At 49.2% G+C, this 69777-nt stretch overlaps 3 protein-coding genes and 2 pseudogenes across 4 annotated transcripts; 4 read left to right on the forward strand and 1 right to left on the reverse strand.

The window, feature by feature from the left end:
• The first annotated feature begins 9093 nt into the window (after positions 1 to 9093).
• On the forward strand, positions 9094 to 10362 carry LOC101713661 (beclin-2 pseudogene; annotated as a pseudogene).
• Positions 10363 to 17658: 7296 nt separating this feature from the next.
• On the reverse strand, positions 17659 to 18759 carry LOC101713303 (hypothetical protein). Its single transcript, XM_004862289.2, has one exon. It carries the CDS (start codon positions 18675 to 18677, stop codon positions 17916 to 17918), a length of 762 nt encoding a protein of 253 aa, XP_004862346.1. The 5' UTR covers positions 18678 to 18759; the 3' UTR covers positions 17659 to 17915.
• A 5501-nt stretch (positions 18760 to 24260) lies between these two features.
• Positions 24261 to 25054, forward strand: LOC147823184 (lysine-rich coiled-coil protein 1-like; annotated as a pseudogene).
• Positions 25055 to 27738: 2684 nt separating this feature from the next.
• Positions 27739 to 51781, forward strand: Rnpep (arginyl aminopeptidase). Its single transcript, XM_087194356.1, is given in 24 exon segments — positions 27739 to 27841; positions 27959 to 28031; positions 35502 to 35575; positions 35578 to 35629; positions 35631 to 35815; positions 36730 to 36745; positions 37119 to 37125; positions 39575 to 39589; positions 39852 to 39881; positions 39883 to 39975; positions 40314 to 40444; positions 42580 to 42693; positions 43241 to 43314; positions 43317 to 43475; positions 45921 to 46010; positions 46013 to 46033; positions 47305 to 47381; positions 47588 to 47696; positions 48795 to 48839; positions 48842 to 48913; positions 48916 to 48962; positions 48964 to 49016; positions 50115 to 50262; positions 51309 to 51781. Coding segments are annotated over 24 exon segments (1929 nt in total). The 3' UTR covers positions 51450 to 51781.
• Positions 51782 to 53383: 1602 nt separating this feature from the next.
• On the forward strand, positions 53384 to 60353 carry Elf3 (E74 like ETS transcription factor 3). 2 transcript variants are annotated; one of them, XM_004862225.4, is made up of 9 exons: positions 53384 to 55851; positions 56482 to 56652; positions 56855 to 57076; positions 57225 to 57329; positions 57450 to 57578; positions 57682 to 57771; positions 57877 to 57993; positions 58650 to 58845; positions 59627 to 60353. In XM_004862225.4, exons 1-9 carry the CDS (start codon positions 55593 to 55595, stop codon positions 59739 to 59741), a joined length of 1404 nt encoding a protein of 467 aa, XP_004862282.3. In that variant the 5' UTR covers positions 53384 to 55592; the 3' UTR covers positions 59742 to 60353. The 2 variants fall into 2 exon arrangements, with proteins under 2 accessions (XP_004862282.3, XP_004862284.2); XM_004862227.3 differs by having other exon boundaries at positions 57225 to 57323.
• The last annotated feature ends 9424 nt before the right edge of the window (positions 60354 to 69777 follow it).

Consider the following 69777-nt stretch of genomic DNA (forward strand, 5'->3'; position numbering starts at 1 on the left):
AATGAATGAACAGACCAAGTGAGCACCTCAGCAGTTCTATGAAGGTCACTCACTCGGTTCTGGAGAAGTGGGTGTTATACACGGGGAGCCCTGCTTTCCCGGAAGGCCTTCCTGAGAGCCACCTACAGAGCAACTGTAAAGCAAACTGTAGTTTCCACTAGAAATAGTGTTATAATTGAGGACTGTGTTCCTAAGGAGTGACAAAGCTATCCGAGAAGTGACCAGAAACACGATCAGACTCAGAAGTCGAGCACCTGAAACCCTTCGTCGTCACTCAGCATTGTCAGAGTCTGCTTCCAGCCGAGAGCTCCCAGGGCTGCGCGGAGCCTGGGATGTCGCCTGCCCCCGTCCACACTCCACAGAGCGGGAGAAGCTGCAGGGTCCTGGTCACCCGGGGCAGAGCCTCTCTTCTAAACAGGCCCGGCGACTGCTGCTCCCGTGCTCACTCCACCACATCATCTCGCCTCCCTTATGAAAGTCTATAAAATGGGCATTAAAGTTCAGTGCACACCGGTCACGTAAGGGCTGAGTGTGCTGTAAAGTACACGCGACAGCCCATAAAAATGAACTCCATTGTATCACACACTCGGCCTATCTGAAGCCTAATATGCCAGCTGTGCTAAACCTTAATTAAGTCTTTAAAGGATGACAATTTTGCTACCTTCTAGAATGTAGAAGGGCCCTGAAGGAGGTGATTGGAGTAGCCCATGATCCCATACAAAGCACCTCCATAAAAGCCGGAAGTGATTCTCTTTAAGACTGTTTCCAGGTTTGAAGTTCAGGCTTCTGGTTCCTGCTGTTATTTTGGAACTGATATTGAATATCGATAGCACCACCAACACTTGCTGATTCCTACGGCACCATGCCTGCCAGTCAGACGTGCAGCTGAGCCCTTTGTCCCGTCCACGGCTTTGACCCCTCGTGATGGCCCTGTGAGGGGCACCAGCACCATCATCCTCCGTTTTCAGATGAGGAAACTGAGGCTCAGTGAGGCCCCCGCTGGTAACTGGCAGGGACAGGGCCAAGCACAGGAGCTGGGCTACAGCCTGGGGCCTCAGTGGTGGTGCCAGGCCGTTCCTCATGATCCCTCATGACAAGCAGTGGGTGCAAATCCTTCCAAAGATCAATCTGTGGCAGCCGCCATACCCATAGCACGACACGGAAGTCAGGCCACTGGCCTGCAGCCCCATCCCTAACTTGCTCCACGACGGGGTGTCTGTCCCTAGCACCAAATCTATAAAATGAGGGCTCAGCGTTGATGGCCCTCATGTCCACTCCAGCGCCCCCACTCTGTAATTCTTTTCTTTTTTTTTGGTACCAGGGATTGAACTCGGGTCCTTGTGCTTGCACAGCAGGTGGCCAAACCACTGAGCTAAATCCCCGGCCCCCCACTCTGTAATTCTGTCAGCGTTTCTGGTGATTACAGAGCGAGAGGATCTTGGGTGGTATTTTCTCTGTTTCCCTCTCCCAGCAGCAAAGTGAAGGGGACCCTGCGAGCGGCCAGAAGATGCTGGTGGCCACCGGCTGAGCCGTTGCTGTGCACTCCGGTCTACCCCGCATGTGTCACCTTGCCTGGTCCTCTCACAGCCGCCCTGTGAGGTATGGATCTGGAAAAAGGAAACACACCGAGGAAGGTTCACTCCATAGCGAAGCCTAGATTTGAGCCCAGGTCCCACTGCGGACCTAGGAGAGGGAGGGAGAGGAGGGGCTGTCAAGGCCCAGCTTGGGGCAGGTGAGTGGGGTGTGTTCAGCTGCAAGAACTGGTTTGGGACTCAAGTGTGTGGTTTTGAGCCAGCCAAAGCTATTTCTACCACCTCTCTCGGGCCTGCCTGAGTTCACCACATGTGGGGGCCCTGTCTCAGAAACCAACCAGAAAAAAGGTGGTTGCTAAAGTAAAGAATAAGTGTCATGGCTGGGGATTTAGCTCAGTGGTTTCACCACCTGCTGTGTAAGCACGAGGACCCGAGTATGATCCCTGGTACCCAAAAAAAAAAAAGAATAAGTGTCAGCCGAGTGTGGGGGCATAGGCCTTAATCTCAGCACTTGGGGGGCTGAGGCGGGAGGATTGCTGAGAGTTCGAGGCCAGCCTGGGCTACATAGTGAGATCCTACCTCAAAAACCAAAAAAAAAGAATAAATGTCGAGACACTGTCACATGAGCAGAGCACTGAAATTTCATGCTTTTGGGTAACTGCCAGAACTCATATTTAGGCAGTGAAAAATTCTAATGCACATGGGTGACTTGAATGTGGAAGACAAAGGTGTGGTGTGGTGAAATCTCCTTGAAAGAAGTTAATTTCTTGGGCCGGGGATTTAGCTCAGTGGTTTCGCTGCCTGCTGCACAAGCACAAGGACGGGAGTTCGATCCCCAGTACCAAAAAAAAACCAAAAAAAAAAAAAAAATGAAGGAAGTTAATTTCTACACCTGCCTGGCAAATGCAAGGCCCTGAGTTTGACACCCAGTACGGGGTGGGGGTGGGGGGGGTTAATTTAACTTGATTCTAAAATAAGATGAGTAAATTTTCCTCCTCCAAGGCACTGGAATGAGTGAATAAGAGTGGGTTTCTAATTCTGTCTGCTGCAGCATGATCAGAACAAGGCTCACAGCCTGACCAGCTACTCTGCCACAGAGAAGGATGAGCTTGAGACATGTCTAGCTAAACGGATGCACCCTGAGACTGTACTCTTGCGTGAAACAAGACGGACACATGTGTTTAAATACCGCATTGTTTCTCTGGTGTGAGAAACTGAAAGTGCAGAGAAGGACTAGAATGTGTGATAGATATTGGGAAATGTTCAAATGGGAAGGCGAACAAGGGAGGAGGGAGGGGGAAAGGAAGGAACGGACAAGAAAAACGTGAAAATAGAAGGAAAAAATGGAAACAAAGCTCTTGTACACAGGGAGGGGAGGCGAGTGGGGAAAAAAGGAGAGGCAGGATGTAATATGTACAGATACACACTCCCTGTGATGTACCAATAAATGTTTTGCTTTAAAAGAAAAAAGGGCGCCCCGGGGCCCCTTTCTCCAGGCTTTTGCGGCTACAGCCCTGCAGGCCCCAGGGCCGAGGCAGTGGAGGAGGGGGGGTCTACGGAAAACACGCCATCACCTCAGTTCGCAGGTCTGTGCCGGGGCTGCTCTGGCTTTTGCCGGGCCCCTTCCCGTGCCAGGCCACCACTCTGCCGCTCAGGAGGCGGCTGGAGCCCTTGTGGTGGCTCAGGTTAATTGAGAAAGCCTGGGCCAGTGTCTCTCTAAGGACACTGAAATCTACCTGAAAGGAAGTATGGCCTAAATTTTACAAGAGAGAGATTTTGAAGGCAATTGACCAACGTGAATTACAACTAGCCCTCAGAAACAAATTGAGTTCATAAGTCAAGGATCCACTGTACCAATAATGAATCCACTGAAAAAGTAATTAGGAAAATAGTTCCATTCACAAATAGCTTCGAAAACAATACTACCTAGGAATCAACCTAACCAGCGGTGACAGACCTCTACAAAGAAAATTACAGAACATGAAGAAAGAAATTGAAGACATTGGAAGATGGAAAGACCTTCCACATTCACAGTTTGGCAAAATTAATATTGTTAAAATGGTCATATTAACTGACAGCATCTTCATACTCAGTGCCATCTCCATCAAAGTTCCAATGACATTCTTCAAAGAACTAGAAAAAACAAACTTGAAATTAATATGAAACATAAAAGATTCAGAATAGTCAAAGCAATCCTGAGCAAAAGAAGTAAGACTACAAGCATCATAATACCAGATTTCAAAATATATTACAAAACCACACTGACAAAAACTATGCTACAGGGACAAAAATAGACACAGGCTAGTGGAATAGAATAGGCGACACAGAAACAAACCTATGGAGCCCCAGCCTTCTGATTTTTGACAAAGGAACCAGAAATATACACTGGAGAAAAGACAGCCTTTTACACAAGTGGTGCTGAGAAAATTGGACATCCACAGGTAGCAGACTGAAATTTGTTCCCATCTTTAACCACATACAAAAATCAATTCAAAATGGAGCAAAGACCTGTGCATAAGACCTGAAACCTTGAAACTACTAGAAGAAAATAGAGGAAACACTTGAACCCATAGGCACAGGCATCCAGAGTAGGACCCAATCACACAGGAAATAAAAGCAAGAATCATAATATAAAATGTGATTTCATCAAATTAAAATCTTCTCCACAGGAAAGGAACCAATCACCAGAGTGAAGAGACAATCTATAAGATAGGAGAAAATCTTTGCCAGCTACTCTTTTGAAAGGAGATTGTTATCTAGAATATATAAAGAACGAAAAAATCTTAACACCAACCCCCCCCCCTCAAATGAATTGAACAGACACTTCTCAAAAGAAATACAACTGGTTAATAAGTATATGACAAAATGTTCAGCATCTTCAGCCATCAGAGAAATGCAAGTCAAAATTACATTGAGATTCCATCTCACTCTCCTCGAAATGGCAATCATCAAGAATACAAAAAAGAAAAACAAAAGCAGTAAATGCTGGTGAGGATGTGAGTGAAAGGGAACTAGTACAGCCACTATGGAAATTAGTATAGCGGTTCCCCCCAAAATTAAAAACAGACCTACCTTTGATCCAGTTATGCCGCTTCATGGTATATTCCTGAAAAAATTAAAGTCAGGACACTATAGAGATACCCGCATGTCCATGTTTAATGTGGCATAATTCACAATAGCTACACTGAGGAAACAGACTAGATGCCTGTCAACAAATAGACAAATAGATAAAGAAAATGTGGTATATATACACAATGGAATATTATTCAGTCATACAAAAGAATAAAATCATGCCATCTGCAGGAAAATGGATAGAATTGGAGATGATCATGTTAGGCTAAGTCAAATTCACAAAATCAAATATTGAATATTTTCCCTCAAAAATGGAATCTAAAGAAGAGAGGAAAAAGAGAGACAACCGGAAAGTAAAAGGGTGACTATTAGAAAAGAAGGAGGGGATTGGGGATGAGAGAGGGAAGGGAAAGGGGCATGATGGGGGAATGAAAAGAATCAGAGTATGTTAAACGCATGTACAGATATATCAAAATGAGATCAATATTTCAATATAACTATGATGCACCATAAAAAAGAGTTGTAAATTTGAAAAAAAGAAAAAAGAAAAAAAGGATCACTGCTCCAGGGCAAGTCAGGGCAGGTCAGCTTATCAAGGACCAGTGTGGTGTTTTAACACAAAGCAGGAAGTTCAATGTCAAACTGACTTGTGCCCAGGTTCCAAGACCTGAGGGATCCTGATATCCATCTATCTAAAATCCTTTTGCTTCGCCGCCTGCTGCACAAGCGCAAGGACCAGAGTTTGATCCCTGGCACCAAATAAATAAATAAAATAAAATCCTTTTGCTTGCTCTGCATGCTGGTGCACACCTGTAACCTCAGCACTCTGGGAGGCCGTGGCAGGAGGGTCCTAAGTTTGAGCCCAGCCTGGGTAACTTAGAGAGACTTTGTCTCAAAAAAAGCAAGGGCTGAGGAGCTAGGGGGCTGAGGATGTAACTCAGCTCAAAGGCCCTGGTTTCCAATCCTCAGTACCACAAAAGAAGGAGGGGAAGAAAGAAATGGAGAAATGCTGTGAGTCCTTTTGCAAATAAAGACTCTCTTATTGTGCAATTCCCCTCCAGGTAGCTCTGTGTAAACTTCTGCTTTATTTTCAAGGCAGAGTCAACAGAAAGAAGTGTTGGCTTCCCTTGCATTTGTAGGGGGGACTCCAACTACTTCACTGAACCCCAACTTCCCACCACACACTGCTGAACACTGGGCGGGGGGCTCTGTGACTCTGGTTGCGCCCACAATTCCGATTGCAATTGTGCATGATGTTCAGTCGCCAGCCCTCGGCCTACGAACCCACTGTGAGTGTAAATGACTTCCTGACTTGACACCAGAGCTGCGACAGAAAGTCAGGATCTTGGGTCCCTTAATAGTTTGTCTCAAAAAAACTATTATCACTCCAGACTGACCACGGAGCTCACCTGCTGCCTTGCTGGCTTGGGAAACCTGAAAGCACCCCTGGTTAGGCGGAAGCAAAACAAGGGAACAAAGCTTGAAATCCTCTGAACTGTTTTTACATGGACTGTGGAACCTGAAGCCAGGTGCCCAGTCCTCAGGAGCAATGCTGTCCATCTGTCCTTCTGTCCATCCAGCAGTGGAAGTCCTGCCTCAGACACTGGGCCTGAGAAGCCACAAGATTCGGGGAAAATGGTGGACTTCAGGCGGGCAGGCTGTGCAGCCTTGAGCTTTCCGGTGTGGTCTAGTGTTTTCCAGCTGTGATAAGATAGGCCCATGTGAGATTTACCATTTGAAACATTTTTGTTTGTTTGTTTGTTTGTTTTGAGACCGGGTCTTGCTATGTAGTTCAGGCTGGCCTCAAACTCACAGGGATACTCCTGAGTGCTGGGATTATAGGCGTGCACCACCACGGGCCCGGCCCATTTGAACCATTTTTAAGTACACTGATCTGTGCCTTACAATAAACACAGTGTTGTGCTGCCATCACTACAGTCATCAGCATCTGTCTCCAGGCCTTTCTTCTCTCTCTCTCTGTCTCTCTGTCTCTGTCTGTCTGTCTCTCTGTCTCTCTCTTTCTGTCTCTCTCTCTGTCTCTCTCTCTCTCTCTCAGTCCTGGGGTTGGAGCCCAAGGCCTTCACACTGAACTACATCCTCATCCTCCTGAGTGCTGGCACCACAGGTGAGCGGCACCACACCTGGCTTTCCAGAACTCTTTCACTTTCCAAACTGAAACTCCACACAGAAGAAACACTCACTCCCCTTTCCCTCTTCGCCCCAGCTCCTGAGACTTCTTTTCCACCCCTGTCCCTGTGGATTTGACCTAAGTGGACCGGCGCAGAGCCTGCCTCTGCATGGCAGGCTCCTTTCTCTAATGCTGTCTTCCGCCAGCCTCCCTGGCCTCCCCTGCTCATCTCTGTGGCTGAGGCTTGTTTGCTGAACAACAGTCCTGCAGCTCCCTGTGGCTGGGGAGGGACTCGACCCCTCTGGACAGCGTGTCCGGCTGGCCTGAAAGCATCCTGCTCCTCTGGTCCTCTCATGCGCCAGGTGACAGTCACACAGTTCTCCTTCCCCATCCTCACTTTCAGTTGAAGACATTGCTTCGTATTCCACTGAGATTAAGTGTGTCATTTGTGACCTTGATAAGAGAAGATCCCAGGCCGGGGATGGAGGTGCACACCTGTAACCCCAGCATGCAGGCCGAGGCGAGGATTGCTGCAAGTTCGAGGCCAGCCTGGGCTACATAGCAAGACCTTATCTCGATGTTCCCCCAGAGTTCTGCAGCGAAGGAACCCAAGGACATTGTCGAAGGATCCTATTTGTCTAGAGGGGTGCAGTGGTGCACACTTACAACCCTAGCAACTTGGGAGACTGAGGCAAAAGGGTCAGAAGTTTGAGCCCAGCCTGGGCAATTTAGCAAGATCCTATCTCAAAAATAAAAGCATAGCTGCAGGGATGCAGGCCATCCCAGCAGCTCTGGAGGCCAAGGCCCAAGTTTGAGGCCAGTCTGGGCAGTAGAGGGATCCCGCTCAGCCCCCAAGGATGAGATCTCAGAGGGAGGAAGCAGGAATCTGCGGGGAATCTCCAGAGATGGGAAAGGATTGCCTTTCTGCCCAGGCTGCCAGGGAGGAAGGGCTCATGGCAGATTCTGTTTTGCCTTTGTTTCTGTTTTTTGAGACAGGGTCTCACTGCATAGCCAGGATGACCTTCAACTCACAGAGATCCTCCTGCCTCAGCCTTCTGAATGCTGGGATTACAGGCATGTGCCACTGTGGCCAGCAGGTTTTTGTTTTTGTTGTTGTGTTTTATATTAATTTTATTGGTACATTTTTGACATACACAATGATCATACTCATCATAGGGAATTTGTAGGTACACATAATATATCTTAATTCATTTTTTCCTATTCCTCTCCTTTCCTTTCAATCCTTCTTCCTCTCTCCCTTTACAAAACTAGGTTTTTGTTTTAGAGCAAAATATATGATGGCCAAAATATATAATTTCCTGGGTGGTTGATTGATGGAAATCAATGTTTTTTAAAATAATTACTTCAGTGCTAGGGATTGAACCCAGGGCCTTCACACTGAACTACATCCCCAGCCCCTTTATTTATTTTTATTTTGAGATATGATCACACTAAGCTACCCAGGCTAGGCTCAAACTTTGAATCCTCCTGCCTCAGCCTCCTAGAGTGCTGGAGTTACAGTATAGACATGAACCACCACACTTCTTTTTTTGTGTTTTGCTATGTAGTCCAGGTGACCCTGAACTACTATGTTGCTCAGGCTGGCCTTAAACCTGGCCTCCCAGTGTGGGATTACAGGTGTGAGCCACCATGCCTGGCTCGGGAGTCATATTTATTAGGGTTTTTGTTTATGTGTTTTGAGGAATATGTTAATCCCTCCTGGTAATTAGAAGGCAGCATATCTTTTTGCTCGGTGACTGAGCTGATGGTAAAATACATACCTCCCAAAAAATTTTTTTGGCTTTTGAGACAGTCTCCCTATGTAGCCCAGGTTGGCCTTGAACTCCTGGTGATCCTCCTGCCTCAGCCTGCCGAGTGCTGGGATTACAGGCGTGCATCACCACACCCAGCTAGCCTTTATTTTAAAAGGGAATTAAACACTTTAAGGAGGGACAGGCTGAGTTCTATGAAGATTATGTGTGGCAGGAGGGAAGTGAGATTATCAGATTTTCCTTCTAGAAACAATCATTGGTCTATTAGGAGCTCAAGGGGTCTCCAGGTAACCAGGAGGGCACCGTGGAAGGGTTGTAAGGACGGGAGTTCCAAGATGAGATATGCATTTTATTTTATTTTTTCTGGTTTTTTGAGACAGGGTCTTGCTGTGTAGTCCAGGTTGGCCTTGAACTAACAGCAATCCTCCTGCCTCAGCCTCCTAAGTGCTGGGATTACAGGCGTGGGCCACCACGCCCGGCTATGAGATATGCATTTTAAGAGAATCACTGTCCTAGAAAGAGTTTAAAAGGGGTCCAGTAGGCAGCCAGGAAGCCGCGGAGACCCAGCTCCAGGAGCGAGAACTGCAGGATGTTCTCCACGCGGTTCCTGTGCCAGCACTGCCAACAGCCCCTGAAGCTCAGACAGAGCTCGGGGACGGTCTGCTCGGCGCAGGAGGAGCCAGGAGGCACCGAGGCAGACAGTGGCAGCTCCACCGAGCCGGAAGCTAGTGGAGGGCCCCCGGCAGGTGCCCCCAGCAGCCCCCGTGAGCCCACGGACGGTAGGATGATGCAGCCAAGTGCAGCCCACTTCACGCTGGTGGGCAGGTTCCCCTCCAAGAAAACTCTGGGCCACATCCAGAAGACCCATGCCCACATTTTCGACGTCATCTCCGACCTGGAGGGCGTGGACCGTGCCCTGTGTACGGAGTGCACCGACTGCCTCCTGGAGCAGCTGGACAGGCAGCTGGCACAGGCCCAACTCGACTGCCAGACCTACAGGCGCTGCCTGGAGCTCGGGCCACAGGGGAGCGAGGCCGAGGGGGCGGCCCTGCAGTCCGAGCTGTGGGGCCTGATGCTGGAGGAGGCCAGGCTGGTCCGGGAGCTGGGGAACCTGGACCGGAGCCACGCCAAGGTCGCGGCCCACCTGACCATAGCCCAGGCCGAGAATGCCGAGCTGACCCAGCAGGACGCGCAGCACGTGAGGGACCTCAGGGCCTTGCAGTGGCAGCAGCAGGAGCTATCGGACCAGCTGAGCAGCCTGGGCAACCAGCTGAGCTATGCCCAGCTGCAGACGCGGGCGCTGAGGGCCACCGACATCTTCAAAGCCACCTTTGAGATCTCGGAGGACGGGCCCTTGGGCGTCATCAACGGCTTCAGGTTGGGCCGCCTTCCCGGAGTCCCCGTGGGCTGGGGCGAGATCAACGCGGCCTGGGGACAGGCGGCTCTGCTGCTGCTGGCCCTGTCCAAAGCCGTCGGGCTGCAGTTCCAGCGGTACCGCCTGGTGGCCTGCGGGAGCCGCTCCTACCTGAAGTCCCTGACAGGCGATGGCGAGGAGCTGCCCTTGGCCTCTGAAGGGAGGGACAACGTCTTCCTGGACAACAAGTTCGACCGCGCCATGCTGGCCTTCCTGGATTGCCTGCAGCAGTTCCAGCAGGAGGCCGGGCGCTCCGGGCTGCGCGTGCCCTACACGGTGCACGCGCAGGGGGGGCTGCTGGGGGACGGCGTGGGCCCCACGGGGCCCTACTCGGTGCGCACGCACCTCAACACGGAGGAGCAGTGGACCGCGGCGCTCAGGCGCATGCTCAGCAACCTGAAGTCCTGCCTGGCCTGGGCCTCCCAAAGGTACTGTCCCAAGTGACATCGGCCTTTCCTCAGGTATCGGACTGTATAACGAACAGGACAGAACACGCTTGGGATTCCAAAGACCAATGGTCAGGAAGAGCGTTGATTCAAAATAAAGCATTGCCCAGGGCAAATCAGAAGCTACTTTATGATCTCCTCTCTTCCCCAGCCCCTAAGTAGCTAAGCTGCCCAGGCTGGGCTGTACTTTTTTGGTTTTGTTTTTTAAAAATTTTATTAGCATATCTTTGTATAATGGTTGCATTCATTGTGGGGAGTTGGTACATGTACTTCACACATCTTAATTATCTTTGTATTCATTTCCGCTTGTCTTTCTCCAGTTCTGATACTCTTGTCTCTGGCTCCCGAAATGCTGGGATTACAAGCAGGTGCCACTATGCCTGGCTTTTTGTTCTTTTTTGCTCTTTAATCCATGTGACTTATCATCAAAATCTAGATATTCTGGGGAAGGAGGGGGTGAACTGGGGTGAACCGTAGTGGTAAAAAGTCTTTCGGGTTTTGTCTTTGTTGTTAAAACACTGAAGAAAAAATCCCTTTAATCCTATATTGTTTTCATTTTCATATTTATAGATATGTAAAGAGAGCTGTGTTAATCCTTCCCAGTTCATTCCTTGCTACCTCTCCACTTGCGGGTGTCTCTTACGTGTAAGATTTCTAAGCAGTTACTATCACTTGGGATAGAACCTGGTTCCCGCTTATTTTCCACCAAACTTCCCTCAGGTCAGAGCTTCTCACAGCAGACTGGGTCAAGTTGCAGGAGCCCGGATTGAGGCTCCAGACAGCCTGGGCAGCATGACTGCTCTGTATTTTCCTCACACTCACTGGAAAGGTGCTCTAATTATGGTTGATTTGGATCCTTCCTGCTCCCAGTGCTGGGAAAACCAATTAATTTAACAAGCAAATAGTTTGACCAGCACTGGGCTGAGTGGCTGAAATGTCTGGAGAAGAGCTAGGTTGCAGTTGGACAAACCTGGTTTCCAAGGATGGTGCTGCCCGCGTGGGAGTGTCTCAGGCCTCTGTCAGGCTCTAAATGTAGACTCTGAAAGACCCGCATGCAGAAGATTAAGGCTGGTTCCCTACACCAGAGCCTGCCCAAGCAGAATGGAACTGAAAGGGCCCAGAGAGCCCCCAGAAATCAGGATCACATAAAGACCCCACTAGCTGAAAGACTGCCATTGGCCGGGGTCTTTTTATTTAGTTCTTTATCTCTTTGCTTATCTGTAAAATGGGGAAGACAGGTGTACTTACTCTGAAGGGTCATCCAGAGGGTGAAATGAGATAATCCACTCCAAGCCCTTAGAATTGAATTGGCACAGAGGAAAGAACTAGTACTCCTATTGTTTCTATTTAGCAATGGGACCAACTGTCTAAATAGACGTGTGCCACCCATGCTTGAGTTAAAATAACAAAGACAAAGAGCCTGGGAGATAACTCAGTGGTGGAGTACTTTCCTAGTGTGTAAGCCCCTAGTTCAATCTCAGGTATCACCAAAAAAATATATTACACACATGTAGACACATATACATATACTATACATGCATGTGTACATACATTTTATTATTTTATTTTATTTTTCTTTGCACATATATTTTAGACAGGGTCTCACTGTGCAGTTCAGGCTGGCCTTCAACTCACTAGTAGGCCAGATTGACCTCAAACTTATGGCAATCCTCCTGCCTCAGCCTCCCAAGTGCTAGGATTACAGGTGTGAGCCACCACTCCCAGGCATATAATTTTATATATATATATATATATATATATTTTTTTTTTTTTTTTTTTTTTTTTGAATTTTGGCACCAGGGATTGACCTCTGGGCCTTGCACTTGCGAGGCAGGCGGTGGAACCACTGAGCTAAATCCCCGGCCCTCAGGCATATATATATATATATATATATATATATATATATATACTGTTTTTTTCCATATTCACCTAAGATTTATTTTTTAAGACTCAATAATGTAATAAAAGGATAGGGGCTGGGGAGACATATATTTTTGATGAAGCACTGAATATACAAATTTTTTTAATTCCAGGGCCAGGGATTTAGCTCAGTGGTTCTGCCACCTACCTTGCAAGCACAAGGTCCCAGGTTCAATCTCTGGTACCAAAAGAAAGAAAAAGCAAAATTAAAAACATTTTTGTCATAACATTAAAAACAAAAAACAAGGCCAGGGATTTAGCTCAGTGGTCTGCCCCACAAGCGCAAGGTGCTGAGTTCAATCCTCAGTACCAAAAAAGAACCAAACAAACACAAAAGGCCAGCATCCTGCAGGCTGCGGGTTTGACATGGTTGCTACAGCATGTGGAGATGGAGACTCCTGTGGCATACAGGCTTCTCGAGAGCCCTACACAAAAACTAAAGCACAAGAGGGTCTGCTATAGTCGTTAGGTAAAACAGAATTAAGTCTACACTCCTAGCCAGGACCATAAAGCCCCACACCTTAGATCCCTGGCCACTCCCTCCAACTCTATAGTCTTCGTCACTCAACACCCCAGCCCCTCTGGTCCTTCTGTCTTTCAAACACACCAGACTGCTCCCTATTCTAGAATATTCTGACCTCTACTGTCACATCTTGACATGGATGATGCTTCTCATGCAGGCCTCAATTTGGAGGTAACTTACTTCCTTTGAGAAGCCTTTCCTGACCACTGCATGTACACAGTTTTTTTTGACTGAAAACTGATTCTTTAAATATTCACATTAGCTAAAAATGGATCTCAAGCCAGGGATTTAGCTCAGTGGTTCCACCACCTGGCTCGAAAGCACAAGGTCCTGACTTCGATCCCCTGTACCAAAAAAAAAAAAGGATCCCCCTTTTGCTTTAACTTTATTGCTACTTTTGGTCAAATTAAATATATTTGATCTGAATCATAAGGAAAATCTTTTTCAAGTTTATGCACATATAGGAACATACTAGCAAAGAGTATTTTTAATGATTCTAGAGTTCAGCCAGTGCTTGGAATTAACAATAAGACAAATAATCAAATAATAAGTCTTGAGGGCTGGGGATTTAATTCAGTGGTTCCAGCACCTGCCTCGTAAATGCAAAGTCCTGAGTTCAATCCCCGGTGCCAAAAAAAAAGAGTCTTGAACTTGGTTTTTCAAAATATCCTAAAACCCAGAGAATGGTGATAAGGATTCCAGGATTCCTTCTTTATACCCCAAGTAAACATTGGGCCAGCTGATATAAAATTTTTCTTGGCTTTAAAGAGTACCAATAATAAAATTTAAAAATTCTAAAATATGTGAAAAAGCAAGTTCATAGAAGCAATTTTTTAAAAGTAGCTTACTTTAGAGGAATCAAGAGTTGGAGCCGGGGATTTAGCTCAGTTGTTCCACTGCCTGTCTTGCAAGCACAAGGTCCGGGGTTTGGTCCCCCGTACAAAAGAAAACAAAATCATTGGGTTTTTAGGGCTGGGGATTTAGCTCAGTGGTTCTGCCACATGCCCTGAAAGCGCTAGGTCCCCAGTTTGATCCCTGGTACCAAAAAAAGAAAAAAGCAATCAAGATTTGTATGATGAATATGGTGAAGTAAAATGGGACTTTGGTTATCAATGTTTACTTTTGGCAAAACATCTTAATGTCTTTAGGTCTCAGATTTTTTATCTGCAGAACAAGGCGGGTAAATTAGATATATGAAAGGTATTTGGGGGGTTCTATCTGTATTTTCTTAAAATCTATGCACTGTATATATAAGTACATATATATATATTTTTTGGTACCAGGGATTGAACTCAGGACGCTGCGCTTGTGAGGCAGGAGTCAGAACCACTGAGCTAAATCCTGGGCCCAAATTTTTTTCCCTACTTTTCTTTTTTGGTACCAGGGATGGAATGCACTGTATATTGTATCAATCCTATCAGCAGGTAATCTGGAAATTTAAATAATTGACCACAAGGGGGAGGACTCTAATTCTACATTTAATACAATATGAAATAATCTAAAAGTATTTTGCTACATGAAGTTGGTGATAGGCTGTCTCATTTCTACACCCTTGGAGAAACTAAGGCTACCCTACTGCTAAAGGTAGGTTTAATTCATTGAAATGTGGTTTTGTAGTGCTACAGTTGTAATAAAGTTATTGGATGTCAAAATCTATTTGGGTTAAACAATAATTGATGAAAAAATCCAGATGTTTCTTCTTATAAAATGAAGATAGCAGAATTTTAGAATTCACCCTGGGAGAAGATTTTCATTCAAATATTATTTCAGCTATTCTTCGTGCAATCTATCAGCTTCCTGAAAGTCTTTAGTCAGCTCTGAAATAAGCACAGGCCAACACCAGGACAGTCCATGGTCCAGCATTCACAGACAAGCCAAAGGGTCAGTACAGAGCTGGCTGCGTTATTTGAGCATTCTATATGGATGAATGTATATAGTGTTATATGCTCATGGTCATGTGGCTGCTGCATGTTGTGTGTTCACAGTGGTAAATATTTGTTTTTCTCTTTGCATTAACTTCTATTCTCTGGCTTTATCTGAAGTTTTATCATTAACTTTCATTGTGTTGAAGATTACCTGATGAGGGCCAGGGATTTAGCTTAGTGGAGCTGCACCTGCCTCACAATAGCAAGGTCCTGAGTTCCATCCCAGGTAACAAAAAAAAAGAAAAGGAAATTACCTGATGAGTCTTTCTAAGTTTTAATGATTCACATCTTTGGACTTCATCAAACTAAATAATACTTGTAAGGTATGAATGAACATAGAATTCTGAACTATATCAAATCCACTCAAGGTATACATAGCTAAATGAGTGTCCTTTAAACATGGTTTTAGTGAGCTACATAAGTATCTCAATAATGCAAAAGCAAAAAGAATTTGTGCTTCTTAGGGCCAGTGTCGTACTCTTTTTAATATGTTCAGTGACAGTAGATGTTCCTTTGAGAGTGAGTATGATATTTGCAAACAAATATCTCTACAAATGAAGATTGAATGTTAACGTTACTAATTAAGTTGGAGTATATACTATTTGGTGATCAAACATTAGATACAACTAAAATATTTAAGATCCTTTAGGTTATAAATTTCCTTCATGCAGCTGCCATAAATGAGTCACAAATGATTATAGTGATGGTTTTATCACTGTGATAAATGTAAATCCTCCTAAAGTGATGATTCTAAGGAGTAATTTCATTTGAATAGATTCATTCTAGTGTGTTTACTGAATTGAGTAAACAACAAAATAAGTTGCATCACTTGTTTATAGTCACTTTAGTTCTAGTTATTTTCGTAGCTGAGACTTCATGAATTCTTTAAATTAAAAATTACAGTGTGTAAAGTAAATCAGCAACCATTTAGATAGTTTCCATAACTTCCTCCAAAAAAGATTCTGATTTTTAATGATTTTCTTTGGCTTAACAAATTCATTTTCTACCAGCATTGCTAATACCAGCAATTATTGCAGACCAACAAAAGATTTACCTTAGGCAGTTCTGCTGCTTGTGTATCGAGTGACTAGCACAGTGATTGGTCCACTGGTAAATAATTATTAACAGCTGCCCAATGAGTATTAGGTACATAAAGAATGGAATGAATAAGAAGTGATGAAAATAGTTTACATGCATGTGTAGTACTATTCCAGACTGCTGTAGAATCACCCAAAGCTTAATGACTTGAATCAAGCCACTTTTGTTGTTCAGAGATCAGTAATTCCAGCAGGATTCAGTGGAAAGAGCTTGTCTGTACCTCACACAGTGTCAGCTGGGTTGACTTGAAATCCAGGGTGAACTGGAAGGCCAGCGTCTGGAGTCACCTGAAGTGGGTGGCAGTTGGTTGGGACCTGGAATGTCACCTCAAAACTGCTCAGATTGTTTAGAGCAGTGTTTGCATTTAAGCAAGCAGAGCCACATTCATGGTGTTTTAGGACTCAGCCTTGTAGGTCATGTGGAATCATTCCTGCTGTACTCTGTTGAGCCAGGCAGTCCCAAAGCCAGTGTGATTTTAAAGGGGAGGAATTTAGCAGCCAACATATGAAAGGAAATAGCAGTAATGTGAAGGGCATGTGGGATTGGAGATATTGGAATGGCCAGCTTGGAAAATACAAAGTGCCATAATTTCCTACATATTAATATAGATTTTTATTCATAAACTGCACTTTTATTTGCTAGATAACTTTATTTATTTATTTATTTATTTATTTATTTATTTATTTGGTAATGGGGATGAAACTCAGGACCTTGCGCTTGTGAGGCAGGCTGTGGCACCACTGAGCTAAATCCCTGGCCCCACTAGGTAACTTTATTTGTTTTTGTTTTGTTTTTGGTACTGGGGATTGAACTTGGGTCCTTGCGCTTGCCCCACTAGGTAACTTTAGAAAACAGTTTTCAAATGTAATTCATCCTGCTAAAGAAATTCTATCTGATCCAATAGCCATTTATTAGTCATTTTCTGAAAAATTACCTTACAGGAAGTGAATCAAGAAGGTAACTGCGTAATTTGTTTATCTTACATGGACTAATTTAGAAATAAGCTTTTAAAATAGGGAGGAAGAATGTCTTCCATGTACCCAACTATCACCCCTCGTGCCTAGCAAATATCTGTCAGAGGGGGGAGTACTCCATAATGTTACATAAAGGAATATGGTAATACCTGATAATGTATTTTCTAGTCATTTCAAAAAGTTATTGTGTTCTTTAACTTTATAATGGCCTCAATATTGTGGGTTATATAGGCCAGAATATGTCAGCTTTGGAACACTTTTCAAGTTAGGTTTTGTTTTCTGAATGTTCAAATTGCACAGCATTTCCTCCCTTAAGTAGTAAGTGTACTTCTATTGTAATAATCCATTTGTTCACATTATATGATATCATTTGTTGGATTGTACCTCCAATAGTTTCCCACCCAGACTACTGTACGATACTTCTGCTATGTGGCAGAGGCTGCTTAGTAACTGTTGAAAGAATTAATGAGGGGCCAGGGATTTAGCTCAGTGGTTCCACTGCCTGCCTCACAAGCAGAAGGTCCTGAATTCAATCCCTGGTACCAAAACAAACAAAAAAAAAGAAAGAGCAGGGCATGGTGGTGTACATCTGTAATTCCAGCACTCAGGAGGCTGAGGCAAAAGGATTGCCGAGAGTTTGAAGCCAGCCTGGGCTACATAGTGAGTTCAAGGCCAGCCTGAACTACATAGTGAGATCCTGACTCAAAAAGCAAATAAACAAACATGAAAATCTAAATTGTGTTTGTCCTTTTTCATCTATCCTTGTCTTTAAAAATTGAGTTGTTCTATGAAAAATAGTAAAACTTATTGTGATTTTATTAGACCCATCCACCTTAAAATAATGTATTGAGCTCTCTATCAAAACAAATAGATACATATTTCATAAAGATGAACAGAGTACCTTTGTGTATATTGTAGTGTCCTTTTTTTAAAAGAAGAGTAATGTTAGGAATAGTTCTATTTAGGTAGCACAAATTCCTTGAGACCTGATGACATTATCTCTTCTTTTTTTTTTTTGGTACCAGGGATCAAACTCGTGTCCTTGCGCTTGTGCAGCAGGCAGTGAAACTACTGAGCTAAATCCCTGGCCCCGATATTATCTCTTTTGATCCTAGAAGCTGGAGGGAGCGGGCCACACCAGCTCGGAGTCCAAGGTGACATGCATGGGTTTGTTGTACATGTTTACGAATGTTGCTGGGTCCATGAATTCTTCAGATTTGCACAGATACTTTATGATTTGTTCTGGGGGGAGCAGGTCAGGTGCAGTCTGGTGCAAGGTATCACCTAGTCCTTTAGAGCCCACTTTAACAGTCTTAAAAAGGTAGAGTGCCAGCTTATGAGTCTGGATGAAAAAATCCATGATGACCTCTTCGAGAGACTGTGACTGTGTCACATCGTCGAGATACAAGACTGGCACTTTTACTACTGAAACATACCAATGCATGAAGAGTCTTGTTGGGATGTTATGAGAAATGACTATAATTTTCATTTTTTGAACCCAAAATTCAGTTTCGTCCCTTTGATGGTTAAAATAATCTAAAAGGATTTGGTGAAGAGTTCCGTTGGAGGATTCAAGGATATGCAGCATGGAAGTGGGGTAGATGAGCAATAACCCTGTCACTTCTTCTCCTATGTGATGTTTCAAGATCGACTGAAACAATTGATCGTAGTACTCAGCAATTTCTCTTTTCTCCATGTTCGCTTGTATGTTGGCCACCAGAAACATCCTATGAAGGAGAAATTTCTTTAGCTGCAGTCTTTGTTTCTCTTCCAGAAGGTGCAAGTAATTGCCACGGGGGACCTGTGGCATCAGAAGAGTTTCCAGTGGAAAAGCTCTTTTGCTGTTCCTCCAATTATGGGCCACAAAGGCCATGCTTATTGATTCTTTAGATGATTCTAGTTTTTAGCAATCACAATAATTACATTTTCAGGATAGTTCTTGACTGATGGATTCTTATTTTTTTTCCTTCTGACAAAAAAGAGTAGATAACATTTTGTCACATGTTACCGAATAGCAAATATCCCTTCCCAGTATTATCAATAAATGTCATTGAAAGGAATGTTAAAGCAAGACAAACTATAGAGATTGTTTGCAGGTTAACAATGAAATTACTTTAATATCCTAAGAAAACTCTCCAAATGTAATGTAGTGGTCATTAAAGATTTTCAAGTTTCTCAGCACTCAGAAGGCTGAGGCAGGAGGATTGCCTCGAGTTCAAGGCCAGCCTGGCCTACATAGTGAGTTCCTGAACTACAAAAGGAGACCCTGCCCCAAAACAAACAAAAAAAACCAAGACAAAACAAGATTTTCAAGGTTAAAAAGAGAATGAAAAAAAAGAAAAGAAAGAAAGAAAGAAAGATTTTCAAGGTTCTAAAAAATATTATCTGAGAAATCTTCCAATTTCTTTTATAGATTTAGCTGGTCTATATAATTTAAAAATCTGGGGCACTCTATGCCTAATTAGCATATTTAAACTTTGTTTGGGGCACTAAAAGTTGATAGTCTTGCTTGGATAATAACAGTAAACTCTTTGGGAACTTTGTTTTTTTTCTCTTAACAAATCTCTTCTTGTTGGTTTTTTAAGTTTTAAATAAAAATATTCTGAAAAAAATATTCTGCCACTTTAACATAATCTTCTTATAAATCTCCTCCTTCCAAACCCTGGTCAATTTAACGTCTCTTCCTCTCTCCAAGTGCTCTGGTCTTGTACCTGGGGTCCTGCTTGCTTGTCTTCCATGACGCTTTCAACTGCCAGAACTCCAGCCTTCCCTTCTGCCTTTGGGTTCTGCCTGGGGAGGAAGGAGTTGGAATGACCATGGCATTAAAGGGCCGGAGTGCACTTGCAACTCCGGACTCTTAATTTTCTGAAGGTGTCTGACAACCAGCTCACACCACTGTAGAGGAATGAGCTGTTTGTAAGGTGTGTTTGTAAGTCAGCAGGTGGTAGACCTGGGCATTTTCTTCTTCACTTTGGCAAATTACTTCTGCACTAATTACAGACCACAAGAACACATACCTGTATCTGTGTAATGTTGCATCTAAGAAAGTTCTACAGTCAAATTTGAGTTACTTAATGTGAACTTCCATTAATTTTTTTAACTTCCGTTAATGTTAGAAAACAATAATATAATCTCGACATTACGGTCACATGTGCTCTAAATAATTTTAAAGCAACAAGCTTAGAAAACACTTTTTTTTTCTTTTTTGGTACCAGGGATCGAACTCAGAACCTTGTGCTTGCAAGGCAGGTAGCAGAACCACTGAGCTAAATCCCTGGCCCCGAAAACACTCTTATTTAATTAAAGAATTAAAATTTAGAGTACTTTTTTTCTCCTGAAGTTTGTTATCAGACTAATGAGCTGATTTTAATAATATCACAGAACGTGGAGGCTGAGGTGATTTAATAATTCTTTAATTGTGGGCTGGGAATTTAGCTCAGTGGCACCACACCTGCCTCGCAAGTGCAGGGTCCTGAGTTCGATCCCTGGTACCAAAATAACAATAATAACAATAATAATAATTCTTTAATTGTATGATACATAAAAATTAACTATAATTCCTCACTGTGATTCACATTATCGTTTCCTGAAACAACAAAATCTTTCCCACAGTGTTAACCTCATAACCTTATTCTCGTCTTCATTGTAGAATGTAATGATGTTGACGCCAACCTTCATCACGGCCTTTTCTCCTCCCCACGTTCCTATGATACTGTACTTCTCTGAATTTCTTCCCAAATCTGTATTTGTGGTCGAGCCCAGCTCCATTTCACACCCAGCTCTGAGCAGTCCTGAGAACACCCACTCCACTCCCATGCTTTGGCACTGCTGCTTCATCCCAGACCTTTCTGACCGAGCTGAGCTGTCCTTTGGGAATCTCCTCAGCCTACAGGTTCATAGCAGATACAGTTAGTTGGCAGAGGTTGACAAAAAAGAAAAAACTGAGCCCATCACAGAATTTTTCTTAAATGTGAATACTTTATTATATTCCTCATCATACATATTTCCTTTACAAATATCCAACTTCCTCATGTTTCTTAAAAGTTATCTATCAGCTTCGTTCTGTTACTTCCTCTTTTTACTCACTTTGAAATGCATTTGTATTCTGAATCTCTACTACTGCTTTCATAGTCCCGTCTATTTGGATTTGGATTATATTAAGTGTTTCCTACCCTCAGTATTTCTCTAAATTTCTCTACCTAAAAATTCAGCTACAAGTATAAAACTATAAGGCTTTCTGACACATCTGCTGAAAAAGATACTAATTTTACAACATCTTCATTGGTACAGCCCCTCCAGAATGCCAGGAAAAGGATGGTTTATTTCCTAATAGTGGTCTTGGCCAAAGTTGGGAGTGTTTACAGAGCATGTGATCAAGGGGCACTTTTTGTATGCATAAACTCAAATGAACCCTTTATATATAGCTAAGAGTATTCCTTTTCATTGGACCATTCTTAGCCTACAGCACAATTTCCTTCCAAACTCAGCAAAGGACTATCTTACAAGAAAAACATAACTTCCAAATGTACTGCCCTGTCTCAATTTTTGGGGGGGGGGGGTACTGGGGATCGAACTCGGGTCCTTGCACTTGCGCAGCAGGCAGCGAAACCACTGAGCTAAATCCCCAGCCGCTGTCTCAATTTTTGTTGACTTCTTTCATATATATATATATATGAAACATATATACAAAATATATATAGTTATATAATATATCAATATATGTTTTTAAAATATAGTATATATATTATATATATATATATTTGTTGTTTTGTTTTGTTTTTTTGTACCAGAGATTGAACTCAGGACCTTGTGCTTGGGAGGCAGGGGCAGTGGCACTGAGCTAAATCCCACACATATTTTTTCTGATTGCAATTATGTTTCTTAAAAGACCAAATAAAAGTGGACAGTGGACAGTAGAGTTCTGAGCAATATTTTTTTGTTTGTTTTGTGACAGAGTCTTGCTACGTAGCCCAGGCGGGCTTCAAATGCAGAGCCATCCTCCTGCCTCAGCCTCCCAAGTGCTAGAATTACAGGCATGTGCCACCTTGCCCAGCCTGAGCAAGATTTTTAACTCATCTGTCAAATTCCCATTATGTTCTTGGGTTCCCTAACTCTTGGGATAAACAAAACTGTTTCATAGCTCTTGTCTTCTCTCCTGTCTTTTCTCTGTCTCTTGTCAAAGTCTGGCTAATCTGCACTGTTTCTTCCAAGCCATTTTAAAAAGATTTCTATTTCTCCTGCCATTACAACTTTGATGCCTCCCCTTCTAAGTCAGAGCTTCTTTCTCCAATCAGTGCATTGCATGCAGCATCTCCTTGGTGATTTCATGTCTTTCTAAATTTTTCCTCCTATAAAAAGGAGGAAATGGTGATCTTTCTCTTCATGTGTGTTTTTGTTTTCCTTTTCATTCATAGATCTTGTTTCCTCCAAAATAAACCCAATAGAAGAATGATACTTCATCATTATAAATACATAAGCTACATAAAATAGCAACTAAGCCAGTTCTTTCTCAAAAGAGTAATAATCTCTTGGCAAAGCCTAATTGGTGTTAGTTTGAAAAACATGCAATGTTATTTTAATAAAGAAAATGGCCTCAGCACTTGGGAGGCTGAGACAGGAGGATTGCTGCAAGTTCAAAGCCACCCTGGGCTACATGGGGAGTTCAAGGGCAGCCCAAAATACATAGTGAGACTTTGTCTTAAAAATAAATACCACCCCCACTCCTGCAAAAAAAATCCTTGAGTACAGTTAAGCCTATTTTAGCTTTCCAAGAATGGTAAAAGCAAGGTGTTCTAAATGTAAGGCAACAATTTTTCTCCTTCCAGTTTAAATTCTCTAGTCAGTGAAGTTCCACAGTGCAGGGCAGTGCCATCCAGCTCCAAGGGCCATCCAGGACCAGTTGTCCCTTGGGTGAGCTTCTGAGAAATGCAGATTCAGGGCCAGCAGGTGGCACAGTGGGCCCTCCGGAGAAGTCTTGAACGAGTTTTTGTCCAAGCTCTCCCCTCTCCAAGGGTACTTCCAGCTGCCCTGGCCTCTGCCCCCTACAGGCCAGTGGCTCTTAGTTGTGATAAGGAAAACTATCTCCAGACATTGTCAAATGTCCCGTGGGGGCAAAACTGCTTCCTCCCAATCCCCGGGGAAAGCTACCTTGCTTCGGAATAGTTTAGAAGGGAAAAGATGAAAGAGAAAAGAGAAAGCTACCATCCTTCCGGTGGCTCTACTTTCCCCGTGTGACCTCTGAACTCTACCCTTGACCTTAGCATCTGCCTGACAGGGACGCATCTCACTGGTCAAGACCCTTCAACAGGTCAGCCCCGGCCTCATGGGTTACGTTTTAAATCTGAAAATAGTTTTTTTTTTCTGGACTGTCCACTTCCCTCAATTTTAAGAACTTTATAATTCCTTCGGACTTGAAATGCTTTCATTACCATAGATGTTCATAAAGCTGACCTCAGAGAGGAGGCGCCATTTCTACCTCTGTCCTGCAGATGAGGACAGTGAGACTCTAAGGGTAACTTGCCAGGATCAGCCCACCAGAAATGCCAGGGCTGGGCTCGAACTTAGCCCCATCCAACTCCAAGCTCAGCCCCTAAGCGCCACTGAGGAAGTAAACCTGCACTGCGTTAATAGCCTTTATGAAAGAGAATTGAGAACAGTGTGGACAGGCGTGGACAGGCATGGACTGGCTCCCTTCCTGCGAAGATCTCTCTGTCTCTCTGCCTGTCACACACACACACACACACACACACACACACACACACACACACGAGGGCATGGAGACAGGCCCAGTGCAGGCCCGAGCTGTGGTCACCAGGTGGGGACATTAGGCCCTGCATCCTGTGATGTGCTCTAGAAGCCGTGCAGGCAGGGAGGCCAGCGCAATCTACGCCTGGCCCAGGTCACAAGGGCCCCGCCCCGCCACACCCGCGTGCGCAATGGCTGCCAGGATCGGCCTACATTCCTCCAAGCCCCAAGCCTGGCTCCACCGTGGAGGTCGAGGGAGAGAGGCAGCCTGGCAGGATCTGTGCATCTGGGGAGTCAGGAAGGGGGGCGGCGATGAGCAAACCCCAAGATCTAAGAGGCAGAGATAGGACAGAAGAGTCCACTACTTAGAAGGGAGTGGAATTCAGCACCCTGGAGAGTTGCGATTTCACGATACCGTAGTGAATGAAGACAGAGCTTCTTAGATGCTTTATACAAAAGGCATCTGTGAAATAGTACTACCATCTGAATACTAAAAGATTTCACATTATGAGGTGACTAGGAGTAGAGCATTGGACAAAAACAGGTTTTGTAATCTCTGCATCATGATTTTCAGCTCCCTGGTTTTTGCAGTCTCACTATTTGAGGAAAGTTCACACTAAAAAAAAAAAAAATCAAATCAAGTACTAGATAAATATGATCAGATTTCTCCAAATTCTCACCTTGACAAGGAGAATTCATTTTTGTCAGCCTAATGAAGCATTCGCAGAAGCCATATGACTCTTTTCAAGATGAACCTGAAGATTACATAAAAGTACAGAAAGCCAGAGGGTTTCTGTAGGGCCAAAAACTTTTCAGAAAGATGAGAGAGCCCCATGGAAACCTTTGGGTGTAGGGAAGGTGATTCCATGCCCAGGTGTAGAATGTTTGATCAGACGCCCACCTGGAACCAGGTAGGTCCATACCTAGCCAAGATCACGCAGTATTTCACAGAAAACCACTTAGCTCAGCGGTTCCCAGCCATGCCAGCAGGCTGAGATCAGAGTCTGAACTACTGTCGGTTCCTCAGGGACTGTTTCTCAGAAAAACCAGCACCCCTGACCTGACCGCAGTCAGCAAGAATATAATCATAGTGCAACCGGGGTGGAACCTGGCGGTCCCTAGCACCTCTCCTCGGGAAACTGGTGCCCATCAAGCCAGTCATCAGAGGAGAAGAAGGCACCCAGAGAAAGGCGAGAAAATCCACACATGAGCAGCCCAAGCACAAGTGGAGAAGAAGTTCTGAGGAAGTGGATTTAGAAGAAGGAGAGAGCATCCAAAGAAAGAAAAGAGGTATAAACAGAAACTGCATGTCAGCACAGAAAAGTGTAAGTGTCAAAAACGGGGCGGGGGGGGGAGCCCAGATATAGCCTCTCAGAAAGAGAACAGTAAGGCCAGGGTTTTAGCTCAGTGGTTCCACCTCCTGCCTTGATAGCGCGAGGTCCTGAGTTCAATCCCTGGCACCAGGAAAAAAAAAAAGGACAGTAAATGCAGAAAAGAGGAAAGGGAGCAGGCAAGGAAATGACAGAAGACCTGCTTTGAGACTGGTTCATCTGGATTTTGAAGCTCTTTAGTTCCTTCTCCTGAGGTTAAATTGAGAACATAGCTGAGGAGCTTGATTCTATGATATTCATGTTCATATCACTTATGTGAACAGGTACTTTAATTTCTAACAAAGGCCAATTGAATATGAAGTATTAGTATGCTTGCTCTCCAATATAGACATTTCTTTTCTTCATTTTCTAAAGTGTTATTGAATTTTTTGTACATTTCACATAATTTTCCTTTAGGAAAGTGGTTCTGGTTTATTCAGATTGCCGTGATGGTGAAATTATTTTCTTTGGGGAGATAATTTATTTTATTTTATTTTTTATTATTTATTTATTTTGATTTTTGGGACAGGGTTTTGCTTTATAGTTCACCCTGGCTCTCAACTCATTATGTAGTGCAGGCTGGCCTCGAAGTCAAGGCAATCCTCCTGCCTCTGCCTCCTGAGTGTTGGGATTACAGGTGTGTACCACCATGCCCAGCTCAATTTATTTTAAATTGGCTTTGGAGAATGTATTTTTTGATTGGGTTTATTTTACCTTTCAGTTGGGTATTTTTTTTAAGCTAGAGATTTATTTTTGCTTTGTGATTAATAAATCAAACTTTTTCTTTTTAGATTTTTTTTTTTTTTTTTTTTTGGTACCAGGGATCAAACTTGGGTCCTTCCACTTTTGAGGCAGGCGGTGGAACCACTGAGCTAAATCCCTGGCCCCAAACTATTTTTTTTCTTTTTTTTTGGTACCAGGGATCGAACTCAGGACCTGGCGCTTACGAAGCAGGCAGTGGGACCACTGAGCTAAATCTCCGGCCCAAAACTGTTTTTTATAAAGCTAGAGATTTATTGTTACTTTGTGATTGATAAATCATCAAATTGGTGGGTATTTTTTAAAAATTGTTTTTATTTTTGTTTCTGTTTGGAGACAGTCTTGCTATGTAGTTCAGGCTGGCTCTGAACTCACTGTGTAACACAAGCTGGCCTCAAATGCCCAGTGATCCTCCTGCCTTAGCCTCCTGACTGCTGGGATTACAGGCATGTGCCACCACACACTGTGAGTTGGGTATTTTTATGTTCATTGGTTTTCTCTATGAAACAATTTAGATTTTTTCCCATGTTAACTTGCAGTGTGTTTTCTAGGGTAGAAAGTAGAAAAGGACAAGGGCCAGGAATTTAGCCCAGTGGTTTCGTCGCCTGCTGCGCAAGCTCAAGGACAGGAGTTCGATCCCTGGTACCAAAAAAAAAAAAAGAAAAAAGAAAATGACTATTATAATAATCATAAGCTTGTGTTACATATAGTTTTAAATTTTCGGAGTTCTGATACAAAATCAGTTTCTGTTCTGGAGATGGTCATTAATAAAGTGTTTTATTAATAATAATAAAAAAGAAAGAAAGCGACCTAAATGGGCAGAGTGGGTGTGGCTCAGTGGTACTGCATTGTCTGGCGTGGGTGAGGCCCTGGGTTCCATCCTTAGCGCCAAAGGAAAAAAAAGGGGGGGTGCCTAAAATGAATGGATATAGGGGCGGGGATGTAGCTCAGCAGCACCTCGCCTGCCTGCCAAGCACAAGGTCCTGAGTTCGATCCCTGGTACTGAGAAAAAAAAAGGGATATAAAAACAATATAAACACAGCAACATGCACTTGAATGTGATTGGAATGGCCTGGTGTGTCTCTGCTCACCAGGGGGGGTTTGTACAGCAGCGGGAGCCCGGGTTGTTCTCTGGTCCATTTCCTTCTCGGTCCACACAGGCTCAGGAATCAAGAGCCCATCCACTTCCTGATACCGGAGCCCCCTACCAGGCCTCCATTTCCCCTTCTACTCACCTCCTCACAGGTCACAGATGTGTGTCTTGCATCTTTAAACAGACCCCGAGTTTACTCTACTTCCCCGGTTAGAAAGCACTTTTCCGGTCCTAGGAAAGCGTGGGATACCCACTTTATTCTCAGGTGATCACTCTTGAGCCACCGTTCCCGGATATTCTCAAGACTTCACCCGGACTCATCATCCTGGGATGTGGCTATGCTCAGGATGCTGGTCGGGTTTGGGACCGTCTGTCTTGTTTCCACATTGAACGTTTGCAAACTGGGAACCCCTGGGCCAAGCAGGAAGGCTGGTCACCCTAGCTGTGGAGCCTCCCTTTGGGAAGCACCTGGCCCAGGCACATTGAGAGCAGTGGCCCGGAGCAGCCTCCTCCGTCGGGCAGTGCACTTGGCCCACAGGAAGGGTGGCCAGGAAATGCCATGAAGATCCAGGCGGCTGCCTCCGTGTGTGCTCGTGCCATGGGCTGCAGAGGACAGAGCCGGGGTCCCGCTGTCTCCCAGGATGGGGCTTCTGTCTCCTCATCTTCCTGCCTGCAGCACCTGCCTGACCCTGGATGCTCGAAAAGTGACTCTGAGGGTGGGATAGGCTCCCAGCAAGCTCAGTTGGGATTGCCAGGGACAAAGGACAGGGATTGCCTTTTGGACAGCTAGACGGAGGGGCCCTAGCTGGTGGCTACTATGGGGGACAGGTGAGCAGAAGGTGGGGAACGGGGCTGTATTGTTGGGTCACAGTCTGGCCTGTTCTGGGTGCAGGATCAGACTGCCTTGGCTGGGGATGCTGATAGGTGGGAATGGTGGCCTTGAGAGGGATCCTGCCCTATCTGCTCAGATGACCCGCCATCCCCTGCAGCACCCTGGGGTGACACAGCGCCTCAGCAGTGACATCACCAACTTCATGGCTGTGCTGAACCTGAGCAGCCTGTTCCCAGAAGGTACAAGGCTGGGCTGCCACTTGGGGCAGGAGTGGTTAACAGATGCAGGGACTGAGCTCTGGGGACCACAGAGCTGACCCTTGAGAGCAACTACCTGTGGGAGGTCGCCTTCGCCAGGAGGTTCTGGTGCCCTCTTTGCCAACCTGCAGCTGTGGGTCCAGGAGGAAGGGGGCCTTTTGGCAGCCTTGGGGTGAGGCCCCACCTGCTCTAGGGGTGATAGTTCAGACCCCATCCTGCCTCAGCAGCCTCACCCCTGCACTGGAAGGTGGGTGGCTCGCTCCTTATCTGCTCCAAGCTGAAGGCCTGCAGGGAGGTGGCGGTGGCTACTGTGGTGATGCTCGCAAGCACTTTACACAGTTTTCATGCCAACAGGGCAGAGGGGAGAAGTGCAAGGAGGGAACAGGACCCCATTATTCTGTCAGAATCTGCCTGTTGTCTGTCTGTTCATCCTTGGGGATCTGGAAAACTAAGGCAATTTTATCTTCGTCTCCTTTTTCCTGATGTGAATGTCATCCAGAAACCAAAGAACACTTCCTTCCAGTCTCCGCGGGCGGAGCAGCCACTGGATGCTGGCTGGGAGGCTGGGAGGTTGTACTGTGAGGTTTCTGTTTCTCCCTCTGCTGCTCCCCCTGTGGTCTGGAGTTGGGAGCACAGAGCTACCTGCCACCCAGGCGGAGGAGAGATGCTGTGTGTGTGCCCGCACGTGCCTCACCCAGCACTGAGAAGCGGGAATGGGACACAGAGTTGGAACTGCACTAAAGGTCCTGGGGACATGCAGGAGTCCATGGGCACCTCCTGGCACTCCTGGACCCCCACAGTGTAGGGCTCCCGTCCTGGCCCCAGGGAAGAAGGCCATGCCGGACTCCAGCCCCTTCCAGTCAGAGGCATTGTATGCATGCTGGGGAAGTTGGGGTGCTGAGCTGGGACAAATGCTGAATACCCAGGGTGAGTGGCAGAAACCAGTGGGCAGGGCTTTGGCCAGTGACAGAGAGTGTGGTGGGCAGAGGAGGAGGATGGGAACTGGCCAGCAGCTGACCAGCACTTGCTGCTGCCCCTCAGTGTTCGAGAAACCCAGAGGTTGCCATGCATCTCAGCAGTTGGCGAGAGTTTAGCTTTGTTGCTTGCTGTGTTGACTGCAGGAGCTGGGACTGGGGTGGAGGGTGTGGCCTCCCTGGGTGGCCCAGAGCAGCTCGGTGAGGCCCTGAGAGTGAGTGGTATTGGGGGACTTGGGCCTGTGGAAGGTGCCCAGAAGGGAGGAGCTAACAAGCTGGCACTGAGCAGAGCACGTGAACTGCCGCTTTGGGTGGGAGAAGCCGGGAATCAGCACCCAGGTCACCCCCAACCCATTTTTCCCAGAAGACATGTGGGCAGCACTTGTGGGCAGCGTGGCCAGAAGGCCTGTGACACTCACACTGTGGCTCCATCATCCTGGTGTAGGAACTTTCTCCTGTGGGGCTGATTCGTTAGAACCCAAGAGTGCAGCAAGCTGTTAGTCCTCATCCCCAAACACCTGGAGTGGTTCCTGGCAAATATCTGTTGAATCCACTTGAATGAATGGAACATTTTGGAAACCTTTCTCCCCTGCAATGTTAATAACACAGTGAGGGTGGATCTCTAGCTGGAGTGTTTAGACGTGGTACATCCTCCCTCTTCTGCCCCTGATGCACACCCTGGGTATCACATGGGGGGGCTCATGATTAAGGGTGGTGCTCCAGTCTGCGCCAGGGATGGCACAAGGGACCCAGGCTCCTCACCTGCCATACTGTCTGACCTCAGCCCTGCTGTCCCCAAGGACAGGAAAGCACTTTGGTTCCCTATCCCCACCCTGGATGCCTCAGGCAGGAGCAGAATGGGCCACCCCCATGTTTTCTCCTGAGGGGACAGGTCCCCTGGCACCTTTGGCTTCCTTTGGCCACTCAGACCCTCACTGGTGTCCATTTTATCTAGTTCTTCCTGCGAGGAGACTCCTGCCATCCTGTGTGACTGCTGTCACCAAAGGGGCGTGGGGTAAGGGGAGCATGACTGGACAGGAGTCCAGAAGCTGGGTTCCTGCTCCTCCCCTTAACCAGTGGACAAGGTGTCCCGAAGGAGGCGAGACTCTGCCCTCCACCCTGTGGGGCTGTGACGGGCTTAGAAGATGATGGCATGTCCAGCACTGCTGCCCCACCAGTCCTTCGCATCTATGCCCAGGGGCCAGGCCAGCAAGTGCTCACCCATCCACACCGGTGGTCACCTCTGTCCCTCCCCTCAGCATCCTGCAGGGCTTGTGTCTGATCCTCCTGCTGCTCGCAGCTTTTGGGAAAGTGCTGCCTGCCCTCCTCATCTCTGTCACTTTCAGGCTCATCTACTTTTCTCCGCCGACAACCTGGTGCCCCCTTCATGGACACTTTGGCCCACCAGCTCCCACCAGCCCCACATCTGATGGGATGGGGCCCAGGTCGGAGCCCTGGGAAAGCTGCACTGGACACAGCTGCATATTTTCACCTTCCAGTGCCATATATATTGAAGACTTTTCTGTTCTTAGAAAATAAATAAATAAATAAAAAAGTACTGTGTTTACTTAGTGACAATGAAGCAGAAGCCACTTTTTGGTGCTTGGTGTTTTATCTCCACACTCTGCCTCACCTGTGTGCGCACCTTGTCTCACTGACAGGACCCTAGCAGGTTCATCCGAGTAAACTGAGAAGGTCATGTGGTGTGCGGGCCTGGAGGAGGATGGGAACCCTGCAGGGTACAGGAGGGAGGTATGTGGCAGTGGGCCAGGAGTCTGCGTGCAGGAAAAGCCCCAGGCACCCACATGCTCTGGCCAGAGAAGAAAAGCCAGGTAGGTTTCTGCCAGGAGTACTCTCAGTGCTTTCTCTGTGGTGTCCTTGTTATTTTATTACATTCAGAAACTGAGTCCTGTTCTTCCTGCTGGGAGATGGCTTCATGTGAACATCAATAAATCGATGCCTCCTGTCAGGATGCTGGCATTTGATCTGTTTGTAAGGGCTGTCCCTTCCCTGTGACTCTCGGGGTCTCCTGGGTAATGTGTGCCCTGGACACTGGAGGGAATGAATGACTGCCCTCCTGTGAAGGGGAGAGGCTTCACTGCCTCACCTCTCTGAACTCATTTCTCTTCCTTCTTTCCTTTCTTCCTTCCTTCCTCCCTCCCTCCCTCCCTTCCCTCCCTCCCTCCTTTCCTTCCTTCTTTCCTTTCCTTCTTTCTTCCATTCTCTCTCTCTCTCTCTCTCTCTCTCTCTCTCTCTCTCTCTCTCTCTCTCTTTGTTGTTGTTTGAGACAGAGTCTACTCACGACTCCAGATCTGTACTAGATGCAAGTACCAGCAGGTTGCAGGATTAGGGGAAGGGCACAAGCCCACGACTTTCAAATACCAGAACAACTCAGGCTGAGCCTGGCTTCTGGCCATGGGGACAGGGCCTGTGTCCTTCAAACCCTCAAAGATCTCTCTCAAGCCTGACCATGGCTCCCTGACTGCAGCTGTCTCCTGTTACTGTCTCTTGCCCAGTCACTGTGGGAACATAACACTGAGAGCCCTGGAGTGAAGCTGTTCCGAAGCTGTTCTGAGTCCTGGGTTCAAACCAATCAACCCTTCCCAAGAATGACCTTAGATCAAGCACTCTTTCCAGGGATATGACAGGTGCTTGGACTGGAGTTACTAACCAGCTATTGCCTGTCAAAGGAATCACACTGGAGCAGAATCCTGTGCTCTCCCTGCAATTCACAAAACCCACCAATCTGTTCCACTGCTGTGTTTCTCCCTGAAACCCCCTGGAGCACCCAACTTTCATTTTGTCTCTGTAGATTTAGTCTCCCTTTTTTATGAGGCACAAGCCAGGAGCCAGGGAGAAAGTTCAGATTGTCCCTTCCTTTCTCTATGTTGTGTTCTGTCTCTTCAAATTCTTGGTCGGTTTTAATTTTCTTTTCAGTTCCTTCCTGGTTCCTGAAGATCTATTTCTCTCTCTTTTTTTTCTTCTTCCCCAAGGCATTATTTTCCAGTATCTGGATTCTAAATCTCAGAGAGCCTCAGTTTTTGCTTTCCACTCAGCCATTTTTCAGAAAGTCTCTACTGTATTTTTGGCTTCTTTTGGGACCTGCAGTCATGGAATCCAGCAAGTCACTATTTTCTCTACCTTGCTTTATGGTCTGTGGGTTTGTAATGCACCCACACCCTGCTCCCAAGGCCCCTCTGTCTGTACACCCCAGGCTATGGCAACTATTTGTGTCCTTGCTCACACTGGTAGCTAGGGAAAGCAATCAGACCCTGGTCTCTGTGGTGCATGTAGGCAATGGGATGGGAGTTCAAGCCGACTGCTGGACTAAATGTCAGCACTTTCAGATCCAGCCACCTCTGAATGCCCCACAGACCAGGCCTGGCTTCTCACCATAGAGGGCAGAGCTCCTTGACCTTCCTGGCCTGAACTTAAACTTCTCAGGGGGCCTGTGTCTAGGCTGCACCCTCACCATGATTGTCTCTTCTGGCTGTCTCTCGTCCAGCCATTGTGGTAGGTAACACAGGAAACTCTGAAGTTGTTCTGTAGTTGTGGTCTGGCTCAGTCTTAAACAATTAACGCCTTCCCAAAATGGCTCTCAAATATGACAGGTGTGGCCCTGGATTTCTTCTCCAACTCTAGCCTGCTGTGTGGAAGGCATCGCTTTTGGAGTAAAAACTCATACTGTTTTTGCAGTTTGGAATAGCCACGGCCTTTTCTTGGGGCTAGTGGTGCTGGCCTGGTCCACTGTTTCTCCCTGGAGCTGCTGATGCTTGGGGCTTACTTTTCTCTCCCCAGCCACTGGCCTCATCCATGATCAGGTCAGGTAGTTGATCAGCACTGCTGCTGCGCCATGTTGAAGAGAAATAAAACATAGAGTGGGCTCAGAGTTGAGTGGCAGACATGGCCAGGACACAGAATCTACTGGTGTGGAGTTGGCAGGGGGGCAAATGTGGCTCTGATGAGTCTCAGAATCACTGGGTCCCTAGGCCACCTCCTCTGCAGCTGAGGTTTCCTGCAGGCATAGGTGACTTATTCCCTTCCTGCCGCCATGTTTTCCTGTTATATCCCCAGCCCTTTTTCAAATTTTATTTTGAGTCAAGGTCTCAAACTTTTGTTTGCAGCATTTTTTTTTTTGAGACAAGGAAGGTCTTCCTAAGTTGCTAAATTGCCTAGGCTGGGCCCAAACTTGGACTCCTCCTGCCTCAGTTTCCCAGAGTGTTGGGATTATATGTATGTGCCACTGAAAATCATTTTGGGGGGGGGTATCGGGGATTGAACTCAGGATCTTGCATTTGCAAGGCAGGTGGGGTGCCACTGAGCAAAATCCCTGGCCCTAAAAGTCATTCTTTTATAAACTTTTTTTTTTAACCACTCTTAACATCTTTATGTCTCAATGTTCCTTGATTTAAATAACATGTCTATACATAGTTTTTATTTTGCTTGGACTTTATCATGACTTTTATGTTTCTAGAATTGTGCCTTTCTGGAATTTTTTGGCCATTATTTTGAAATGTCCAAGATGTGTTACATTCTAATCATTTAAAAGGAAAAAAACAATGAAAGCCCACTGGAGGAGTGGAGAGGCTGGTTTGTGCCCCAAACGTCTCCTTGATACTGAGACCTCCTGAAACTCTGTGCTGAGCATTGTCATGGCACCATCTACAGCCCACACCTGAGGCCAACCAGACACTGGAAAAATGAGCTTCCTCACCTTCCTAGCAAGAAGCTAAGGATAAAGTGCCATGCCAGGAGGCACAGAGAGGGCTGGTAGTGTGAGTGGTAAAAAGAACCTATAAGTAGACAAGGGATGTAGGAAAGATAAGAGTTTGTTTAATCACTGAGTACACTATCGAGAGGGACAGTGGGTGAGTATCCAAGAGAGGAACCCACAGCCATGGTGAAAGATGAGGATTTTTTTAAGAGAATGAAGATGTGGGAAACAGTCTGAGTTGGCAAATGTAGATATCTTAGAAAAGGAATTTCCAGAGCATCCTGTCCTTTGCTGCTTGGTCCTGCAGGACATCTATATTGGAACTAAAGTGGGACATCAAAGTTGCAAATTGTCAAGGCCGGCACTTAGGCCTCACAAAAGGCTCTTTAGGCTTACATAAGGGCGTCTGTGTGTTTTAACCTTTTTGAGAAAGACACAACATTAGCTCAAGGCAGGAAAGAATGGTTTTTGTATTTACTTGTATATCTTGGGCTGTCTTTAGTCCTCATTAGTGCAGTGCTTCACGACTGCCCAGTATGTGCTAGGCAGAAGTGTGTTACAAAGAAGTTTGGCACTGAGAACTGTAACCCTTTTGTCACCACAAAAAGAAGTGTTGGGCAGGGGATTTAGCTCAGTGGTTCCGTCGCTTGCCTAGCAAGCGCAAGGACCCGAGTTCGATCCCTGGTACCAAAAAAAAAAGAAGAAGAAGAAGTGTCATAACTCCAAAAAGGTTGTACCCTTTAACCATGGATCACATTCTCTTCCTCCAGCAATGTTTGATGCAAAGACCAGGCTGTCTCCCCCTTGTACTCCCAGAACACCCTCTCCTTCCCAGGTGTGATCACAGAACATGGAATCGGCATGGCCTGCCTTCTGGTGTGTGTGCTGGACTGTGAACCTCTCAAGATCTGTCCCCGGCTTATTCTGGTTGTATTCCTGGCACTCAGCTTAACTGCTGGTGTACAGTAGATGCTCAACGAAAGTGTATTCCATCAGAGAACAAGTAACTTCAAGGCAGGTGTATCGAGTGTCAGACAGTACCGAGCACTATGCTCAAGATGATAGAAAAGCGGTTTCCCAAAGTTTCTGAAGTTATAAAGAAACCTGCGCTGGGCATGGGGGCATATGCCTAAAATCCGAGCACTTTGGGAGGCTGAGGCAGGAGGACAGCAAGTTAGAGCTTAGCGTGGGCAACGTAGTGAGTTTGCAAGACCGTCTCAAAAAAAAAATGGGGAACTATAGCTCAGTGCAAAGGCCTTGGTTCAATCCCCAGTAACCCCCCCACACACAAAGCAGAAAAAACTTGACACTGAATTTACATGGAATTTAAAAAATCATCTAACACAATCATTCCATAAAATATGTTTGAATGCTATAAAACTAGGAAGCCCAGAATAGGATATTGTTTCGGTTCACGAAAAACTCCCTACATTGTTTTTACAAATCTGATTTTTCTAGCTGATCTATTCACGGAAATGTCATTATCATCTACTGGTACAGAAGAGAAGCAGTGAAGTGAGGTCGCTAGCTCAGGACACTGTACGACAGGGCAAGGGCAACAGGAGTGACCGATGGGCAGCCAACTTCGGGGCTGACTCCGCGTCTGGGCCGCGCAAGGATGGAAAATCGTCCTGAAGTCCCTGGCGAGGAGGCAGCGGCCGGGAGCTCTACAGGGTTTTGTTGTTTACCAAGTGCGCCAGACACAGTCCCTGATTGAATTCTCACAAATTACCGGGTGAAATAGGGATGCAGCATGACGCCTAGTCTACAGGTGCAGGAAGAAAATGATCCACCCCACTGCTCCCTGGGCCAAAGTCCTGCGGTACGTGCACGCGATAGAAAGGCGGGGCTACGGGCGCGGGGGCGGGAGCTCTCGGGGGCGGGGCGGGGGTCTCGGGGGCGGGGCGGGGCTTCCGCCGTGTGAGTCGGGCCGGCAGTTGCCTTGGTGAGCGAGGGAACTGGGTCGCGGACGGCTGCGGGTCTTCGAGATGCTCCACTTACACCTGGATCTGCAGGTCAAGTTCGGGCCCCGTACCGCGGGCTGAGCGGCGCGGCGGTGCTGCAGCTGCGCTGCCTGTGCCCAGGGCGCCTCCGAGCTGCGGCTCCACTCGCACCCGTGCCTCCGGTTGACGGCGGCCGAGCTGCGGCGGGAGCCGCCCGACTTCGAGGAGCCGTGCGCCCAGCCGGTGCCTTCCACACGCGAGACTTCCCGCACCGCGGCGCTTCCAGCAGCTGCTCCGCTTCGGTGTCGGGCGGGGAGGGCCCCGGGTGAGTGCCCCGGTCTGGCCGCCGCTTCCTGCCGCCCGCCCTTCGGCCGCGCTCACCCCGCCCGGGGCTTAGAAGAGACCTTCACCCCTGCCCGGGCCGGGTCCCCTCGGGGCTCTGACAGCCCGCGCCCAGCCCCCCCCCCCCCCGCCGCCGAGGGCGCCCCCTGGTCCAGGCATCTTCCCTGGCCGCTGCAGGAGCTGGTCTGCGGCCTCCGGCCTTCCGCGGGCTCGCACCCCACCCCGGGTCCTGCGCGGCTTTCTGCGTCGGGGACTGTCCCACGCCGAACTTAAGGGCTGCCCCGGGACTTTGGGGCTTAACGGCCCTGAGGATCAGCTCCTTTGTTCTGCTCTATGGCCCTGGACAGTGCTGGTTAACTGCCTGGGTCTGACTCAGACCTTTATTCTGTGTGTTTTTCTAGATCCACAGGCCGAAAGAACCCTGAGGCCCAGGTCCTTGTTTTTGTTTCCTCTTAGGAAGTCCTGGATTTGTGGAAAAGAATTTGAATAAGAGTAGAGAGCTGGAATCAGTGTTCTAGGCTTTCTAAAACCTTGGCCTCCTCACTGTGGGCTGACCCAAATCATTTGTTTTGTTTTGGGGTTTTTGGCTTTTTTGAGATAGGGTCTCACCATGTAGTCCAGGCTGGCCTTGAACTCACCATGTAGTCCAGGCTGACCTCCAGCTCACTAGGTAGCCCAAGATGGCCTCCAACTCAAGGCGACTCTCCTTCCTCAGCCTCCCCAGTGCTGGGATTACAGACATGTGCCACCATACCCGGCTCTTAAATCTTAAGTTTTTCAGAGCAGGGGTAAATACTGGAAATAGGGTGGAAGATTATGTGGCCTTCATCTGAAAGAGTCAGATAATTCTTCCTGGAGAGGCCTTAGACTGGCTGCTAGGATTTTTCAGATAGGGAGAGTTACAAGTTGCATAGTAAACTGCTTGCCAACCATTGAAACTGGCTTATCAGCCTGGCATGGTACAGGACTAATTCCAGCATTCAAGAGGCTGAGGCAGGAGGACCACCATGCGTTCCAGGCCAGCCTGGGCTACACAGGTAGTTCAAGACCAGCCTGAACTTACATGTTGAGACCCTGTCTCCAAAACCAAAAAGTTTGAAACTGATTTACGTAGCTAGCAGTTCACTTTTGCTCTCAGAACTGGCCTGCAGAGCCAGGGGGTGGCACACACACACCTATAACGCCAGCACTAGGAAGCTGAGGCAGGAGGATCCTGAGTTGGAAAATATCTTGGGCAACTTAGCAAGACCCTCTCTCAAAAAAAAGTTTCTGGGCTGGGGATTTAGCTCAGTGGTTCCCCCGACTGCCTCACAAAGACAAGGACCCAAGTTTCATCCCTGGTACCAAAAAAAAAAAGTTTTTCTTTTTTTTTTGAGACAAGGTCTTGGTTTGTAGTGCAGGCTGGACTTGAACTGACTGTAGCCCAGGCTGCCCTTGAACTCAAAGCAATCCTCCTGCCTCAGCCTCTTGAGTGTTGGGATTACAGGCATGTGCCACCATGCCTGACAGAACCAGAAACACTGTAATAACTGGCCCAAAGAGCAGTTCTCTTTTCCATCTTTAGCCCTGGGAGGAATAAGTGAATCTTGTGATGGAACTTATTAGAAAAATGAATGAAGAACTTGTTTGAAAAGGCCAAGACTAAAGCACGTGATGCAGACTAGGCTCCAAGGCCAGTAGGAAACATCTGTAAATGTCTTGGGTTGCTCTGTTTCTGGTGCCAGCTTTTCTGACAGGAACTGGAAATTTAACAGAAAAATTAAACCCTCCCTAAATTTGCCTGCTGACCATGGCACCTCGCATCCAGCAGCACAGTTGAGCAGCTTCCGTGTGATGCAGTGGCAGGGGTCTGCCCCGGTGGAGCTTCCTCTGCCCTGCGAAGTCTCAGGCTGCGTGTGCTCCTTCCACTCACACGGCCACCACCCTGACAGAGGCTCTTAGTCACTACCGATGCTTCTCTAGTGCACGTGCTGTCAGACGTCTTTATCCCATCGTCTTCCCATCATTGAAAACAAAAATAGCCACAACTCAGGCAAAGTGAAAGGCATTTTGGAGGAGGGGTGGACTCTCGGTCAGTAGTGCTCTGAGGAGTGTGAGCTCCTATTGCCAGCTCATTTTTTAAAAATTAATGGATTGTACTTTTTAAAAAGTAACAGGAAAATTAAGCAGAAAGTCCAGAGTTGCTGGACACCCCCTTCGGTTTTCCAATTAACACCCACGGAAGTGTGATGCAGCTGTCACAGCTAATGAGCCAGTGACAATTCTCCAAACCTCGATTGTTTGCCATGACCTTGACCATTTGGAGGAGGTGTAGGAGGTCAGGGGCATTGTGTGATGCCCCTTTAGCAGAAATTGTCTGATGTTCTCCTGAGTGGACTGGGCTTGTGGGTGTTGAGTGGAAATTCAGAGGTAAGGCACTGTTCTCGTGTGCTATCGGCGTGATTCCTTTTTCATTTTTTTTTTTTTTACTAGCATGATTTCTGACTGTTGGTATTGTCCTCGGTCACCCACTGAAGTAGTGTTTGTCCCCTTTCTCTACTATAAAGTTACCATCCCCCAATACTGTGCTGTCTTTGTTGGATGGAGACTGATTAATTTTTTTTTTGAGACTGATTAATTTTTCACACAAACAAAAACTCAAGTAAAGAACCACCCAACTGCTGGGTATGGTGGCGCACACCTGTGATCCCAGCACTAGGGAGGCTGAGCCAGGAGGATCACTGCAAGTTTGAGGCCAGCCTGAACTATAGTGAGACCCTGTCTCGAAAAAAAAAAAACGACCCAGCATCCCAGTGTAGCTTCCTTGTACTTCTTTAAAAATAGGTCTCAGATAGGGCCTGGGATTTACCTCTAGTGCTGCGCCTGCCTTGAAAGTATAAGGTCCTGAGTTCAATCCCCAGTACTGAAAAAAAAAAAAAGAGAGAGAAAGAAAAAAAATAGGTCTCAGATGCTTCTGTATTCAAAGCCCTTCATTATACCTGCCCAGGCCTGCTCCCACCACTGTATCCAGAGCCTGCCAGCAATTTCCATGCCTTCATCCCCTTGGGCCTTCACTCAGATGGTTGTCTCCTCCTGTCCTTAAGAATGGCTTTTTCCTCTTGATTCATGCTGCAATCTCAGCACTAGGGAGGCTGAGGCAGGAGGGTCACCACAAGTTTGAGCTAGCCTGGAATACATAGTGAATTTAAGGCCAACCTGTCTCAAAAAAACAAAACAAGAATGGCTTTTCCCTTCCTTTTCATTTATCTGACACTGCTCACCTTGGAAGATTCAACTGGAGAGGTTTTTTGCTTCACCTATGAAGCCTTCTTGGAGTAATAGTCTGTTTCTAAACTCTAAATGGTATTTGCTGCTAACCACCCCCTATATCAGTGTTGTTCTCCTTTTGCTGTGGGTAAAACTAAGTTTGTTGTAATTGTTCGGATTTCCCTTGGTTTAAGGGTTAATGGAAAACAAATTAAGAATCGTGGAGGCTCTGGGCACGTGGCGGACACCTGGAGGACCAGCCCCTGACAGGCGGAGATTGGAGCCCTGTGTGAGGCCAGCTTTGGCAGCAGTGAGGCCCCTCGCCCTTCAAAACAAGAATCATAGAGCCAGTGCCTGTAATATAAGATATATTTATTGGGAAAAAGTAAGCCTAGGAAGGGACTCCGAGTTTTGTTCTGCTTCTCTGAGTCTTATCACAGTATCTTCAGTTTATGTTTACCAAGTGGGAAGGACACAGAGGTGGACAAAGTGACAGTGTCAAGGGCCAGGTGTGGCAGTCCTGAGATGACCCAGAGGACACAGGGAGGAGGGGACCCTTTGTGGTGGCTGTGCCCCAGGAGGAAGGTGTCATGCGTAGCATGGATTCTGGGGTGGTAAATAAATACACAGCAGGAAAGAACCTTCCAGTCCAAGCCAAACTGGCTGGCAGAGAGTTTAAGAATCATCTGAAAATGTCCCGTGCCACCAGCTCCCTCCTCCACTGGCCTGGGCTCGAATGGGGCTGGGCTCTGAGTGCTCTTCTGTCCCCTTAGGTTACCTGGTTGGCTCCTGAGGAGACAGCAGGGAAAGGAGAAGCCCTTTGTCTACATCCAGGGCCAAGCTGTCCTGACCTGGGCTTTCTTCCCGTGCTTCGACAGCTCCTCAATACTTGTGGAGGTAAGGGGTCTAAGGGTAGGTGCCCCTGCCATTGGGATTAGAATTCAATCTAGGGACAGTGGCACAGGCACCTACAGTCCTAGCCACTTGGGAAGCTGAGGCAGGGGAGTCACTTGAGCTCCGATTGTGCAACACAGTGAGACCCCCATCCAAACAAAGCAACTGCATATATATCATGTACATATTTTTATATGTGGATATATAAAATATATAATTTCTAGTCTATTAGGTCCCATTTCAATCAGTGTTATATCCTTAAAAGATATGTTGGTCGCACTGCCCCTCAGGCTGCTCAGAGGGGGCCTCTCGGGGAAGACCTAAGCTTGCTTTATTGCCAGGTCCCCGATGGCTTCACAGCTGTGATGAGTGCATGGACCCGGGAGAAGACAGGTCCAAATCAGTTCTTCTTCCCCTCCTATCTGATAGCCTTGGCCGTGGGAGACCTGGTTTCGGTGGAAGTTGGACCCAGGTAGGAGACAAAGACCCCCACACACAAAGGGACCAAGGAGGAAAAGGAGGAGGGAAATGAGTTCTAATCCTGCTGCCCGAAATGAGATCACCAGTCCTGCTGGTAATGGCCTCCTTCCTGGGCCAACTTGTTGAACCATGTTAGGGCTTAGGTGATGATTTTAGGAGATTGAGCCTGATCGGCAACATCTTTGAGTTCTAAAGGTCCATTTCGGAGCTGTATTCACTTTTTAAAAATCTTTGTACCAAGTCTCATTTTCTCTAGCACTTAATTCCTGGAAATACACAACTTTGCCCTCAGCTTTTCCCTCTAAAGATGAAAGAGACTCTCTCTCCTTTCTGTCTGCTGCAGATACATGAATCTAAACTTACAGGGAGAGGATGCCTCTCTGAAAAAGGGATTTCTCGCAAGGTTTCCTGAGACAAGGAATTAGACTAGGCCAGGTCTTTCCTGTCTGCCACCATGGTTTGACCCTACTGTGAAGGAATCAAAGGTCAGACTGCAAAGCTGAGACCCTTCTCCTGGACCTGTTTCGGTTCCTTACCTCTGCCTTGCTCTCAGTTCCTGGAGGTGGTGGTGCCCTGACGAGGGACATTACAAGCCCAAGACTGTAACCGGCTCAGTGGCACTGCTGGCATCATGACCCTGGTTCCCCAGTATCTGATGGAATAACAGATGGGATTCCACTGGAATGCATCTGCCTTCGGCACACAGGCAGTGTGTTTTTCTAAAAAAACCAAAAAACAAAACCTCAAAGACCCCACAATGCCAGTCATGAAAGACAAGGTGGTAACCCTTTCCTGGTAGGCTTGGCCGTAGATAACCTAAGGGTTGTCATCTTTGCAATAGACAAGAAAATAGGTAAAAAAGGAATGGGGTTTTTTTGGTACTGGGGATCGAACTCGGGACCTTGCTTTTTCGAGGCAGGCGCAGTGCAACTGAGCTAAATTCCCGGCCCAGGAATGTTCTTTTGAGCATGTGTTTACCCTTACTTAGTTCTCTTATTAAGAACATAAATAATTAATGGGTGATGGGAGAACAGCAGGTTCCAGACATACTGGGTAATAACTTTTTTGAAGCCTCTATGGGAAAATGACAACGTGGTAACCCAAAGTAGGTACAGAATCTTAACTGGTGAAAGAGGCTTCCTCATCCGAGGCTCTGGTCCGATGGCTCATACAAGGTCAGGGTATTGGATTTGGTTTCAGGATCCCTGAATTCTGGGGTTGTCTCCTCCTTGGAGTCATAAATGGTCTGGGTCTAATCATGTACCTGGAAGCCTTGGTTTTCAGGTGAACCGGATCTTCTCAGATATTTCTGTTAATTTCCCCCTTACCTTTGTTTCTCTGTCTGTTAATCATGAAAATTTCCAATGTATAGACAGTTGGAAATCCGATACATGGAACGGCTCTGTGCCCACCCATTTTGTCATACTACTTTTATTGATATGGGGTTTTGTTTTAGATCTTTTAAAAGTAAGCCAGGGAGGGTCTCCCTGATTATTGCACCAAAGACAATTAGCAATTTGCCATTAACATTAATTACTAGGTGTGTCTTTTAAGGTTTCTTTGAGTTCCAGCAGTTCTGTCCTTAGAGCTCTTTATCTGTCCTGCGAATAGGAAGGAAACTACCATTTACTCTGTGTTACTGTGTAAGGCCTTTTGGATGCTGTCTTGGTTTGCCTTTAGCACTTGTGTGGCAAACAAGAAAACAGGCTGGGAGAGCTGGGGCTGTAGCTCAGTTAGAGGTAGAGCACTTGCCTGGCATGCCTGAGGCCCTGGGTTCAGTCCTTGGTACCATACACAAAACAACAAAAAAAACACACAGGCTGGGAGAGCAGAAGTCACTTCCTGAGACTGTCACTTAGCACAGCAGCTGCACCCTGAACACACTGTGGGGTTAGATCCAGATGAGGCTGTTCCATCCCCAGGAGACTCTTGGGTTTATGTCCCCAGTGTAGGGAGCAGTCCCTGGGACTGTGTAGGTGGTCTGATCTCCTGTCTCCTGTCTCTGTGGCTGACCACACTGTCACATTCATTGGCTCCAGGACTGGACTGAGGCCAGTTTTCTGCAGGTGTGAGTCCCTGTGGTGGTGTCCACATGTCCGTCTTCCTTCCCTGTGCCCTTGCCCTTAGGAGCCAGGTGTGGGCGGAGCCCTGCCTGATTGAGGCCGCCAAGGAGGACAGCGGGGTGATAGAAGAATTCCTGGCAACAGGAGAGAAGCTTTTCGGATCTTATGTTTGGGGAAAGTATGGTGTCACATTAACTGATGTGTTTCATTAAATCAAGACCCTGCTGGGGCCCCTTCTGTCCTCCTATCTCCTACAGCAAGGTTTCCCTGAGCCCAGAAACAAAGGAGAGGGGAAGAGAAGAGGCAGGAAGAGCCAGGTGGTGCCTGCTTTCCGAGGAGGGAATCCTGGGAGAGAGGCTTCCTGTATGACCCAAATGAGTTGCCAGGTTCAACTGAGAGCAGTGGAAAAACTCAGGGCCCCTCCTCCCAGCAGGAAGTCCCCTGTCTTGTTTTGTCCTTTGACATCTTCAGACTTGCTGGCCTTCAGGCCTTGACTGCTGCCTTGCTTGGGAGGAGAGAGAGCGGTGGGGACTTGAGCTGCCCCAGAGGGAGTGGGCCCCTCGAAGAGAGGGAAGGCGCAGGGCAGGGCAGCGCCTGGAGGAGGACAGTGTCGCCCGGGCCGAGGTCACTGTGCCCTGAGTGGGTTCGGTCTCTGGCCTGGGCATGGAGAGAGGGGAGCTCTGCCGCAGGAGCCAGGCCTCTCCAGGGCCCTGACTTCTCTGCAGGTGCGACCTACTCTTCATGCCACCGTCCCTTCCCTTTGGGGGAATGGAGAACCCTTGCCTGACCTTTGTCCCCCCGGCCTGCTCACAGGGGATTGGTCCTTGGCTGATGTCATCATACATAAGGTCTCCCACAGTTGGTTTGGGAACCTGGTCACCAATGCCAACTGGAGGGAGTCCCAACTCAACGAAGGCTTCACCATGTTTGCACAGAGGAGGATCTCCACCCTCCTGTACGGTGAGGCCCCTCCCTCTGCAGCGGGGTGCCAGGGCCACAGGTGGGGGCCGGGGGAGGCAGCAGTGCAGAAAGCTCAGGTGAAACACCTCAGAAGGTCTCATCTAGACCAACATTGCCTTTAGAGAAGTAGTTCCCACTCTGTTGCCTGCCAGTAGAATCACAGCCAGGACTGGGGATTTAGCTCAGTGTTGCTGCTGCCTGCCTCACAAGCGCAAGGTCCCGAGTTCGATCCCTGGTACTGGAAAAAAAAAAGAATCACAGAAGCCAGAGTTTGTATCGACTGGATACTCTCAAAGGCAAGCTCATAGTGGAAGTGCCCTTTGCCTAAGCCTCACCATGCTCGCTTCTCCCTGAGCCAGACAAGCCTCCATATGGCTGGTTCATTTATTTGGTTTACTTGAGACTGGATCTCACTGTGTAATTCAGGCTGGCCTTGAACTCATGGCAGTCTCGCTGCCTCAGCCTCCCTAGTGCTGGGATCACAGGCGTGCACCACCATGTCCAGCCAGTTGGTTAATTTATGAATGAGTCTTACAATCCTCATCACCCTTGCCTTCTGGTGGCCACCTCTATGCCAGCTTTGTCCTGAGCACCTTACACAAAGCACGTCATGTAACTAACACCTTTGCCATGGCTCCATGAAACAACTACTTCATTCCATTTTCTTTGTGAGTACACTACTAGAGAGTACAAGGAATTTTTTTGTGTGCCCAAGTCACTTAGCAGAAGAGGGCAGAGCCTCAAATTGACCCTAGGTGTGCTTTTAAATTTTTTTCATTCATTCGTTCATTCATTCACTCATTTATTCATACTGCTGGGGATTGACTTAGGACCTCATGGGTGCAAGGAAGCAAGCAAGCACTCCACTACTAAGCTATATCCCAAGCCCTTTTTTAGAAATTTAATTTGAGCCAGGTGTGGTGGTCCACACCTATAATCCCAGTATTCAGGAGGCTGAGGCAGGAGAATCACCAAGAAGAGTTCAGGGCCAGCCTGAACTATACAACAAGACCCTATCTCAAAAAAATAAATAAATAAAATTTACTCGGACACAGGATCTCCCTAAATTGCCTGACTGGCCTTAAACTTATGAGCTTCCTGCCTCAGCTTCCCAAGTAGCTGGAATCATAGGTCCCATATCTGGTTCCAGGTAAGCTTTTTAAAAAACTTTGCAGCTGGGGATTTAGCTCAGTGGTGCTGCACCTGCCTCACAAGCGCAGGGTCCTGAGTTCGATCCCCAGTACCAAAAAAACCCCACTTTGCTGCTGGGCGTGGTGGCACATGCCTGTAATGCCTGCACTCTGGAGGCTGAGGCAGGAGGACCCCTGTTGAGTTTAAGGCCAGCCTGGGCTACTAGTAAGTTCAAGACCAGCCTGAACTATGTAGTAAGACCCTGCCTCAAAAAACCAAAAAAAGCCAGGCGTGGTGGTGCATACCTGTAATCCCAGCACTTGGGAGGCTGAGGCAGGAGAATAGCTGTGAGTTCAAGGCCAGCCTGGGCTACATACCAAGACCCTGTCTCAAAAAACAAAACAAACAACTTTACTCTCTCCTTAATGAGAATCTACAATATATCAGATGTTTTAAAAATATAACACTTATTCCCTTTATTATTTTACCTGATTAAGATCTGTTTGACCTAAAGTTTCTTTTCTTGTATTACACAGTCGGTGACGCATAAGGAATGTGTTCATTGTGGGGGCTGGTACTTCCCCTCCCCACTCCCTTTTTCTCCGAGCCTGGTTTCCTCATTTGTTAAAAGTCTGACTGTTTCTTATCTTTTATTTCACTCTTGATTTATACTTGGTGTTTCTCATATAAGAAACCATATGATATTTAAGTGCCTAGCTCTGATTTACTTCACTGAGCATTATAGTGTCAAGGTGCATGGTTTTCCTACAGACGACTCGAATTTATCTTTTATGGCTGAGAAGGACTCCGTTGTATATATGCCACACCTTCTTTACCCATTTAGTCAACTGAAAGTTTAAAAGTATTTTCTTCTTCAGTACCGGGTATCAAACTCAGGACCTTGTGCTTGCGAGGCAGGTGCGATCCCCGGCCCTCCTCTCTTCTTTTCAAAGACTTGAAGACCTTTCAAAATTCTGAAAGTGACAGTTTCTCTTGTTTGACAGGAACAGTCAAATAAAAACTAGTTATGATTTCATAGGAGATCAAACTTATCTGAAAGTAAAAACACATTACTAAAGAAAGGTGACTGTCAGAGAGGTTAGCAGTCTCCGTCACGGGAGGAACCAGCAGCAGGCGCTGTGAACCAAGTCCTTTGTGGCCCAGAGGAAGGGGAGCTGGGGTGTGGGTCTCTGCTCTGGTCCCAGGACGGTAGTGCTGTGCACCTTCGGGCCACAGGGGGCAGCACAGCATCTTCCATCGGGAAAGTACTCTTGTAGGTAGCTGACTCGGGGCGGCCTGTGTGTTTTGGCACAGGGGCTTCTCATACCTGCTTGGAGGCTGCCACCGGGAGGGCCCTGATGGGGCAGCACACGGAGATCACGGGAGAGGACCACCCACTCAACAAGCTCGAGTGAAGATCGAGCCAGGTCAGCGTTTCCTCTGTCTTCCGTCTTCCCCCAAATTACCCTTGGAGCCCCAGGTTAGCCTGACCTGAGTCGATCGGCTTGGAGGAGCCTTCCAGAGCCCTTTCTAGCTGTTCCCTGGCCTCCAGGCTGCCTGAACCCAAGTGTGTCAGCCAGACAGGAGGGGTTTGCTGTACACCTTTCTTAAGCACTTGACCTCGGCCTTGCATTTGTATTAGTCAGTATCGCTTTACAAGGTGCTTTCCCATTCCCTTTTCATCATCAGTTCAGACCTGTGGGTTCTGTCCAGGGTCAGCCTGGTTTTATGAGGACGGGACTGAGTGCTACGTGACTTCAGGGACTTGTCCCAGGTCATGTACCGAGTCAGTTCCAAGTATAGAGCTTTTCACTTTTCTAACTTTTTTTTGTTGCCAGGCATGGTGGCAGATGCTTGTAATTCCAGCAGTTGGGAGGCTGAGGGAGGAGGATCTCTGAGTTCAAGGCCAGCCTAGGCTCCATAGTGAATTCAAAGCCATCCTGAGCTACACAGCAAGACCCTGTCTCCAAAAAAAGAAAAAAGAACTACCATTTGTTTTGTTAATTCTATGTGTGACTAATCGGTAACCTTTTTGTGCAGTGGAAGCTCGTGTCCCTTGGTGTCCCAAACTGTAACAGTGAACTTCTTGTCCACTGGTAATTAATTCTCATCCAGAACACTTGTAAAAATAATATGTTCTGGAAGGAGAGGTTGAGTAAGCAGGTGATGAGCAACAGGGCTGCAAAAGACAGCCCAGCACTCCATTCCAAGTTGAAGGAGACAGGTGTGGTGACACACACCCATAATCCCAGCTACTTAAGAGGCTGAGACCAGAGGATCATAAGTTCAAGCCCAGCCTGGGCAATTTAGCAAGACACCGTCCCCAAATAAAATGAAATGGGGCTGAGGGCATAGCTCAGTGTTAGAGCACTTGCCTGGGTCCTTTCTGGTACCACCTGAAAGACCTGGTGGACCAAAGTGACCAGAGCCTACCCCAGGGATAAGGAAGGAGTCAATTCCCCCCGGGGCTGGTTTCTTTGTCATCTTTTTAGGTCCACAGTTACTGGCCCACTAAGATTTTCTTAGGGCTGCTTTGGGAGAGGTCAGGATGGATCTAGAAACCTGGGCCTTGCTATCCCTGGGGGAGCCGGAGTCTGGGCTCTGCCAGAGTTAATATTTGAATCTGGAGCCCGAGAAGAACAACGAGGGTGTTTCAGTTACAAATAACACTCGTCCTGTCCACTTTCTCTTCTGCCAGGTGTTAACCCAGATGATACGTACAACCAGACCCGCTATGAGAAAGGCTTCTGCTTCGTCTCATACCTGGCCCACTTGGTGGGTTATCAAGACCAGTTTGACAGTTTTCTCAAGATATGGTCACCTCAAAGAGGGGAGGAGGACAAGGAGCAGATAAACAGCTGGGCCGGAGTGCCAGGGTAGTGGGAGGGGCCACAGAGCTGAGGGGTTGAACGGGACCTGGGGATTGGAGGGGCCTGCGGCCAGGACACCTGGAGAGGCTGCACACTGTCCCCTTCCCACAGGCCTGTGTGGACGAGTTTAAATTCCAGAGTATCTTAGCCGAAGACTTTCTAGAATTCTACTTGGACTATTTCCCTGAGCTGAAGGAAAGGACAGTGGATTCCATTCCAGGTGTGGCTCGAAGGCTTCTGGGAGATGGCGGAGGGTGGGATCTAGCTGCATTTGGAAAGATCGAGGCAGGTGGGAGGAGGTGGATTCACAGTTCTCTGGTAAATGGCACTGTGGGGAGCAGGCCCAGAATCCAGGCCCTGGCCCCCAAAAATGACTTCTGGGTCTTGGGCTGCTCCGGGTTAGTCCCCAGCACCAGAATGATGATAGTAAGTATCATTCGATTTCTCTCAATCCCACTCTGCCCCGTTTTCTCTCGTTTCTCTTCCTTCCTCTCCTCTTGTTTGCTCCACACCTGGACACACATTCAGACCCTTGTCGTCGCCAAGTTAAAATTCAGAGGGCGGTGATGGGCAGCAGCCCCTGCCCGAAGGTTGCAGTGTGGCCTCATTGGCCCTGGTGTCAACCCTGGAGGCCCTGCTTCCTCGGAGGTGGAGGGAGTGGCCTGTTGCTGGGAGACAGACCCAGACCGCAAGCCTGCCTTGTCCTCTGAGTCACTGGGCCTCCTCATCTGCTGGGATTGGCCAGGCCTCAGTGGGAGGGCCAAGTCTCAAGGTCATGACACTCTGTAGCTAATGATAGTTAATAATTACTGTGTGCTCACTATGCATCAGGCAGAACTTTTAATGTGTATTTGCTCATTTAATCTTCACAACTGTCAACTAAGGTAGGGCCCGTCACCCCCATTTCTCAGGTAAACAGAGGCGCTGAGGGGCAGTCATGTGCCCCTGCCCCCACAGCGGGTTGATGGCAGAGCTGGGATGGGACCCAGGCGGCCTGTCTTGGGGTGCTGGTGCTTAGTTACGCACAATGCTGTGCTGGTGTCCAGAGGAGACGGTGAACCTGACTACAGCCTGGAAAGCCCCGCTCAGCGTGGCTCTGATGACTTAAAGTTTATGTACAGGCAGAACACTTTCACAATGGAAATGAGCACAGCCCAGTCTTCCGGTGACAGTCCTGGGTGTCATCCTAGCAGGACCCTGTGGGCAGGTGACACTGAGTACTAAAGAAAGTTTGAGAGGGGAAGGGGTTGGAGGTTTCTTGGGCAAGTTGCCCTTGACGCAGCCAGAGAATTCTGACGGCATCTTCTCCTACCTGCAGGTTTTGAGTTTGATCGCTGGCTGGATACCCCCAGCTGGCCCCCCTGCCTCCTCCTCTCTCCCCTGGGGACTCACTCCTGAATCCAGCTGAAGAGCTGGCCCAGCTGTGGATGACAGAGGAGTGGACATGCAGGCCATCAAAGCTGTGGCCGTCTCTGCCCGGGAGACGTCTCTACCAGCTGACCTACTTCCTGGGTGAGGTCCTCCGGAAGTCTCCTCTCCCCATCCTGGTAAGCTGCTGCCTCCTCCAGCTGAGTGAAGCTCCTTGTGTGCAGAGCTTTCTGTCAGGAGCCAGAGGAGGGCTCAGGAAAGGTTGTTATCTTGCCTGGAGGTGATGCCAGGCTGGCACGTTGCACAGAACGTGTCATCAGAAGGACTTAGATGTACGAGTGCCACAGGGAACAAAATAACAAACCTCAACGTTCCTCAGTCCTCCGGCTCTACAGGACACTCTTGTAAGCTGTGTGCGTGTGTGTCTTTAGGTCATTTAATCCCTGTAACTACTCTGCATAGGCAGGACCAGGATTTTTAATCCCCAGGTAACAAAGTGAACTGGAGGCACAAATAGGTCACTCAACCTAATAGTTGGGCTGGGATTTGAACCCAGTCATCCGAAGCTCTTAACCACAAGTGCTTTGTTGTTGCTCAGTCAGAAGTAATATTCATCCAGGGGTGAAAACCAGTTAAAGCTCTGATGAACTTAGCAAGTTTAGTGGTAGGAGAAAAAGTGGATTTAAAAAAGTGAATATTGTAAAAAGTGGACACTGGGCATGATAGTGCACACCTGTAATCCCAGCTGCTCCGGAGCTGAGGCAGGAGGATTCAAAGTCCAAGGCCAGCCTGGGCAACTCAGTGAGACCCTGTTTCCAAAAAAAGGAAAACAGAATGTAGCTCAGTGGTAAAGCACTTGCCTGGCACTTGTGAGGCCCTGGGCTAAATCCCCAGTACAACCAAAGAAAGAACATTTGAGGGGAATGCATGTGTTTTAATGCAGGAAGGAGAAGAGAGTGAGAGGAGCAGCAAGTATGGCAAGACTAAGACATGTGGTAAATGTGATGCCAGAACACCACCTTTCTGGAGCTTAAAATGAGCAGAATGAGTGGCAGAGTGGGTGTTTGGAAACCTCCTTCTTGCCATCTTCCCAGAGCTTTTTGGGGGGGGCCGGGGGTTACCAGGGATGGAACTCAGGACCTCAGGCTTGCGAGGCAGGCGTGGTGCCACTGAGCAATATCCTCCACCCTTCCCAGACCTTTTAGAAGGGCTGAAAGTGGACCTTCCTAGCTCCTCCTGCTGGTCATGAACGGCCCATTTTTTCCTCTTTTCCAGGGAATGTGACAAAACTCAGAGAGACATAAGCAGCTATCTCCAGTGCCCGGAATGCAGAGCTCCAGCTCTGATGGGGCCAGATTGTCCTTAAGAACGACCACCAAGAGGACTTCTGGAAAGTAAAGGTGTTCCTGCAGAGCCAGGTGGGCGACACCCCCTTCCTGTCCCCAAGATTAGCCAAGCTATGGACCACGAGCTACGCTTGAAGTCACCCTGCCGGCAGAGCCTCGTCATAGTCATAGCCTCGTGGGTCTGAGCTGCAGAGCAGGGGTCCAGCGACCTCTGGAGTACCCTGCTGATCACCTTGGTATTAGTGTGGCTCCCGGAGGCATTGTCCTGGGGAAAAGTGGAAGCCTGAAGGCTGCAGGCACAGGGAGCTTTCTGCAAATCAGCTGGTGAGGCCTGAGGGACAGAAGCTGGTCAGAGCTAACTCAAAACTGGGAAGGAGGGTAAGGCTGATATGGGGTCCAGTCATGGGGAAAAGCACGAGGGCAGAGCCCCAGCAGGATGAGCGCAGGGCCGGGTCACACAGGTCCTGCCCTGGGGAAGCTCTGGGGCTGAGGAGCAGCGCAGACGCCAGCCAGCTCCTGCAGGGCAGTGCAGTGTGAGCAGCCCCATTGGGCAGGGTGCAGGGACCTCAGGTGAGTAAGTGAATGTCCGAAGATTCCTGAGCAAGGAGTGGTGGGTGAGATAAGGCAGTGCTCAGAGCTCATCCCTATCAAGTGGGAGCTGCGTCTCAGAGTTCCAAGCCCTGCAGTTTGGAAGCCTGTGATGTTGCTGGCTTAGCAAAATGAGTTTGACCTGTGGATTTTCATTTGCTCAGCTGCAGTTGGACCTACGCAGCCGTGGGCTTTGTGTGCTGCAGCCTTTTATGCCTGCGGTCGCCTTGGTGCCCAGTCACATCCAGCTTCCCAGAGTTGGCATCCCATTGTGTCAGCCCATCTCACCTGTTTTGTGGGGTGCAGACGTCCCCAAGTTACCATGGTTCGGATGCTTGTGGAGCTCCGTTTCTGTGGATCCTTGTCCTCTGAGAAGATGCCAGAATCAGAGCACCTGTCTGGGAAGCTCTGATCCCCATTTCCCTTTCTGACACCTGATTGCACCCACTGTTAGACACCCCATCCCGGTGGGCGCCCAAGGGCTGGGGAGACCCCCTGAGTGAGCTGCTGAGGACACATGTCCCTTGCAGGGGAAGCAGCAGACCCTGGCACTGTACCACACCGTGATGGCCCAGATCATCACCAAGGAGACCATTGGCTCTGCTTCCTCCCAGCTCCACAGCAACATCGTCAATTACATCCAGCAGATCCTAGAGCCCGAGGGCAGTTAGGGGCTCATACACACTGCCCCTGCCTCTTCAGACTTGGAGGATTTTGGAATCATTGTTCCCAACCTCCATTCTGCAGTCACCATCTCGAAGTGCCCGTCCCCACAGGACCGTCTGCTCTCTGGGCTCCAGTGTCTGAGACCCTCGGGCCTCTGCTCCAGCCCACCAAGTCCTGAAACTGGAAGTCCCTCCTACAGCCACCTTGGTATAGGCTGCTGGTGGTGTTGGGGACAGTTGGCCTCCTCCCTCCTTCTACTTAGGTCTCTGAGGAGAGGCAGAGACGGGTCTGTCTCTCTCTTTCTTTAATAAATGTTTTTAAGCAAAAACTAGGTAAATTGTAGTTACAGTTTGAGTGGCTGTTAAGTGTTTCTGTCAGGGCTCCTGGATCTCTTGTGTGTGGGTTCAGAGAAGAGGGAGGTGACCCCGGGGATGACAGTGTTCCCTTGTCCTTAAGGAACTGGTGGGCAGAGCCTGCACTTGGTGGAACATGCTTGTGATCCCAGCGCTCTGGGAGGCTGAGGTAGGAGTGTCGAAAGATTGAGCCCAGCTTGGGCAGCTTAGTGAGACCATCTCAGAATTTTAAAATGGGCTGAGATGTAGCTCAATGCAAGGGCCCCAGTACTGGGGGGAGAAAGGAACTTTCAGGTGGAAGGAGCTGGGGTCCCCACAAGCCTATGAAAAAGTATACGGCCATATGTCTTGGCTGTTGCAGGGGAAACACTGGATGAATGGCTTTCCAGTTCTTCCATCATTTCCACATGCACACACGTTTCTTAGTCTCTCCCTCTCCCTCTCCCTCTCCCTACTTTTCCTTATTTCCTTTATTTGTGATAGTGGGGGTTTGATCCCAGGGCCTCCCCCCTTTTTGAGACAAGGTTTTGCTAAGTCGCTAAATTGCGCAGGCTGGGTTAGAACTTGCTAGGCATGGTAGGGCTTGCCTATAAGCCCAGCACTCGGGAGGCTGAGGCAGGAGGATTGCCGTGAGTTCAAGGTCAGTCTGAAGTACATAGCAAGACTCTGCCTCCAAAAATAAATAAATAAAATGATTTAAATACAGGGACCCCATGGGCTGGGGATGTAGCTCAGTGGCAAGTGCAAGATCCTGAGTTTGATTCTCGGTACTGGACAAAAAAAAATACAGGGAGCCCTGATCCACTGTCCACTGTAGCTCTGCCCAAGGCTCTGGAGTGTAGGTTAGCCTCACCTGCACTTGCATGGCGTTGGGAAGGAGAATTAAGTCCTGTTTGGTGTTAGTCTCAAAGCCAAGGAGGAGTGGTATGGTAAGCAGGCGGCCCACAGGAGTTTCCACACTGCCAGGGGCTGTGGGCCAGGAACGGCCCTGGGCATGGATGGGAAGAGCTATCAGAGCACTGGTATTTTGATGGCAAACTGCTTCCCAAACTCAGGGCTGTTCTGGCAACGTCACGAGGTCACAGGCAAGGACTTCTGGGGCTGCCCACGTGCCCCGCCCCTAGGGTCGGGGTGTCAGGGTCTCAGCCTTGGAAGCGCGCCCTCGCCCCCGGGCTGGGCCTGTCCTCTCCCGGCCGCTCTGCCACCCTCCTGTCCCAGAGGAGCTACGCCCCGAAGCTCCTCCCCACCCGTCCCCGCTGTCCCCCTCCTTGGCTCCCGGCGGGGGCGGCGGCAGGGAGCGAGCCCCCCGAGGAAGCCCACGAAGGCGGCAGGGCTGACGGCCTGCCCCGCACGCTGGGACTCTGCTCGGCCGCCCGTCCTCGCGGGCCGGGAGCACGTGAGCAGCCCGGGGCCGAGCAGGTCCTCCCGCATTCCAGGGCGAGTGACTGGGCAGAGGGCGTGCCCGCCTCGGGCTCGGGGAGGGCCCCTGAAGGCCTGGGGAAAATCCGAGCCAGGCCCCGACCCTCCTGCCACCCTGGCCCAGCGGACGGGACCCTGAACGTCCTTATCGCTCTCCTAGGGACCGGGGCTCCGAGACCAGGAGGAAGAGCAGACCCGGGGAGGACTTTACCAGTGTCCGGGCTTTCCAGTTGGAGAGGGTCCTGAAGCTGGAGTCACCTTTTGTGAGCGACCCGCGAACCTACCAGGGCACTGTGATGTTAATGAAGGGTGCGAGGGGAGAGACACAAATCTTAGCCCTCAGCATCATAAAAAAACTAGCTTGGGGCTGGGGGTGTAGCGGTGGTAGAGCACTTAGCTAGTGAGCCACGCCCTATCCTGGATCCTGGCTTTGCAAACAAAACACAACAAAACCAAACCAAGTACCAAGCAAAAATGAGCTAGAAGAGACTTTAGGAATTATTAAATCCAAACTGCTTTTCTTTTTCCCCCAGAACTGGGGATTGAGCTTAGGTTTTCACACACACGAGACGCCATCTACCCCTGAGCTGTATCCCCAGATTTTTAGTTTATTTTGAATTTTGTTTTGTTTTGTTTTTTGAGACAGGGTCTCGCTATGTAGTTCTTTGAACTCACTGTGTAGCCCAGGCTGGCCTCACAGTGACAGCCATCTTCCTGCCTCAGCCTCCTGAGCCCTGGGATTACAGGCATGTTCCACCACACCTGGTGCCTGGTTTTATTTTGAGACAGGGCCTTGCTAAATTGCTGAGGCTGGCCTGGAACTTGGCATCCTCCTGCCTCAGCCTCCTCAGTAGCTGGGATTACAGCTGCAGCTGTGTGCCACTATTCTCAGCTACAATCTTGTCTTTTGTTTGTTTGTTTTATTTATTTTTTTTTCTGTACCAGGAATCAAACTCAGGACCTTGCGCTTGCCAGGCAGGCTCAGTGCCACTGAGCTAAACCCCCAGCCCATTATTTTGTTTTTTGAGGCAAAGCCTTGCTAGTAGTTCAGGCTGGCCTTGAGCTCCTGGCGATCCTCCTACCTCAGCCTCCCATGTTCTAGGAGTGCTGGGGTTACAGCCTGGCACAGCCTCATTCTTACAGGAAAACTGATAAGCACAATCCATACATCTGGCCTGACACCACAGACATTTGAATCTCCACCCTGTTACTCCTGGGGGGTGTCGTAGTCTGTAGGACCCAGCCCCTTGGATTTGGAATTGAGTACACAAAACTACAAATACTCTGCCCATAGAGACCAGGGCTCAGCTAGAGGCACAGGGTCCAAGGAAAAGAGCACCTTTGCCCCCTCCTTATCTAACTCAGGGGAGCCCGGGCAGCCTTGAGCCCCTCTGAGCTGCAGTTTCCTCACCTGTAACATGGGGATAACTGTACATTGCTTACCAGATATTTTGTGTGAGGATTTTTATGTTAAAAGCACTTGGCATATAGTAAAGTACAGTAATACAGTACTACCAGCGGTAGTATGTATGGGTCAATGTCATGACCCACTGGTTTTTTTTTTGAGACAAAGTCTCACTATGTAGTTCAGGTTGGCCTCAAATTTGAGGCGATCCTCTTGGCTCAGCCTCCCTAGTAGTGGAATTACAGGTGTGTGCCACCACACCCAGCCCACTGGCTTCTGACCACCAGAGGGCACCAGCAGGTACAGATGAACTGGGTGAGGGACTGGACCAGAACTGGACTGCAGAACAGAAAAGAGTCCAAGTGGATGTAGCAGCCCCTAGGCAGGGAGGCTCCATCAGGCACCCAGGGAAGAGCTTTCAAGTGGGCTGGATCTCTCCGAACGCTGCAACAGCCTGACGCTTGGGTGGGGTTTGGGCAGACAGTGCTACGTGGCCGACGAAGTGGATGCCAGCAACTGGGCCCTGTAGCTGGGGACCCCAGAGCCCGGGTTAGGCTGGCAGCCTGGCTGGCCATACCCAGAAGCCCTGAATGTTGCCTGGGGAGCCTGCAGTCTTCAGCCTGTACCCCATTGGGTGCTGTGGAGGAAACCCCTAAACCTCAGTAACCTCCCTCCCACTGGGCCCTTTGTCCCCAGACCTCCAAACAGCGCAGCGGGCTTTCTGACCCAGGCCAGCCAGGTCTCTGTGTTCCCCCACGCCTCTTCCTCCCCAGCCCACCAGAAATTTCCCGCCCCAGAGGGCAGCCAAAAGTACAGGTGCCCATCCCAGCGACGTTCCCGCCACCTGCCCGGCCCGGTGCCCTGGGCCCAACCCCAGAGGGTGTGGGATGACAGACTCTGACAATCATTAAACCAGCCTGGCCTGATTTCCCAGCACCGCCTGCTAGGACCCAGGCCAAGTGGCACCTAATATGCAAATCACCTGGGGCCAGGAGCCCAGTCTGAAGGCCAGGAAATCCCCTCTATCCAATGAGCCAGCAGCTCAGGTTACCGCCGGGATCGCAGCAAGGGCCTGGTGCTGGGCGGAGCTCCTGCATGGCCCTATTAAGAGCGGGTGGGGGCGAGCGGCAGCCAGACTCCTCGATGCTCCCTGGCGGAGCTTACAGCCACCTGGATTTTCCTCACCTGTGACCTCCGAAGCCAGCCTGTCTGCTGACCACATCTGCGCAGGTAGGACTCCTACCTGCCGCATCGCTTTGCCCTCACCTTGGGAAACGGGTGTGGCGGCTCTGCAGTTCTGGAGGCGACCATTCTAGTCTGGAGTCTCACAGCTGGACTGAGGGTCAGGAACAGACTGTCTTGGGTGCGGACTGGGTGGCCGTGACTTGTCTGCTGTGGCCAAGGGTCCTATAATCGAGGAGGAAGCCCAGCACAAGGGGACAGTGGCCCCACTTTGCTCTGACCTCTTTTTTTTTTTTTTTGAGACAGGGCCTCACTTTTAGTCCAGGCTGGCCTTGAACTCACTATGTAGCCCAGCCTGGTGCCTCAAAGTGATCCTCCTGCCTCAGCCTCCCAGGAGCTAGGGTTACAGGCATGTGCCACCATGCCTGGCTCCCCCCTCTCTTTCTGAGTCAGGAGCTGGCCCAAGAGTCCAGGCTGACCTTGAACTAGCAGTTCTCCTGCCTCAACCTCCCAAGTGCTGGGATTACAAGCATGTGCCCCCAGCCCTGGTTTAGACACCTTTCTTGACCTTTCCAAGTCCCTGTACCTTCCTGCCCTTTGGGACAGAACAGAGGAGAGTAGCCTGGAGTGTATGGGAGGGACCCCAACATCCTCACCAATCTTGTCCCCTCTCCTTAGGTAGCCTCATGGCTGCAACCTGTGAGATTAGCAACGTTTTTAGCAACTACTTCAGTGCTATGTACAGCGTGGAGGACCCCAGCCTGGCCCCTATTCCCCCTGTTGCCACCTTTGGGGCTGACGACTTAGTGCTGTCCCTGAGTAACCCCCACACGTCGCTGGAGGGCACCGGTGGGTGAAGTGAAATGGGAGCCTTCTGGGCAAGGGAGACATTTGTCCTAAGAGCCTGCTGGCTGGGGGTGGAGGGGTGTAAAGGGGTGGGACCGGAGCATTGAGTCATCTCCTGCCCCTCCTGCAAGTGAGGGGCCCCGGAAATGGGGCTGTGGGTCCCGGAGTGGCCATTGCCGACCCTGTCGCTGTGCCTGGCCCGCAGAGAAGGCCAGCTGGTCTGGGGAGCAGCCGCAGTTCTGGTCGAAGGCTCAGGTTCTGGACTGGATCAGCTACCAAGTGGAGAAGAACAAGTATGACGCCAGCTCCATTGACTTCTCACGGTGTGACATGGATGGGGCCACCCTTTGCAGCTGTGCCCTGGAGGAGCTGCGTCTGGTCTTCGGGCCCCTGGGGGACCAACTCCATGCCCAGCTGCGGGATCTCAGTGAGTCTGGGCTCTGGGGCAGTAGCAGCCAAGGGCCCTGGGGCCCGGGGGAGGGTTGGCCCTGGGCTGGACCCCAAGCACGGGCTGGAGGGTACAGCCAGAGGGAGCCCCTGAGGGAGCAGTGGGAGTGACTCCTCCCCTGCGTCAGCCTCCAGCTCTTCCGATGAACTCAGCTGGATCATTGAGCTGCTAGAGAAGGACAGCGGTGTGGCCTTCCAGGAGGCGCTCAGAGACCCGGGCCCCTTCGGTGAGAGTACGTTTCCTTCCTCCCTCCCCAGCCAGAGAAGTCCCAACCCGGGGTGCGCAGATGCCTGGGAACCTCACTGTCCCTAGCGGGCCCCTGAGCCCGGGCTGAGCTCGCTCCTCTTTCCAGACCAGGGAAGCCCCTTCCCCCAGGAGCTGCCTGGGGTGATGGAGGACAGCTGCCAGGCCAGCCCTTACTACGCCGCCAGCTATGGCACTGGAGCTCCTTCCCCGGGCTGCTCCGAGGTCTCCACTGCAGGTAAGAGGCCCAGCTGGGCACAGCGCCCCTCCTGCCATGCTGCTGAGTGCCTGGCTCCCACCCGGGCCAGGGTGCGGTGCTCACTCTGCTGCCCCCGACCCAGGGACCGGCACTCCTCAGAGCTCCCACTCCTCAGACTCCGGTGGAAGCGACGTGGACTTGGACGCCACTGACAGCAAGCTCTTACCCAGAGGTGAGGCCCTGGGTCCTGGGGTCGCCCTCTGCGGTGCCTCTTCCCTGCTCCCCTAAAGCAGCCCCTCACCCCTACCTGACCTTCCTTCTGCCCGCCTTCCCGAAGACCGCTTTCCTGACTATAAGAAGGGGGAACCGAAGCATGGGAAGCGGAAACGAGGCCGGCCCCGGAAGCTGAGCAAAGAGTACTGGGAGTGCCTGGAGGGCAAGAAGGGCAAGCACGGTGAGCCCAGGGCCTGGGGATGGTGCACCGCATCCTCCCACCATGGTACAGTACCACAGTGGGGAGGGCCCAGGTGTGGGGGACCTCATTTGCAGAGGTGCTAGAGAGGAGGGGGAACTGAGGCTCAAGGGGATCTACACGTGGCAGGAGAGTGCAGGTTTTCTGCCCATATACTGCTGTGGCCAGTTCTGTCTGCATCTGGCTGCTCAGGTGGCCCTGAGGGTCCGGTGTGCTGAGACTCCAGAACCAGCCTGCTGCTGTGCCCCCCGAAGATGTTTTCTTACCTCTCTCTTGTTTCCCATATCCACACACACACAGGGGCAGGTGCTCTGGTCCTCGGGGGTTATTTTCCCAGAAAGCTGTCCCTGGACCACAGCCTGGGGCCAGTCCACCCTGCACTTGACAGGCTCACCCGGGTCTGTGTGTTGGCTCTCACCGAGGCTCTCGCCCTAGCTCCCACAGGCCTGTGAGCACTGTCTGCATCCATGGAGCAGACAGCTGAGCCACGTGACACAGCCAGGCCCCGGGGTGGGGGTGGGGCGGGAGATGGCCACCTCGGCACCCTGGAGGCTTGGCCTGCGCTCTGGCCACTCACTGGGGTGGGCAGGACCGGCTGGGGACCCCTGGGAACCAGCTAATGGCAGTCGTCCTTGCAGCCCCCAGAGGCACCCACCTGTGGGAGTTCATCCGGGACATCCTCATCCACCCAGAGCTCAACGAGGGCCTCATGAAATGGGAGAATCGGCATGAGGGCGTCTTCAAGTTCCTGCGCTCTGAGGCCGTGGCCCAGCTTTGGGGCCAAAAGAAAAAGAACAGCAACATGACCTATGAGAAGCTGAGCCGCGCCATGAGGTGGGTGAGCTGGCGCTGGGATGATGCCAGCCCTGTGATGATGTTGTTGGCGCTGCCCTGCCCTGTCCAGCCCCTGCTGGCTACACGTGACAGGTGTGTCCCCAGGGTGAGGAAGGACAAGGGCGACCTGGCCTGGGCCTGTTCAGTGGACCCCGTGACAGCATGGAGGAAGCATGGGACGGGCGGGCATGGGAGAGCGCCCCAAGAGAGATGCTTAGGGCCACTGGGGCAGAGCAGCTCATCTCTAGGGTCCCTTCCCATCCTACGTTCCTGTGCTGCAGTGAAAAGCCTCAGAAGGGCAGGGATTTAGCTCAGTGGTGCTGATGCCCAAGCGCAAGGTCCTGGGTTCCAACCCCAGTACAAACAAGAAAGCCTCAGGACCCACCCATGAGATGCAGTGGAGCAAGTACAAGCTGGGTGGGGTGGTGCACACCTGTCAGTCCAGCACCCTGGAGGCTGAGGCAGGAAGATCAAAAGTTTGAGCCCTGCCTGAGTAAGTTAGCAATTTAGCAAGACCCTGTCTCAAAAATTTAAAAAGGCTGAGGATGTAGCTTGGGTGAAGGCCCTGGGACCAATCCCCTGTACTGGGGGGGAAAAAACAAATGTAGAGGTAGGAACCCTGGACATGATGCTAGGCCAGCATGGTAACAGCAGGTGAGAAGAGAATGAAGGGAGTTTGGGCCAGGCTCAAAGCCAGAGAGGCAGCTCAGCCCAGGACTCATGGGCCCGATGGGAGGTGCCGGCACCTCTGACCGCCTCTGACCACCTCGCCCCCACCCAGGTACTACTACAAACGAGAGATCCTGGAGCGAGTGGATGGCCGGCGGCTGGTCTACAAGTTCGGCAAAAACTCCAGTGGCTGGAAGGAAGAAGAGGTTGTGGAGAGCCGGAAGTAAAGGTCTGGACTAGACCTAGGACCAAACCCACAGACTGGACCGGGGCCACAGGTTCCTGGAGGACCAGCAGGCCGGACGCCCCTCCCCACCTCTAGGACACGCTCCCTGTGTGCTGCTATGAGAAGCTGAAGGCTGGCGAGTGGCAGAGCCCTGGACTGCCTCCTGGCCTTGGAATACAAGCTCTGGGATCCAAAGTGACTTTCGCCAGTGTGGCTCGTCATGATCCCAATGCTGGCTGTGGACGAGGCCTTCCTCCTGCCTGGACTCGGCCAAGGAAGATGGGAGGCCGAAGGGGAGTGCGCTGGGACATGGGACAGGGCTTCGGCCTCAAATATCTTCCTGGATTGGCTTCCACACCTCCCTGCTCAGTGCTTGGGCTCCACAGGCGGGGGTCACAGCATCCCTAATTTATGTGCTATAAATGTCAGATGTACATAGAGATCTATTTTTTCTAAAGCATCCCTCTCCCCACACCTCCCCTCCAAATGCTGGGGGCCAGCGGAAGGGGGAGTGAACCCTGCCAGAACCCTCAGGATGGGGTCCTGGTTCCTTTCTCCTGTGAATGGAGGCAGAGTCCTCCAATAAAGTGCCCGCCGGGCTTTTTCTAACCTATCTCAGCTGTCTGTGGATGGGTGTGGTTTTCTCGTGGCAGGAGGGTGGGCTGGGAATGGGACAAACAAGCAAGGTGGCTCAGACAGAGCTTGTGAGACTTCACACAAGCAAGGGCATGAGCAGGGAAAGCTGAGAGAGGGGGCTGGGGCTGCCACTGCACATGGGCACCGTGACCCTGGCAAACTCCTGGGGCTGCTTCCTCTTGTAAGGCAGAGGTTTGGACCTGATGTTCTCCAAGAAGTCTAGAATTGCATGTCCAGCCTTGTGGAATAAATAGATGCTTTTGCATCCCAGCCAAGTTGGCTTAGAGCTGAATATCTGTAATACGAATCCTGGCTTTTGTGTCTAACATGAAATCAACGTTCTGATCTTGTAAAGGGAAAAAACAAAGCAAAATGGAGATGAGTACTTGATGGGAAAGGAGGGAGGGAATTGATAATTGTTGACAGCCAGTCTTCTGACAAGCGCTGTGCTGAACACCATCTTGCCTTGTTCCATCCCTTCCTAGGGGAGAGCTTTCTCATTTCCGGTCCGCAGATGCAAAGTGAGGTTTGGTAGAGGCACCTTGGCTCTGTCCTTTGGCCTATCCCTGGGAGCTCCTCTGACGTCACCGACTTGGAACTTCCTCAGCAGATTCCAGAACTGTTACTCTTCCATCCACCGTGAATAGTGTGGTTTTAGCGAGGATATTTCACCGGAGGGACCATCTGGAGGGCTACTTAGGAAGAGTAGCTTTCAGGTGGTGGAGTTTGCAGCTTCAAATACAGGGCACGTTCAGCCATTTTGTAAATTTAAAATATTGATCAATTGTCTTGGAAATACCAGATTATTCACTGAAGGGATACAAATAAAACAGATTTATTTGAGTCAATGGTGGAATCTTGAAAGAACCTTGAATCTTCTGGAGCCATTATGTAAAAGGCAAAAGATTTATACAATCTGAAGAGAAACCAGAGTATGGAGCCATTTTGGAAAGTGGTGTCCTTAACATTTCCCTTCTGTAGTGGAAACAAGTTAGCCAAAGAGGGCAGCGGCCTAGGTTGGAGGCTCAGCCAGCCTGGTCCTGTGCTGACCAAGCCATTGAGCTCAAGCTGCTCTGGCACCCAGAGCCTGAGAGTGACCTCACTTCCTGAGAATCTGTGCATGCTACATGGTGTGCTAGCTTCATGTTATCTCCAGGGCTTACACGCCAAAGAGGCGAACCAGTGCTGCCTAAGGTCACCTGGCCAGGAAAGGGTGATAGGCTTTTGGAACCCTAGACACATTTACTGAGCCGCTGCTCGTCCTGTTTCTTCAGCTCCAAAAAGAAGATTCTGGGAGGCCCTTTCAAGTAGAGGGCGTGTGGGGCAGGAGTGGGGAGATGGAGCCAAGCTCCTTACAGGTTTGGGATGCCGGGCTGACCTTCGTCCTGCTGTTTCCTGTTTATGAGTCCCTTTCTTCATCCCACTATCTCACTGAATCTGCCTCAGCCCTCTGAGGAGACTGGGTGTCCCCATTTTACCCAGGAGGCCAAAGTCTGGCCCCAGGTCATTGGCCAGGTGAGAATGGGGACCAGAACCCAGCATTCCTTTGGCGAGCCTGGGGGAAAAACCAGGCCTGGGGACACATTTCTTCCCCAAATGTCTCCTCAACCTTGCTCTCTACCTGCCTCTCCGCCCCTTAGGATGCAGTGAAGACCAGCACAGAGCTGTTCCTCAGCCCCCTCCCCAGGGCCTCTCTGGGGACCCAGCCATCCTCCTCCCAGTTTTCAGAGGCCCAGGGAGGGGCCTGGGAATGGACCCCCACCCAGAGGTGGACCCGCCTCACCTACCTGCCCTCGGGGCCTGCCCTGCTGGGGTGGGGGTGGGGCTGGGCTGTTTATATCCCCGCCCTGAGCTGCTGCTCACCTCTTATCAAGTCCTGGGGGACTGGGTGTGGGGCTGTGCAGGTTGGAGGGAGGTCACTCCTCCAGCTCCATGTCTGGGTGTGCCCCAGGGGGTGGGCTGGTCCAGGGGGCTGGGCCTGTTCCCAGAATCCCACAGCCCCACCCCTCGAGCCAATTCAGGGGAAATCTAGCTTCACAGGCCTCCTGTGAAGTAGGTGAAGAGGTGGGATATTTATTATAGGGCTTATTTCAGTCTGCTCCTTCTTTCCAGTTATCTGTTTACACATCTCGCTCCCGTACTGGGTTGGTTGTGAGGCCCCCTAGGCAGGTGCAGGACTCACTCCTCTCAGCTTCAATCACACAGCTTCCTGCCACCCGCAGAGAGGCCATGCAATATCAGTATCTGCCAAACTGCCCTGGGACTCCCTGCCCCAGGCCCCTGTCCACTCCCCTGCCCCTCGGTCTCTGTCTCTCTCTCCTTGGCCCCGCATTCACATACCCATACCATGCAGACACACGCTCTCATACACACACTGGACTCTCACACACTCATGTACACTCATGCACATCACTCACACACGCAAATACACTACAGGCAGAAGATGCTGCTCAGTGGTAAAGCTTGCCTAGCGTGCTTGAGGCTCCAGCAAAATAAAAAATGCAAGCCCACTCACAATCCCTCATCACACTACACACGCTCACGAGCTCCCACTCACATAGGACGTAATTTCACACACACACACACACACACACACCCACACACGCAGCACGGCCAGATGCAGCCGGTGGTTATGCTGCCCATCTGCTCCCCGGGCCATTGCCTGGCCTCCTTCTGCCTCTGTCATCGGGCTCCACCCTGGCCTCCAGTCCAGACCAGCTACAGGGCCCAGTGAAAGGTGCAATCTCGTGCCCTTTAAAAGTTATTTAAAATGTCAAAATGGTGGCAGCAGAGACTCAAGCCCGCCTCGATTCCCTGAGGCAGTGCAGGGCCCTGGAGCCAGAAGCCAGCTTCTCCGTGAGCCCCTGGCCCCAGAGGGGTTCCAGGAGCCACCCCACCTATGACAGCTGGGTTTAGAGCAATCACCTGACTGGGCCCAGGCAACGCCTTGGAGAGCACTTGGCTGTATCATGAGGCCCTTCGGTGCATCCCCAGCACAAAAAACAAAAATCACCACACAAGTTGTCAGTGTTTTAGGCTCAGTAAAATTTCCATAGAAAAACAGCTGAATTTTTGGCGTCTTTTTAAAATCTGAGAAGATCTGGCCAAGTTGAACCAGTTCTCCCACTGCAGCATAATCTGCCCAGGTGAGATCATGCTGGGCCAGGCACAGTGGCCCTCATCTATAGACCCAGAGGCTGTGGAGGCTGAGGCAGGAGGATTGCTTGAGCCCAGGAGTCCAAGGACAGCCTGGGTAATGTAATGAGATCCCATCATGAAACAGGGGCAGAGAGGGAGAAAGAGGGAGAGAGAAAGAAGGGGAGGGAAAGAGGGACAGAGAAAGAGGGAGCAGGGAAGAAAGATGGAGAAAGAAAGAGAGGGAAAAGAGAAAGAGAAATGCAGAAAGTCAGAGACAGGAAGGAAGGCAAGGAGAGAGAGAGAGAACGGAAGAACAAAAGAAAGAAAAGGAAGGGCTGGGGATTTAGCTCATTGGTTCTGCTACCTGCCTCGAAAGTTAAAGGACCCGAGTCTGATCCCCAGTACCAAAAAAAAAAAAAAAAAAGGAAAGAAAGAAAAGGAATCATGCAGCTTGCTGTGTAGTCTCCATGCATCACCTTTGCCACCACCAAGTACCTGGGTGGCCCCGGGTGTGTCCGTGCCCTCCACCTCCTGCTTCATTCTGGGAGCATGTGTGTTCTCTCTACCCGCTCTATTTGGCAAAGTGATGGTCTGTTGAGGATGGGAATGAACATGAGTGCTGGGGCTGGGGCTGGAGGGCAGTCACACTCCTGAGACCAGAAACCTCGGAAGCTGAGGGGAGCTCCCTGCAGCCCCTGCTACTTGCTGGGAAGTGATTTTCTCTCACCTACAAGACAATTCTTAGCACAGCTCAGTGCACAGCATATTATGGGCCTCACACGCCCCGGGGACCTCTGCATGAGCTTCTGGGTGAGGCCAGGGATGTCACCCCTGCCCAGCAGCCCGGCTCATCCGCAGCCTTCTTTGCCTGCTGACAGGACTTCATCTGTCCTGGCAAAGCTCTGCATGTATCTTCCCAACTGCTGCGACACCTTCAGGGAGTGTCCGCCTCATAACCACTTTCCAGCAATCTGCAGAACATGGCCCAAGACCTAGAAGGAGAACTCCCATTATACAGGAGAGGGACTGAGGCTCGGAAAGGGAGGGCCACATAGCATGCTGTTACAGGCCACAAAGCACACAGCACGCCGAGCCAGGGCCTGCACCTAATATAACACCTGGTTTCTGACGAGCACCTGCCATTGCCGGGCAAAGTGTCAGGTTATTGATTTCCGTACATCCTTCATTCATTCTCCATCCTCTGGGTGACTGGCTCTAGGCAGGTGCAGGGAAGTAGTCATCCAGGAACAGGAGGTCTCGAATGGACCCCAAGGAATTTCAGACTCTTCCATAAACCTTCTAACAAGACTCCAAGGCAGAGGATGAGCACTTCGTTTCACAGATGAGGAAACTGAGGCTTTACGGAGGGTAAGAAACAGCTCAGGCTTTCAGAGCTTTGTGGTTTAGGAAAACAGTCCTTGAAACTTGTCTTCCTGGCTGTCTTTGTCAACCCCATAACTGACTCTGCTTGAAGAGATGCCAAGCAGTCCGAATGTCTCCGTGCTGTGTAGCTGCCTGGAATCCCACCTTGGGTGTGCAGAAATTTGAGAAGGGTCCTGTTGACCTACAACAAGGGTGGGGTGGATTCAATGAGTGCTGCTTTCAGGGATGCTTGATCCCTTGGGAAGGATGGGAAGTGTGTTTTTGGTTCCTGAGAACTTCAGGGTGGCCAATGCTTGCTCCCCCTCCCCTCTCCCTCCCTCCCTCTCCCCTCCCCCTCCCTCCCCCTCTTTCTTCTTCCCCCTCCCCCTTGTTCCCCCCTCCCCCCGCCCCCTCCAGCATTGCAGCTACGTGCAGGGCTGGGCTGGGGCAGCAGCAACAGCAACAGCAATTAGCCCAGTTCAGCCGCCCGTTACTGGAACCTGCATGTCAACTCTGGAGCTGATCCAGGAAGCCACGCCCTGTGTCCTGCATGACTCAGGCTCACCTGCCCAACTCTACACCTGCCAGCCTCACTGACCCCGGCCGCAATCGGAGGGGAAAGTCCCATCACCCTTCAGTCTGTCCTTGCTCACTCCGGGTGTTTGCAAGGCAACCTGGGATTTAGGGCTCTGGTATCTCAGCTTGGTTCCCTGGCTGATTTACAGCCTAGCTGCAGGCAGGACAAACAACACTGGAGATGGAAAAGTGGAAGTTCCATGAAAAACAGACTTTGCCGCTGCTGTCTTGCCTGCTGTTGCTGGGGACAAGAACAGTAATTTAAGAAGAGAGAGCTGCTGGAGAGCTGCTCCTTGTCACAGGTCAGATGAGCGAAGGATCCCCGTGATGTGCAGAGCTGGTGAGGGTGTGAAGAAAGTCAAACCTGCCAGCCTGCTCAAGGTTCGAACTGGGAGGCCCCTTCTAAAGCCAATTTGATGAACTGTTTAAAAGCCTTTAAAACATGTAGATTTTACGTAGTAATTTTAGGAGTAAGAATTTTTTCAAAGAAAATAATTAGAGAAGTGCACAAAGATGCACAAGGCTGCTCATTGTGGTGATGTAATTGCAGACAAGAGGTAACAAGTTGTGTCCTTGGAAAGCTGGTGGTGGTGGTGCACACCTATATTCCCAGCACTAGGGAGGCTGAGGCAGGAGCATCAAAGCAACTTCAAGCCCAGCCTGGGCTACATAGTGAGACCTTGGCTCAAAAAAGCAAAACAGAGCCTGGGATTTAGCTCAGTGGTGCCTTTGTCTGCCTCACAAGCACAAGGTCCTGAGTTAGATCCCCAGTACCAAAAAAACCCCTGAAAACCACACCCAGAAAAGCAAAACAAAACAAACAAAAAAAGAGGATGAGGAAGGCTGGGGTGTTGCTCAAGAGTAGAGTGCCAGGCCCTGAATTCAGGCTCCAGCGCCACACACACACACACACACACACACACACACACGCACAGATCAGTGAAATAAACTGTAGTAGAGATATTTATTCAGGTACTAGGCCACCAGAAGAGTGATGTCATGGACATGTAGCATTGTCCGTGATATGTTAAGTGACATAAAACCCCTCATTTTATATGGAATAAGCCCACTTTTATAAAATATCAGTGCTTATCTCTGCATGGTGTCATGGAAAATATTTTTATATTTTCCAAGGAAACTTAGATTGAGCTATACTACTATAAAAAATTAAGGGCCAGGGGATTTAGCTCAGTGATTTCATCGCCTGCTACACAAGCACAAGGACCCGAGTTCAATCCCTGGTACCAAAAAAAAAAAACAAAAAACAAAAATTAAGGGGCTGGGGATTTAGCTCAGTAGTTCTGCCGCCTGCATTGAAAGTGTAAGGTCCCGAGTCTGAACCCTGGTACCAAAAAAAAAAAAGTGGAAAGCCCTTTCAGGAGGCTGAGGCAAGAAGATCACCACAACTTCAAGGCCAGCCAGGCTACATGGTGAGTTCAATGTTACCCTGAACTACACAGGGAGACCCCATCTCAAAACAAGGAAACAAACAAACAAAAAACCATGCAAGACCCTAACCCAACTGAAGTAGTCAATTTTAAGGAATCTATTTTAAGCAAAAAAGTCAGATAATTTTTCTGAGATCAGAGATATATCTACCAAGCCGGGTGTGGCGGTAGGCCCCTATAATTGCAGCACTCAGGAGGCTGAGGCAGGTGGATCACCACAAGTTCAAGGCCAACCTGGGCTACATAGTAAGTTCAAAGCCAGCCTGAACTACAAAATGAGACCCTGTCTCAAAAACAAAACAAAACCCCTGAGATAATGTACCAGGACATTTGTGGCATATTGGTAACAACCAAAATGTCCAGAGAGAGGGGATTGGGGTGGGAATGCAGCTCAGTGGCACAGCGCCTGCCTGGCAAGCTCGAGGCCCTGAGTTCTATTCCCAGTATTAAAAAAAGAAGAAGAAGAAGAGAGGGGATTGGTTAAATATGTCATCATACCCAAACAATGAAACATTATGCAATCATTACAAAGGTTGATATGTGAGTATTTATGACATGGAATGTTGTTCATGATACACTGTGAAGTGAAGAAGCCTGATTACAAAACAGCGTGCACAGTATCTTTTAATTTTGGCTTAAAAAGGCAGAGATAGAAGGGCTGGGGATTTAGCTCAGTGGCACCGTGCCTGCCTTGCAAGCGTAAGGTCTTGAGTTTGATCCCCGGTACCAAAAAAAAAAGGTAGAGATAGGGCTAGGGATGTAGTTCAGTGGTTAGAGCCTTTGCCTCATGCTTGGACTCTCAGCTGAATCCATAGCACTGCTAAAAAAGAAAGAAAGAAAGAAAGAAAGAAAGAAAGAAAGAAAGAAAGAAAGAAAGATAGGTAAAGAAATGTAGAGATAACTGTGGTTATATATATGCACAGAAGCGTCTGGAAGGATACATACTGGGTTGATAACAATGGCCATCTTTGGATAGTAGGATTGTACATGATTTTTACCTTTTTGGGGGTGATGGTGGTAGGACCTGAACCCAGGGCCTTGTGCTGGGTATATAAGTAAGTGCTCTCTACTACTGAGCTATACCACCACCCCAGATGTCATTGCTCTTTCTTTTCTTTTTTTGGTTTTTTGTCTGTTACTTTGAGATAGGGTCTCACTATGTACTTCAGGCTGGCCTTGAACTCACAGCTGTCCTCCTGACTCAGCCTCCTAAATGCTAGTCTCTTCTTTCTTTCTTTCTCTCTCTGGCTGGTTTTTTTGTTTGTTTGTTTGTTTGTTTGTTTGAGACAGGGTCTCAGCATGTAGTTCAGATCAGCCTTGAACTCATTCTGTAGCTTAGGTTGGCCTTGAACTCATGGCAATCCTCCTGTCTCAGCCTCCCAAGAACTAGGATTACAGGTGTGCACCACCATGCCTGGGTCTTTCTTTTTTTCTTTTTCTTTTTGTGGTACTAGGAGTTGAACCCAGGGCCTTCACACTGAGATAGAATCTTTCTTTCCTTCTTTTTTTTTTTGGCACTGGGGATTGAACTCGGGACCTTGTGCTTTTGAGGCAGGTGGCAGAACCACTGTGCTAAATCCCTGGCCCTTCCTCTCTTTCTCTCTCTCTCTCTTCCTTCCTTCTTTCTTTTCTCTTTCTTTCTTTCTTTCTTTCTTTCTTTCTTTCTTTCTTTCTTTCTTTCCTTCAGTGTCTTGCTGTGCAGTCCGTGCCTAATAGTTGGAATAAACTAACATATGACTCATCTGTTTATAATATAGAATACTGTGCATCCTTTAAAATTAATGATTCATTGAAGAATATGTTCTGTGCCAGGCATTGATGATACAAGGAAGCCAAGACCAGGACTCTGATTCACGAAGTCATGTGAGCAAGCAGATGCTCAGCACACACTGGGGTTAAGTGTGACAAAAGTGTTTGCCCGTCTGCGCCGTGGCTCACACCTGTGCACCTGCAGTCCCAGGGAGGCTGATGCAGAACTGCATGAGCCCAGGAGCTGGAGGTCAGCCCAGTCAACAGAGTAAGCTCTTTTCTCAAAAAACAGCTATATAAAATGTGATATTGCTGGGTATGGTGGTGCACATCTGTAACCGTAACCCCACCACTGAAGGCTGAGGCGGGAGGATTGCTGTGAGTTTGAGGCCAGCCTTTTGAGTCCCTGTCTCAGTGGCATGGAAACCCCAGATCTGAACACAGACTTTGGACCCAGTGTGAGTAGGTTCTGGTAGAAGGAGCAGCGCCCACCAGAGTACAGAGCTGGGGCTGGTGCAGGTGGAGGACACATCAGATGCAAAGGGAAAGATGCACTGCTGGTTTGTAGATCATGAAATTTTTTTTTTTTTCGTACCGGGGATCGAACTCAGGACCTTGCTCTTGCCAGGCAGGTGGCGGAACCACTGAGCCAAATCCCCAGCCCAATCGTGAAATGTTTTGTTAGATCCTAAAGACAGGGACCTAAGGGCCTGAGATGAGCTAGAGGATTCTCTTTCCCTTCTTTCCCCGGATTAAACTCTGTGGACAGAGGTCACGATCACTGGGAAACTGACTTCCGCACCTCCTCTCTTGGTAAAACCATGGTCTTGATGAAACCCAACCCTGCGCCCTCCACGCTGGCCTGTGCTGGCGAACGCCGGGCAGGTGGCGCACAGCTGCGTCCGGCCCTGGGAGCTGGGCCTGCGGCGGGACGGGAGCTGCAGTCAGCCTTGGCGCCCGTGGTCCTGTCCTGCTCCAGGGACGCTTCCCCCCCTTGGCACCCGTGGACCCGTGTTTCTCAGGCTCCTGGGCGCGCGCCCCACTCCGCTTGCAGCTCAGAGCCTCCGCAGGGCGCCCTGAGCGAGGGAGAACCTCTTCCTCCAGGATGCTCAGGACGGGACCCTGGAG

This window comes from Heterocephalus glaber, unplaced genomic scaffold (assembly GCF_053883595.1).
Source record: "Heterocephalus glaber isolate CG9 unplaced genomic scaffold, H.glaber_assembly_v1.0 deba00001600, whole genome shotgun sequence".
NCBI lineage: Eukaryota > Metazoa > Chordata > Mammalia > Rodentia > Bathyergidae > Heterocephalus > Heterocephalus glaber.

Excerpts from the sequence above, each read along its gene's own strand:
- LOC101713303 (XM_004862289.2), bottom strand. The coding sequence starts at position 18,677 with ATGGCCTTTGTGGCCCATAATTGGAGGAACAGCAAAAGAGCTTTTCCA.
- Elf3 (XM_004862225.4), top strand. The coding sequence starts at position 55,593 with ATGCAAATCACCTGGGGCCAGGAGCCCAGTCTGAAGGCCAGGAAATCC. Across the intron at positions 57,077-57,224 it reads TGCCCAGCTGCGGGATCTCA|CCTCCAGCTCTTCCGATGAA; the intron begins GTGAGTCTGGGC and ends CCCCTGCGTCAG. Across the intron at positions 57,772-57,876 it reads CAGCAAGCTCTTACCCAGAG|ACCGCTTTCCTGACTATAAG; the intron begins GTGAGGCCCTGG and ends GCCTTCCCGAAG.